The sequence below is a fragment of the Quercus lobata genome, chromosome 5 (assembly GCF_001633185.2).
Source record: "Quercus lobata isolate SW786 chromosome 5, ValleyOak3.0 Primary Assembly, whole genome shotgun sequence".
In the NCBI taxonomy this organism is placed as follows: domain Eukaryota; kingdom Viridiplantae; phylum Streptophyta; class Magnoliopsida; order Fagales; family Fagaceae; genus Quercus; species Quercus lobata.
The window spans coordinates 88600722-88672810 of NC_044908.1; the positions used below are offsets into that span (position 1 = coordinate 88600722).

The 72089-nt window shown below is 36.8% G+C and overlaps 4 protein-coding genes and 2 long non-coding RNA genes across 6 annotated transcripts; 3 read left to right on the plus strand and 3 right to left on the minus strand.

Moving 5' to 3' along the window:
- Window positions 1-1562: 1562 nt before the first annotated feature.
- On the plus strand, window positions 1563-2288 carry LOC115991425. Its single transcript, XM_031115117.1, has one exon. The coding sequence runs from the start codon at window positions 1563-1565 to the stop codon at window positions 2286-2288; it is 726 nt and encodes a 241-aa protein (XP_030970977.1).
- Window positions 2289-9384: 7096 nt separating this feature from the next.
- LOC115991426 lies at window positions 9385-10110 on the plus strand. The gene has a single exon (XM_031115118.1). The coding sequence runs from the start codon at window positions 9385-9387 to the stop codon at window positions 10108-10110; it is 726 nt and encodes a 241-aa protein (XP_030970978.1).
- Window positions 10111-21365: 11255 nt separating this feature from the next.
- LOC115989584 lies at window positions 21366-28950 on the minus strand. Its single transcript, XR_004092012.1, has 14 exons — window positions 28904-28950; window positions 28325-28566; window positions 27451-27658; window positions 27088-27243; window positions 26852-26985; window positions 25573-26131; window positions 24978-25231; window positions 24518-24612; window positions 24288-24422; window positions 23652-23740; window positions 23226-23568; window positions 23023-23105; window positions 22730-22818; window positions 21366-21783 (listed from the first exon to the last, which is right to left on the minus strand). It is a non-coding gene; the product is annotated as an uncharacterized LOC115989584 (long non-coding RNA).
- An 876-nt stretch (window positions 28951-29826) lies between these two features.
- On the minus strand, window positions 29827-31933 carry LOC115991428 (putative disease resistance protein RGA3). The gene is made up of 2 exons (XM_031115119.1): window positions 30182-31933; window positions 29827-29865 (listed from the first exon to the last, which is right to left on the minus strand). The coding sequence occupies exons 1-2, from the start codon at window positions 31931-31933 to the stop codon at window positions 29827-29829; spliced, it is 1791 nt and encodes a 596-aa protein (XP_030970979.1).
- Window positions 31934-46464: 14531 nt separating this feature from the next.
- On the plus strand, window positions 46465-49456 carry LOC115991429. Its single transcript, XM_031115120.1, has 2 exons — window positions 46465-46777; window positions 49050-49456. The coding sequence occupies exons 1-2, from the start codon at window positions 46465-46467 to the stop codon at window positions 49250-49252; spliced, it is 516 nt and encodes a 171-aa protein (XP_030970980.1). The 3' UTR covers window positions 49253-49456.
- A 982-nt stretch (window positions 49457-50438) lies between these two features.
- Window positions 50439-51982, minus strand: LOC115988811. The gene is made up of 3 exons (XR_004091659.1): window positions 51819-51982; window positions 50715-50792; window positions 50439-50615 (listed from the first exon to the last, which is right to left on the minus strand). It is a non-coding gene; the product is annotated as an uncharacterized LOC115988811 (long non-coding RNA).
- Window positions 51983-72089: the final 20107 nt, after the last annotated feature.

Sequence of the window (72089 nt, forward strand, 5' to 3'; positions counted from 1 at the left end):
AAGCTAATCTAGAAAAATTAATTTTTAAAAAAATAAAACGTTTTTTTTTAATCCTCAAATTTCTTTAATTTTCTTGTGTATTGTTGCACTTTCTTAGCTACCAAACACAGCCAAACAATGCACCAATCTGAAGATCGCAACCAAAATAAAATATGGACATGGTTTGAAGCCCATAAATGGAGATTTTCTAGCAGCTACAATAAGCCCATTTTAGGTCCCACCAGCTCCATCTATGTTCTGGGATTAAAAGAGATTTCCTCGTTGATTCCCAGAGCACGTAGGACTTGAGAGTGCTGTTCTGGATGGCACAATCACAAATCGCTGTAGCAACTAGTTGATCAATAAATGAAGTCCTAATAGATGATGATGAGGATAAAATGTGGACAAAAGTGACGGTACAAGTTTTGGGCATGGGTGACGGGATGGTTTTTGCCGTCAGCATTCTTGAAGGGCTGACGGTGAAATAGAGTGAAGAAGCTCCACATGTAGGGTACCGTGACGCTGGACGTCCTGAAGCTGACGGTGCCTAATCTGACGGAACAACGAATACTGACGGCGTCAGCCATGAGATGTGTGATCGCCACGTCTGCGTGTGTAAGTAAACAACTTGCTCCCCACGCCTCACGAAATCTAAGGATTCCTATATGGAAAGAATCCCGCAAAATACGCCTAGGAGGACTCCTATAAGGAAAAGACTTTTACTCCAAGGAAAAGGGGGAGAGCCCTACTGCTATAAAAACCATACTCCCTCACAAACCAATGTACGCATAATTTACCCTCTCTAGCACTCTAGAGCAGTGAGAATAGTTCTAACTTGACCTTCGGAGGGTGTTTGGTCGGTACCACACCGGTACTCCCCGCTAGGTTCTTCCTTTTCGTTGTGCAAGTACCATTGGCGACGTACGAGGAACGTGTGACTCACTGGTGGTATTTTTCGGCATCATCAGTTGGCGCCGTTTGTGGGAAACGTAGCACATTATCGCTTCCTAGACAAAAAGAGTTACATGGTACTCACTCGCTCAATGGCGACCGCTAATGACGTTCAAGAAGAAGAAGCCCCTACGACTGCACTTGAAAGACAGGTGAGGACACTCGCCACTGCCGTGGAGCGCCTCACCAAACAAAACCACGACCTAGAAGAGCAACTGAAACAGAAAAATGCAGCTCCTAACAACCAAGGAGCAGATCAAAAAGGAACCAGTGCCGACAGAAGAAACCAGGAGGGACCCCAGGCTAGCAACGCCCCAAGCAAACCAGAACGACAGAACATAAGCATCCCCTCCCTCGCAGAAACCACTCCGCCACTTGTTATCGCGAAGATGTAGGCCATGAAGGAACAAATGGAGGTTATGATGAATGCCCTTAAGGGACGAGTATCAAGCGACCTTGACGACCTTGTCAACCGAACCGACTCGCCGTTCATCGCCACCGTCAACTCCTACCCTTTACCAAGCAAGTTCCGCATGCCATAGATAGACAGTTATGACGGGGTCAAGGACCCACTGGACCACCTGGAGACATTCAAGACCCTAATGCATCTTCAAGGGGTAGCGGACGCCATCATGTGTAGGGCCTTCCCTACGACGCTGAAGGGCGCAGTAAGGATTTGGTTCAGCAAACTGACGCCGAACTCCATTAGCACCTTCAAAGAGCTCAGCGCTCAGTTCACCGCACACTTCATCGGAGGCCATCGGTACAAGAAGTCTATGGCTTGCTTGATGAGCATGAGACAGCGGGAGGATGAAACTCTAAGAGCCTACATATCCCGATTCAACAAGGAGGCACTCTCAATCGACGAAGCTGATGATAAAATACTTGTTGCAGCATTCACGAACGGCTTGAAGAAGGGCAAGTTTTTGTTCCCCCTATACAAAAACAACCCAAAAACCATGTCAGAGGTGCTTTATCGTGCCACGAAGTATATGAATGCTGAAGACGCGCTCTTAGCCCGAGAAGAGAGGCCCAGGAAAAGAGAGAGGCAGGAAGAGACTCGACAGGACCAAGGCCAAAAGAAGACAAGAACAGGTGACCGAAGGGACGAGAGGCGCCCTAAGCCCCTAGGGGGAAGGTTCACGAGTTTCACTCCGCTGACAGCCCCGATAGATCAAGTCCTCATGCAGATCAAAGACGAGGAGGCTCTGACATTCCCGGGAAAGCTGAAAAGTGATCCCAACAAACGTTCCAGGGATAAGTATTGCCGTTTTCATCGCGACCATGGTCACGATACGACTGATTGCTATGACCTCAAACAGCAGATCGAGGCCCTTATCAGACAAGGAAAATTGTAGAGATTCGTTAGCAAGGAGAAGGTAGATCCTCCCGCGCAAGACCAATACCCTCGACGGGATAACGAGCGACCAAGGCCCCCGATAGGGGACATCAGGATAATCGTAGGGGGAACGGCTGTCGCCGGGTCATCCAAGAAGGCCCTCAAAACCTACCTTTGGATGGTACAAAATGTTCAGATGACGGGAGTCGTGCCAAAGATAGCACGACGAGAAGGCCCCATAATCGGGTTCTCAGAAGAAGACGCACGACGCCTTCACCATCCACATGATGATGCGATAGTAGTCAGCTTGCGGGTGGAAGAATACAACATTCACCAAGTGCTGGTCGACAACGGCAGTTCAGCAGATATTTTATACTATCCAGCATTCCAACAGATGAGAATCGACAGGGAGCGGTTAGTTCCGACAAATGCCCCGCTCGTTGGCTTCGGAGGGAGCCGGGTATTCCCCCTGGGTGCGGTCACGTTGTCCGTGATAGTAGGTGATTACCCTCAGCAGATAATCAAGGACGTAACATTCTTGGTGGTCAATTGCTCGTCCGCCTACAATGCTATCATCGGACGGCCCACGCTTAATTCGTGGAAGGCGGTAACTTCCACCTACCACCTGATGATTAAGTTCCCAACCGACTACGGAGTTGGGGAGCTACGCGGAAGTCAGATGGCCACACGCGAATGCTACGTGGCCATGATGGAAATGGAAGATCAGGTTCAGGCTTTAAACATAGAAGAGCACAGGACGGTAACGAAGCCAGTAGAGAAGTTAGAAGAGATATCCCTTGACAGTTCCAATCCTGACCGAACGACCAAAATTGGGACGCTCGCTCACCCCGCTATCCGTCAGGAACTCTTAGCCTTCCTCAGAGGCAGTCAAGATGTCATCGCTTGGGGTCATGAAGATATGCCAGGGATAGATCCCTCAGTGATGGTACATCGATTGAACGTATCGCCCGCCTTTCCACCTATCCGGCAAAAGAAGAGAGTGTTCACCCCCGAGCGAGACCGAGCCATAGCAGAAGAAGTCCGGAAGCTACAAGAAGCAAACTTCATCAGGGAAGTATATTATCCCGACTGGCTAGCAAACGTGGTAATGGTCAAAAAAGCGAGCGGGAAATGGCGGATGTGTGTGGACTTTACCGACCTTAACAAGGCCTGCCCCAAAGATAGCTACCCACTCCCTAGAGTCGATGTACTTGAAGACTCAACGGCCCGACATCAGTTGCTGAGCTTCATGGACGCTTTTTCAGGGTACAACCAGATCAGAATGTGCGAAGATGATCAGGAAAAAACGTCGTTTGTCACCAGTCAAGGCCTCTTCTGTTACAAAGTGATGCCATTCGACCTAAAGAACGTAGGAGCGATGTACCAGCGACTAATGAACAAAATGTTCGCACGACAGATTGGGAGGAATGTCCAGGTTTACGTGGACGACATGCTTGTGAAGAGCCGGAGGAAGGAAGATCATCTGGCAGATCTCAAAGAAACGTTCGACACACTTCGTTCCTTCAACATGAAGCTCAATCCAGAAAAATGTGCTTTCGGAGTTACAGCAGGAAAGTTTTTAGGATTTATGGTGTCCCAGAGGGGAATTGAGGCAAACCCGAACAAGATCCGGGCGATCATGGAGATGACACCACCAAGGAATGTGAAGGAGGTGCAAAGCCTTAACGGAAAATAGCGGCACTGAATAGATTCGTATCAAGGGCAACAGATAAGTGTTTACCCTTCTTCCGAACGCTAAAGAAATCCTTCGAGTGGACTGCCGAGTGCCAACAAGCATTCGAAGAATTGAAAGCTTACCTCTCCTCCCCACCGCTGTTAAGCCCGACACAGCCAGGAGAGGAGCTTTTTCTCTATTTAGCCGTCTCCCCAGCAGCTGTGAGTGCTGCCTTAATTAGAGAAGAAGAAAAAATACAAAGGCCCGTGTACTATACAAGCCGAGCGCTTCGCAGTGCTGAAGAAAGATATCCGCCTATGGAAAAACTCGCCTTTGCGTTAGTGACGGCAGCCCGCAAGCTCAAGCCGTACTTTCAAGCCCATACGGTAAACGTTCTGACCGACAAGCCGTTACGACGGGCGATGAGCAATCCCGAGGCTGCTGGTCGATTGACATTGTGGGCTATAGAACTGAGCGAATTTGATATCCAGTACCGCCCACGAACCGCCGTCAAAGGACAGGTCGTCGCAGACTTCATAGTTGAGTTCACCCACGACGGAGACAAGGGGGCAGAAGAGTCCCCTCATTGGAGCATATATACGGACGGATCATCCAACAAACAAGCCGGAGGAGCTGGCATCGTGCTAATATCGCCTGAAGGAGACACCATCGAGTGTATGGTCCGTCTCGACTTCCCCGCTACCAACAATGAATCGGAGTATGAAGCACTGATAGCAGGCCTCGACCTCGCCAAAGCAGCAGGAGCCGCAAGGGTAGTCATCTACTGCAACTCTCAAGTCATTACTAACCAAATAAATGGAGACTATGAATGTAAGGGCGAAAGGATGAAGAGATATCTTGATGAAGTAAGGGCAAGAGTGGATAACCTGGAAGCTAAAGTCGTCCAAATTCCCAGAGGAGGAAACGAGCGAGCCGACCGCCTCGCAAAGGCCGCTTCAACAGAACAAATGGTCATCCCGGGTAATGTACTCTCTTTCGTTCAGCTTTCTCCGCTAATAGATCCCAACAACGTGCAGGAAATAAAACCAGCATGGCAGATTAAGCCTGTAAATTTATTTTTTTTTTTTTTAAAAGCTTGTTTTGTTAACTCTCTGGTCATAACTCATAACGAAGCTGTCTACAGAAATCCCTATAAATTTGATGCTAGATAGACTGAATGAGGCCTAAAGAGCAAAATTATTGACCCTTACATCTTAATATGTTGGAAATAATAACTACAAAACTTGGAACAAAAAAAGCAAATGCAACAACGGCACCCAAAAAAAAAAAAAAAAGTACAAGATGTTACCTATAAAAGAATCAGAATATAAGTGCCTACATCGAACCAAAAGTTGAATGGCTCCAATGCATATATTTTTGCGCATACTAATGATGAGTTCAGAGAATTTCTAGATTAGTCCAGTCTTCACTTCTCCACGTTTTACAATGCCGTTTCAAAACTGGACAACTATGAATTGCAACAGACATCAGTTATTTGCGGGAACATCCCACTCTTCCCCTTCTTCGTTGACATGAGACACTTAAATCACCAAGACAAAAAATCTACATGTGTCCGTGTTTGTTTGTTTAGACCCTTGTAAACGCAGATTGTTTAACCTAATTAATTAACCAAGTTGTTACTTAGGTTTATTATTCAAATCTAGGTTAAACACAAAAAATTGTATCACTAAGTGTGAAAAAGTAAAGAAGACAACGATATGATGACCCAGGAAAACCAATGAAACTGTCCAGTTTCAAGGTAAAAAACCTGAGAAGGATTTAACCTAAACTATCCTCAAGGCAACAAATTCACTATGATAGAATAGAAGTTTTACAATAGATTTTTCCCTAAATCTAAAGTTACCTCTTGTAGTACTTACTCATGTGACCACACACAATTTCGAATCCACGAACTCTTCTGTCTAAATTTGTTGAACACAAACACCCATATTTGTGACTCTGAGAGGTCCACTCAAAGATTTAGATCATCAACACAAACATTCTAGGTTGTAACTCCAAGACCACCTTTGAAGATTTAAATCTCTAGCACCTTTGATGACTAGTGATTTCAACAACTCTTACAACACCAGATCTTGAGTTTCTTCAAAGAATATTGTCGGTAGAAGATTTTAGAGAGCTTTGGGTACAAAAACCCTAGATTTAGAATTGGAGACACAAGATGCACTCTTTTCTCTCTAAAAAACTCCTGTAAAACATGCCTTAGTGTTTTCTTTAAATACTAGGAGAATTAGATCTAAAACCATAATCACTTAATGGGCTTAATGAGCTCTTGGCTGAAATTAAATTATGCAAATCTGTGTCTCGATCGGTCAAACCTGTTTTCTCGATAGGTTGAGCAAGGCAAATTTTGAATTCTTCTTTCTGCAGCTTGTATGTTCTTAAATCTTAATCTGTATCAACTTGAGCATTGTCTAATAAACCTTATAGACTCTTAACATCTATATCTAGACAAGTTTGTGTTATGGTTTGCCAATTGTTCTAAACTTTTAGAACATAGCAGTCTAGATTCATACCCTTAACTTGTAACATCAAAGCATGATGGTCAGAAACTATAAATTCAAAGCCCTTAAAATTAATGATACTAACTGTAGACCCACGCGATGCATGGAAATACTATTAATGATCATTTTGTGATTGAACTTATTTGAAAGTAAAATTTTCTATAATAATATGTTAAGGATCATTTTGTGAATTGCTAAAAGAAAAATCTTACTCCATAAGTTAATAAACTATCATTACTAAAAGAAATAACTAAAGATATATATATATATATATATATAGAAAATAACTTATCATATTATTCAAACAAAATTTGGTCAAGAAATCATTTAAATCAGCCATCAAATATATGGCATACCTTAGGAGATATATTTAGTATGGGACATGATCCTGGATGTTTTAGACAGTTCCAAAGATGCCACTAACACTTCCCCTTAAGCAAGATATGCTTACATGAGTAATATAGTTTTGAGTTCAGCTAGCAAAAATAATCATCACGAAGGTATGAGAGAATGAAACAAATAGCATAAGACCATTTTGTAATTATTTGCAGGTAAGATTATTTTGTGTACTAAACATGGACTCTACTGTAACTTCTAGAATTATTGCGCCATAAAAAATTTCTAACAATGTTTGTTGCAATGAATTGTTTTAATTACACTTTTTCCTCCGCATATTTTGTGATAACAAAAATGAAGGTTAGCTGTCTTTAACTAAATTTAGTCTCTATTTAGAGAGCATTCAGTGCTCTAACTCATAGGTAAGAATCAATATAAGATTACAGCCCAATTTTAAAGAACTTTCTTTTCAATAGTTAAGTAGAGGTTCAAATCATTCCAACAATTTCTCAGGTGTTAACCCTTTATTCTGTTAAAATAAAGCTATTCAAATGAATGAATTTTATTCTGTTAACTCTTTATTCTGTTAATATATGCTTGTATTTCCTTGGACTCGCAGGGTCACATGCAATGAAAGATGTGTTGGCTATTAGGATTTTTGTTTTTGGATACTAAAATATTGAGATGGGTTCAAGTTACACTTGGTGTAACTCCACAAAAGTTACACCTTTTTCAAGCAACTGATTTTCAAAAGATCAAATGGTTAAAAACAAAACACTATTATCCATGACATCTATTAAATATTTAACAAATTAATAGCATACTTATTATCTCTTTCCTTATTAAATGCTCCTATATTTTTCTCTCTCTCCTTATTAAGTCATTCATTGTAATTTCTTTTTCTATGCAATTCCTTCTACTATTTCCTTACTTAGTTTTTTTCTCCCCTGAATAAATCCTCATCCCCTTTTTACAAAATGTTCAAGCACAATTGAATGAAAAGGCATCAAAATTTATTTTTGAGAATCAAGAAATCAGAAATTAGCCTAGCTCTCTCTCTTTGTGTGGAGATTAGTTGTATCTAATTGACTAAGTGCAGTTGCAAAGAAATCTAGAAATAACTTGAAAGTTAAAAACAAAACATGGGATCTTCAGGATAAATCTATAGGGTAAAAATAAAGTTTAAAGAATTAATGAACCCACCCTCTAACCCCCCCTCCTCCCCAAAAAAAAAAAAACCGATACATACAAATCCAATAGCTCCACCAACCATTTCCATGGTTCTAATAATTAAGAAATATCAAATTACATTGTTTTGATCTTATGGAATAACAACTCAACTCTTCAAAGAAAAGTTTCAAAATCAAAAATATAATTGTCTATGCTTCAATTACTTGAGCCCTGTTAAGGATTCTACTAATACTAATCATCATACTAGTTTGAGTTCAAATACAAGAGATAGAGATAAGGACATATCTGGCAGCCACACCAAATACAAGTCCTAAGTCTGCAGAAGTCTATCCTTAGTGATAAGATAATCAGGTTTTATCTTAGGTGATGAGGTTGTTTGCAAATCAACAAACATTTAAAAAAGATTAAAAAAATCGAGTAAGTAAAATTGGAACACGAGATACAAAGTACCTAAATTAAAAATAATTAGAAGTTCCTTTCAAGAAATTCGTGGTCTTGTTGTAGTTGTCTGATGCTATTTGTAGCTCCTGCTGTGAATATTTTTGCTTGAACATTTTGTTAAAAAGGATGAGCAAAGTGATTGGTTTTATTTAGTGGAGAAAAAAACTGACTAAAATAAGAAAGCAGTGAGAATAGTTCTAACTTGACCTTCGGAGGGTGTTTGGTCGGTACCACACCGGTACTCCCCGCTAGGTTCTTCCTTTTCGTTGTGCAAGTACCATTGGCGACGTACGAGGAACGTGTGACTCACTGGTGGTATTTTTCGGCATCATCAGTTGGCGCCGTTTGTGGGAAACGTAGCACATTATCGCTTCCTAGACAAAAAGAGTTACATGGTACTCACTCGCTCAATGGCGACCGCTAATGACGTTCAAGAAGAAGAAGCCCCTACGACTGCACTTGAAAGACAGGTGAGGACACTCGCCACTGCCGTGGAGCGCCTCACCAAACAAAACCACGACCTAGAAGAGCAACTGAAACAGAAAAATGCAGCTCCTAACAACCAAGGAGCAGATCAAAAAGGAACCAGTGCCGACAGAAGAAACCAGGAGGGACCCCAGGCTAGCAACGCCCCAAGCAAACCAGAACGACAGAACATAAGCATCCCCTCCCTCGCAGAAACCACTCCGCCACTTGTTATCGCGAAGATGTAGGCCATGAAGGAACAAATGGAGGTTATGATGAATGCCCTTAAGGGACGAGTATCAAGCGACCTTGACGACCTTGTCAACCGAACCGACTCGCCGTTCATCGCCACCGTCAACTCCTACCCTTTACCAAGCAAGTTCCGCATGCCATAGATAGACAGTTATGACGGGGTCAAGGACCCACTGGACCACCTGGAGACATTCAAGACCCTAATGCATCTTCAAGGGGTAGCGGACGCCATCATGTGTAGGGCCTTCCCTACGACGCTGAAGGGCGCAGTAAGGATTTGGTTCAGCAAACTGACGCCGAACTCCATTAGCACCTTCAAAGAGCTCAGCGCTCAGTTCACCGCACACTTCATCGGAGGCCATCGGTACAAGAAGTCTATGGCTTGCTTGATGAGCATGAGACAGCGGGAGGATGAAACTCTAAGAGCCTACATATCCCGATTCAACAAGGAGGCACTCTCAATCGACGAAGCTGATGATAAAATACTTGTTGCAGCATTCACGAACGGCTTGAAGAAGGGCAAGTTTTTGTTCCCCCTATACAAAAACAACCCAAAAACCATGTCAGAGGTGCTTTATCGTGCCACGAAGTATATGAATGCTGAAGACGCGCTCTTAGCCCGAGAAGAGAGGCCCAGGAAAAGAGAGAGGCAGGAAGAGACTCGACAGGACCAAGGCCAAAAGAAGACAAGAACAGGTGACCGAAGGGACGAGAGGCGCCCTAAGCCCCTAGGGGGAAGGTTCACGAGTTTCACTCCGCTGACAGCCCCGATAGATCAAGTCCTCATGCAGATCAAAGACGAGGAGGCTCTGACATTCCCGGGAAAGCTGAAAAGTGATCCCAACAAACGTTCCAGGGATAAGTATTGCCGTTTTCATCGCGACCATGGTCACGATACGACTGATTGCTATGACCTCAAACAGCAGATCGAGGCCCTTATCAGACAAGGAAAATTGTAGAGATTCGTTAGCAAGGAGAAGGTAGATCCTCCCGCGCAAGACCAATACCCTCGACGGGATAACGAGCGACCAAGGCCCCCGATAGGGGACATCAGGATAATCGTAGGGGGAACGGCTGTCGCCGGGTCATCCAAGAAGGCCCTCAAAACCTACCTTTGGATGGTACAAAATGTTCAGATGACGGGAGTCGTGCCAAAGATAGCACGACGAGAAGGCCCCATAATCGGGTTCTCAGAAGAAGACGCACGACGCCTTCACCATCCACATGATGATGCGATAGTAGTCAGCTTGCGGGTGGAAGAATACAACATTCACCAAGTGCTGGTCGACAACGGCAGTTCAGCAGATATTTTATACTATCCAGCATTCCAACAGATGAGAATCGACAGGGAGCGGTTAGTTCCGACAAATGCCCCGCTCGTTGGCTTCGGAGGGAGCCGGGTATTCCCCCTGGGTGCGGTCACGTTGTCCGTGATAGTAGGTGATTACCCTCAGCAGATAATCAAGGACGTAACATTCTTGGTGGTCAATTGCTCGTCCGCCTACAATGCTATCATCGGACGGCCCACGCTTAATTCGTGGAAGGCGGTAACTTCCACCTACCACCTGATGATTAAGTTCCCAACCGACTACGGAGTTGGGGAGCTACGCGGAAGTCAGATGGCCACACGCGAATGCTACGTGGCCATGATGGAAATGGAAGATCAGGTTCAGGCTTTAAACATAGAAGAGCACAGGACGGTAACGAAGCCAGTAGAGAAGTTAGAAGAGATATCCCTTGACAGTTCCAATCCTGACCGAACGACCAAAATTGGGACGCTCGCTCACCCCGCTATCCGTCAGGAACTCTTAGCCTTCCTCAGAGGCAGTCAAGATGTCATCGCTTGGGGTCATGAAGATATGCCAGGGATAGATCCCTCAGTGATGGTACATCGATTGAACGTATCGCCCGCCTTTCCACCTATCCGGCAAAAGAAGAGAGTGTTCACCCCCGAGCGAGACCGAGCCATAGCAGAAGAAGTCCGGAAGCTACAAGAAGCAAACTTCATCAGGGAAGTATATTATCCCGACTGGCTAGCAAACGTGGTAATGGTCAAAAAAGCGAGCGGGAAATGGCGGATGTGTGTGGACTTTACCGACCTTAACAAGGCCTGCCCCAAAGATAGCTACCCACTCCCTAGAGTCGATGTACTTGAAGACTCAACGGCCCGACATCAGTTGCTGAGCTTCATGGACGCTTTTTCAGGGTACAACCAGATCAGAATGTGCGAAGATGATCAGGAAAAAACGTCGTTTGTCACCAGTCAAGGCCTCTTCTGTTACAAAGTGATGCCATTCGACCTAAAGAACGTAGGAGCGATGTACCAGCGACTAATGAACAAAATGTTCGCACGACAGATTGGGAGGAATGTCCAGGTTTACGTGGACGACATGCTTGTGAAGAGCCGGAGGAAGGAAGATCATCTGGCAGATCTCAAAGAAACGTTCGACACACTTCGTTCCTTCAACATGAAGCTCAATCCAGAAAAATGTGCTTTCGGAGTTACAGCAGGAAAGTTTTTAGGATTTATGGTGTCCCAGAGGGGAATTGAGGCAAACCCGAACAAGATCCGGGCGATCATGGAGATGACACCACCAAGGAATGTGAAGGAGGTGCAAAGCCTTAACGGAAAATAGCGGCACTGAATAGATTCGTATCAAGGGCAACAGATAAGTGTTTACCCTTCTTCCGAACGCTAAAGAAATCCTTCGAGTGGACTGCCGAGTGCCAACAAGCATTCGAAGAATTGAAAGCTTACCTCTCCTCCCCACCGCTGTTAAGCCCGACACAGCCAGGAGAGGAGCTTTTTCTCTATTTAGCCGTCTCCCCAGCAGCTGTGAGTGCTGCCTTAATTAGAGAAGAAGAAAAAATACAAAGGCCCGTGTACTATACAAGCCGAGCGCTTCGCAGTGCTGAAGAAAGATATCCGCCTATGGAAAAACTCGCCTTTGCGTTAGTGACGGCAGCCCGCAAGCTCAAGCCGTACTTTCAAGCCCATACGGTAAACGTTCTGACCGACAAGCCGTTACGACGGGCGATGAGCAATCCCGAGGCTGCTGGTCGATTGACATTGTGGGCTATAGAACTGAGCGAATTTGATATCCAGTACCGCCCACGAACCGCCGTCAAAGGACAGGTCGTCGCAGACTTCATAGTTGAGTTCACCCACGACGGAGACAAGGGGGCAGAAGAGTCCCCTCATTGGAGCATATATACGGACGGATCATCCAACAAACAAGCCGGAGGAGCTGGCATCGTGCTAATATCGCCTGAAGGAGACACCATCGAGTGTATGGTCCGTCTCGACTTCCCCGCTACCAACAATGAATCGGAGTATGAAGCACTGATAGCAGGCCTCGACCTCGCCAAAGCAGCAGGAGCCGCAAGGGTAGTCATCTACTGCAACTCTCAAGTCATTACTAACCAAATAAATGGAGACTATGAATGTAAGGGCGAAAGGATGAAGAGATATCTTGATGAAGTAAGGGCAAGAGTGGATAACCTGGAAGCTAAAGTCGTCCAAATTCCCAGAGGAGGAAACGAGCGAGCCGACCGCCTCGCAAAGGCCGCTTCAACAGAACAAATGGTCATCCCGGGTAATGTACTCTCTTTCGTTCAGCTTTCTCCGCTAATAGATCCCAACAACGTGCAGGAAATAAAACCAGCATGGCAGATTAAGCCTGTAAATTTATTTTTTTTTTTTTTAAAAGCTTGTTTTGTTAACTCTCTGGTCATAACTCATAACGAAGCTGTCTACAGAAATCCCTATAAATTTGATGCTAGATAGACTGAATGAGGCCTAAAGAGCAAAATTATTGACCCTTACATCTTAATATGTTGGAAATAATAACTACAAAACTTGGAACAAAAAAAGCAAATGCAACAACGGCACCCAAAAAAAAAAAAAAAAGTACAAGATGTTACCTATAAAAGAATCAGAATATAAGTGCCTACATCGAACCAAAAGTTGAATGGCTCCAATGCATATATTTTTGCGCATACTAATGATGAGTTCAGAGAATTTCTAGATTAGTCCAGTCTTCACTTCTCCACGTTTTACAATGCCGTTTCAAAACTGGACAACTATGAATTGCAACAGACATCAGTTATTTGCGGGAACATCCCACTCTTCCCCTTCTTCGTTGACATGAGACACTTAAATCACCAAGACAAAAAATCTACATGTGTCCGTGTTTGTTTGTTTAGACCCTTGTAAACGCAGATTGTTTAACCTAATTAATTAACCAAGTTGTTACTTAGGTTTATTATTCAAATCTAGGTTAAACACAAAAAATTGTATCACTAAGTGTGAAAAAGTAAAGAAGACAACGATATGATGACCCAGGAAAACCAATGAAACTGTCCAGTTTCAAGGTAAAAAACCTGAGAAGGATTTAACCTAAACTATCCTCAAGGCAACAAATTCACTATGATAGAATAGAAGTTTTACAATAGATTTTTCCCTAAATCTAAAGTTACCTCTTGTAGTACTTACTCATGTGACCACACACAATTTCGAATCCACGAACTCTTCTGTCTAAATTTGTTGAACACAAACACCCATATTTGTGACTCTGAGAGGTCCACTCAAAGATTTAGATCATCAACACAAACATTCTAGGTTGTAACTCCAAGACCACCTTTGAAGATTTAAATCTCTAGCACCTTTGATGACTAGTGATTTCAACAACTCTTACAACACCAGATCTTGAGTTTCTTCAAAGAATATTGTCGGTAGAAGATTTTAGAGAGCTTTGGGTACAAAAACCCTAGATTTAGAATTGGAGACACAAGATGCACTCTTTTCTCTCTAAAAAACTCCTGTAAAACATGCCTTAGTGTTTTCTTTAAATACTAGGAGAATTAGATCTAAAACCATAATCACTTAATGGGCTTAATGAGCTCTTGGCTGAAATTAAATTATGCAAATCTGTGTCTCGATCGGTCAAACCTGTTTTCTCGATAGGTTGAGCAAGGCAAATTTTGAATTCTTCTTTCTGCAGCTTGTATGTTCTTAAATCTTAATCTGTATCAACTTGAGCATTGTCTAATAAACCTTATAGACTCTTAACATCTATATCTAGACAAGTTTGTGTTATGGTTTGCCAATTGTTCTAAACTTTTAGAACATAGCAGTCTAGATTCATACCCTTAACTTGTAACATCAAAGCATGATGGTCAGAAACTATAAATTCAAAGCCCTTAAAATTAATGATACTAACTGTAGACCCACGCGATGCATGGAAATACTATTAATGATCATTTTGTGATTGAACTTATTTGAAAGTAAAATTTTCTATAATAATATGTTAAGGATCATTTTGTGAATTGCTAAAAGAAAAATCTTACTCCATAAGTTAATAAACTATCATTACTAAAAGAAATAACTAAAGATATATATATATATATATATATAGAAAATAACTTATCATATTATTCAAACAAAATTTGGTCAAGAAATCATTTAAATCAGCCATCAAATATATGGCATACCTTAGGAGATATATTTAGTATGGGACATGATCCTGGATGTTTTAGACAGTTCCAAAGATGCCACTAACACTTCCCCTTAAGCAAGATATGCTTACATGAGTAATATAGTTTTGAGTTCAGCTAGCAAAAATAATCATCACGAAGGTATGAGAGAATGAAACAAATAGCATAAGACCATTTTGTAATTATTTGCAGGTAAGATTATTTTGTGTACTAAACATGGACTCTACTGTAACTTCTAGAATTATTGCGCCATAAAAAATTTCTAACAATGTTTGTTGCAATGAATTGTTTTAATTACACTTTTTCCTCCGCATATTTTGTGATAACAAAAATGAAGGTTAGCTGTCTTTAACTAAATTTAGTCTCTATTTAGAGAGCATTCAGTGCTCTAACTCATAGGTAAGAATCAATATAAGATTACAGCCCAATTTTAAAGAACTTTCTTTTCAATAGTTAAGTAGAGGTTCAAATCATTCCAACAATTTCTCAGGTGTTAACCCTTTATTCTGTTAAAATAAAGCTATTCAAATGAATGAATTTTATTCTGTTAACTCTTTATTCTGTTAATATATGCTTGTATTTCCTTGGACTCGCAGGGTCACATGCAATGAAAGATGTGTTGGCTATTAGGATTTTTGTTTTTGGATACTAAAATATTGAGATGGGTTCAAGTTACACTTGGTGTAACTCCACAAAAGTTACACCTTTTTCAAGCAACTGATTTTCAAAAGATCAAATGGTTAAAAACAAAACACTATTATCCATGACATCTATTAAATATTTAACAAATTAATAGCATACTTATTATCTCTTTCCTTATTAAATGCTCCTATATTTTTCTCTCTCTCCTTATTAAGTCATTCATTGTAATTTCTTTTTCTATGCAATTCCTTCTACTATTTCCTTACTTAGTTTTTTTCTCCCCTGAATAAATCCTCATCCCCTTTTTACAAAATGTTCAAGCACAATTGAATGAAAAGGCATCAAAATTTATTTTTGAGAATCAAGAAATCAGAAATTAGCCTAGCTCTCTCTCTTTGTGTGGAGATTAGTTGTATCTAATTGACTAAGTGCAGTTGCAAAGAAATCTAGAAATAACTTGAAAGTTAAAAACAAAACATGGGATCTTCAGGATAAATCTATAGGGTAAAAATAAAGTTTAAAGAATTAATGAACCCACCCTCTAACCCCCCCTCCTCCCCAAAAAAAAAAAAACCGATACATACAAATCCAATAGCTCCACCAACCATTTCCATGGTTCTAATAATTAAGAAATATCAAATTACATTGTTTTGATCTTATGGAATAACAACTCAACTCTTCAAAGAAAAGTTTCAAAATCAAAAATATAATTGTCTATGCTTCAATTACTTGAGCCCTGTTAAGGATTCTACTAATACTAATCATCATACTAGTTTGAGTTCAAATACAAGAGATAGAGATAAGGACATATCTGGCAGCCACACCAAATACAAGTCCTAAGTCTGCAGAAGTCTATCCTTAGTGATAAGATAATCAGGTTTTATCTTAGGTGATGAGGTTGTTTGCAAATCAACAAACATTTAAAAAAGATTAAAAAAATCGAGTAAGTAAAATTGGAACACGAGATACAAAGTACCTAAATTAAAAATAATTAGAAGTTCCTTTCAAGAAATTCGTGGTCTTGTTGTAGTTGTCTGATGCTATTTGTAGCTCCTGCTGTGAATATTTTTGCTTGAACATTTTGTTAAAAAGGATGAGCAAAGTGATTGGTTTTATTTAGTGGAGAAAAAAACTGACTAAAATAAGAAAAGCATAGAAAGATGGAGATGGTAGAAACGTAGCATTTAATAAGGAGAGAGATAATGTGTATGCTATTAATTTGGTAAATATTTAATGATATAATGATAGATAACAGTGTTTTCTTTTTAACCATTCAATCTTTTGGGAATCTATGGCTTAAAAAGGGTGTAGCTCTTATAGAGTTACATCAGGTGTAATTTGAACCCATCTCTAAAATATTAATTACACTCTCTAAGTTTGATTTTAGTCTCTGAAAATTACATCTGGATCTATAAAAGAAAATAGACAAGTCAATCTAATTCATGCCCAAGCCTAAACATTGTCAACAATTTTAGAGGTACAAGGTTGATTTAACTAGAACCCACAAAAGGCATGTCATTGACATACATGAACAGAAAGGCAAGAATTCAAAATGCTATCAACTATCAGAGATTAAATTCAAATTTGAATTGTCAGAGACTAAAGTCAAACTTGGAGAGTGTAATTAACATTTTATTACCCAAAACCAAAAATCCTAATAGCCATAAATCATCTTTCATTGCATGTAACCCCGCGAATCCAAGGAAACACAAGCATACAGTAATCCTCAAACCATTAACTATAGTAAATAACTAAATATCCATGAGGAGAGCAGAAAGATTGAATTAAAGAACCCACAAAATGACTTTCTTCGGGGTCTGTCTTTTAGAACTAATAGTAAGAGACAAAACTCAACAGAGCAGCTTCCTATGCCGAATTTAATGGAACCAAGCTCATGGAATAGGGAAGCACCACTAGACAAAACAAGGAACTTGGACCCAACTTGGAAAGAGTGCAAGGTTCCTTCATCTTACATGTGTCAATGTGATAAAAATATAGCTTGGTAGACACCCTGATTAACAACAATCCATCTTTAAAGGCCAATGGAACCATCCCTGGGTCCATATCATAAGTCACCCCTTGTGTCACTCTTTGATGTAGATTGCAAAACCGTGGATGCTCTTCTTCAATTTCCTGCAAAAGTGTTTTAGTGTCCATTTGAATTCAAAATAATCTTCAAGGAACCATACGTGAAGTCCCATTTCACATAATGCAATTGCCCGTCAGAATCTCCAATGCATGCCTGAGGGATGGCCTCAAATTCCTTAGCGGGGACTGGTACTAAATTAATCAAGAGGCTCCTTCTCTACATAATATGTAAGCACTTTATCTCCACCAGTCAGCCAATGTAAAATCCCTCCAACAGACACTTTTTTTCTTGACTAAATTGTTATTGCAGTGGCAAATCTCATTTGATTGTGTCCATGCCCCAGATTCTGATGAGTATACTTCAAAAGTATAATATAAGCCCTCCTCCTCCTCCTCCTCAGTCTCAGTCTCAATCTCCAACTGCCTGACTCTAACCAGTTTGAATTTAGTAGAACTATAAACAGGATCCCGAGTTGGGTCAAACACCAGTCCTATGGTGGTAAGATTGTCCAGAGCAGAAGGTGATTTGAATTTAATCCACTCCTTGTTGGTGGGATTGCAGACATAAATAGCAAGGTCTTAAGCTTGAGCAGGAAAGCCACTCAAACGACAAACAAGCTCATTGCACAATGCTTGCATCACTACATCCTCAGGAAGGAAATCAATCACCTTTTGCCGCACTGTTCACCACCTTTACCTTCATCTTCTGATTCAACAACAGGAATGTAGCTAACTGTTTTGATATCTTCATTGCACCACTGATACTTCCCTTGGAAGATGAATCCTGATACAATGGGCTTTTGCTTTTGTAATTGAGCCTGGATGAAGGAGCGGTCAAATATGAGTTGGTGCCAGCCTTTGGAAACACTTTAATCCTAGAAGAATCTTTGTAGGAAAACAGAAAAGCACATTAAAGGGAACATCAGTGTTCAAGAATCCAAGATTCTCCATTTCCTGAAATGGAATTCACATAACTTTAGAAACAATTACAAGAATTTCATTGCAGCTAGCTACAAACTAACAAAGATGAGCAACAAAGACAGTAGCAGTAGTCCATAGAAGTTAATATTGAAAGCACAGGAAAATATTCAAACACTACTGTTACATTAGTGAGAGGGTAATCTATACTATAATAACTACCAAAGCACTAGTATAAAAAAGCAATCCTAGGTTAAATGCATACCACTCCAAAGCAAGAGTAGAACCGGTTTCTACATTTTTTCTTTGATGGAGATGGTGAAGATGGTGGTGATGATGATGATGTTGTCAATTCAGAAATTATCATCGTTGACTCAACACACCCACTCTGCAGGAAAAAACAAGGTCCAGAGGTAAAAGGTAAGGCTACTTCTCTTGTCTCAAAACCCTAACCTAATAATTAAGAACCGCCCAAATCAACAATCATAATCTTAAAAGAATGACCAAATTTTATATGTATTATTTGATAGCTGTGAAGAATAACAACTTTTCTATGGAATTCAATCTAATCAAATCGATATGAACAATATCTTAATTATAGAAAACCACAAGACAGAGTGATAGCACATACTTGCGAAGCAACAGGAAGAGAGAATCAGGGCGAGGGGGATGTCAATTTTTAAAACTTCACACTTTTTTACACTTTTTTATAGTACAAATATACTTTAGCACACTTTTAGCAAAAAATTAAATAAATTGATAAGTTGATGCCAAATGCCAAACGCACACCAATGCCTATTTTATTTAACCTTTAGCTCAAGGTACTGTAAATAAAAGGTAAACAAAAATCATAATAAAATCATGACTTTAACCCATATAAACATAAGTCTCTACAAGCTAGGAGAATATGGAGTTTCATCAGGTAGACTCCATTATGATGTCATATTTTTAGTTAATCTATCTTGTAAATTTTGCCAAAAACCAAATATGGAATAATAATCTTAGTAGTAAATAAACATAAAATAATTTGAATATGATAGTTGGGTAACATTATATTGTTAACACTTAACATAGCAGCTTCTCAGCCTCATCCACAAGCTAAAGTTTGTTTATGAATTTGAGCATAGAGCTTTGTAGACAAGGACAAAGATTTATAGTTTGTTTGGATGGAGGGGGAGTAGAAGGGAGTAGAGTAGAAGGAGGGAGAGTAAGCTAAATTACCTTGTTTGGATGTTCTTTAAGGGAGGAGGGGGAGGGATTTGGAGGGGTTTAAAGGGGTTCTAACTACTTCTAACCTCTCATTTTTAATTCCCCTAAATTGGAGAGATTTCGAGGGAGAGTAGAGTATAGAAATGCTTGATCAAATGAATTATCAAAATTACCCTTGCCATATTAACAAAATTACAAACTATGAAAAAGTTAATTATTCCTCTCCCCTTTACTTAATTTTAAAAACATTCAAACAATGTGGAGGATAATCATTCCTCTCTATTCTCCTTTCCCTCCAAACTTTCAAACATAGCATTAGGGTGGAGAGAAAGGGAGGTTCGTTGTTCTGCCATATAGAGTTTTTCCATTATGCTATGGAGCTTTCTCATTTGGCTATCCTGTACCAGATTGTAGGATGTGGCCATTTGAGATGCACCCTTGCTTAACAATTTTCACGGTATATACTGTGCTTCTCCATAAGGTTTAGACTGCAAAATTTTTACAAACAAGGTCATTGATTGAGGATTAAGGAGAGGAGATAATAAGGGAAAAAAATTAAAGCACATCTTCTTCTTCTTTTTTCTTTTCTTTTTTTTTTTTTTTTGAGAAACAAAAAATTTCAACCATAGGTTATTAGGACAAACCCAACATAATTTTTTAACTTTGAAACCAAAATGATTCAATTCAGTTGACACTAATAAGCAAAGTACTCTTCTATTCTAGAAAAAGAACAATAATAATTGTGAGGTTTAAAGTCTTCTAAATTCCATTTTAAGATAAACCTGGTGCTTTGAATTTGTGATTAAATTTTCTGTATGCTGGATGTGGATTATTCTAATTTTCCATATACCTATCGTTTTTACTGCATTATTGAACTATAAGATTAGGTCCATGTGAATACTCTAATTTTCCATATAGTAAAGAGTTGTTTTTGGGGTGGGGGGGGGGGGGGGGGGGAGTGGGAAGTGGGGATTAGAAGCACAGAGTCTGCCATAGAGAGGTTATTTAAGGTAACAAGCATCAATTATAAGTAAGAAGTTTGCAAAGTAGGCATAATTCTTAGAATGATTAGAATTAGATACTTTTGTCAGGATTCAGAAGAGCAATATCTGTTGACAATGTAATATGAAAAAGGTTTGTAATATGTTGATAAATTGTTGAAGAACAAGTCATGGCTGTGGCCGCTCAAAGAAGTGAAAGCTACTCAAACTTTTCCAAAGCATATTAAGAGTGAATTTTCTTGGCACCTAAATTTTTGTTGTTAATCCTTAGCATCTACTGCATTCATTTCCTTGTCTAAAAAACATTTTTGACTGACTTTGAAATTCTGTGTAGGAATTCTTGTGTGTTCAGCTCAACAACTTCAAAGCAAGTTCATGGCATTCTATCAAAAGCATGTCTACTTTTCTTCAAGAGAAGTGTTTCTCTACAAAGCGTGGGCCAATTCTTCTAGCTATGATGAAAAATTAAACTTCAAGGACATCAAATTCTTATGAACCAAGATGACTGGTCCCTATCTAAATCTTATGTAACAACAAGGGAAGCAGGAGCAACAACACTCGAATTTTAGTTGCACATTTTTTATCATTTGATTACAGGTCCACACAAAGGCACAACAAACATGATTTTTTTTCACTGAATAATAAACGTGAGAAGCTTAAAAATATATAAACAACTGCTTCTAAAGGTCACTTTGTTGATAGCTTTTTAGCGACTGGCTTATTAAAGATTATTAACACTCTAGCACTTCTTTTAGCAGCAATATTATCTTAGGATATTAGCCATCAGAAAAATGAAATTTAACAAAAGCATCTGCTTATACAAATCAATTTTGCCACTGACACATGCAATTTACATACTATTGAAATCAAAACCTGTCCTTACAGCAATAAACGTTTTATCCAGGCATTCACATTTAAACAACAAACTCTTTGGAATGAACTTACAGATATACATAAAAGCATTTGCCTAATTTCCTGTTCATAAGTCACTGCTTGACATTGTTTCTTCTTGACATCCTTGACATGCTATGTTCATGATTTTGAATGGAGACACATCTATCAGCACTTTTACATCCATGAATTGAGTATAGAGCTTTATAAATAAGGTCAATGATCAGGACAAAGAGAAAGGGAGCTTCATTAATCTGACGTATGCAGGGCCTATCAAGCTTTATCAATTAGCTATCTTGCATCAGAATGTAAGACAAGCTTATTTGAGGTGCATCCTTGCTCAACAATTTTGAACCCTATAAAATGTGCCTCTCCAATAGTTTTACACTGCAAAATTTACAAACAGGGTCAGTGATTCAGCACAATGAAGGGGAGACAATAGAAAAACATATTTATAAGCAAATTGATTATGTTTATTGTTGCAACTCCAACAGAAACTTTTACTTTGAAACCAAAATTATTCTATCAATTTTCCATAGTGGGCTAACTACTATTCTATTGCCCTTTATCTAGTAAACAACATTAATACACTATACATGTAAGCTCTTCTGGACACCGTTTGAAGATCATTATGGTATTTTGATCCTCACCCACCGGTTGTACCAAATCCTCAATAAGGAGTGGAGTACAAGATATTGAATATTGTAGCAAATATTTCGTTATGCTGAATTTAAGACCATTTTTGTAATTAAACATTATATGGACTTGCGCCCAAAAGCAAACCAATAATAGTTGGAAAAATTTTACAAAAATGGGCACGATTCAGATTAATCTGCAATTCAAGATCACTTAAAATAAGAGTTTGATATTCTGTTGAATTGGATAACAATATGGAAAAAGGAAGGTTGGACTAGAGCTCTTAATCAACAATTCAACTATTGCACACACAGCAGGACATAACAGTGGTATAAATGGGTTATATAAAAGCTAAAGCTGGTTATGCGTGCTCAATTTGCCTGAAGGGATCGCCCAGTTAGATATATGCTAAAGATGATTATGGAATTTATAAATTTACACGTTACCCAATCCAAGATGATTGAAAACATAGATAACCACATGGTAGGAGGATCCATCGTAGACCCCAAAGTTTTGGGACTAAGGCTTTGTTATTGTTGTATAATTACATGGTAGGAAGATGTTGAGAAATTTTTATAGTAATAATATAGAAATCACTAATGATAGTTACACATTTATAGTATTTATTTCTTAGGAAATATGAAAAGGCTAATAGAAAAGCACCTCATAAGAAAAGAAGACAAGAATATATAGTTACCTGTACTAGATAATCTATGCAATACCTGCACCCCGAGTTTATAAGTGGCAGACCGTGCATGAACTCCACAAATAGTATGGGCAATTGGGCTGCAAAAGGAAGATTTGATTACTAAAATACAAAGATCTTTATGAACAGCCACCATAAATACATGCTCAAGATACTCAAAATCCAGAGAAAAAAATGCAAACCATCAACGTAAACAGAATGATGGGGAGAAAACAGAGTACACTAAGGCTATAAAGAATGAAATTGGATGCCATGTTACAGATCATCATCACTATAAAACTCACCCTCATAGTATACAACATCATTCTCCATGCGTAAAACTTCAAACATGGGTTGTGGTACCAGCTTAATGAGCCTTGTCAGTGATCTAAATCATGAGTGACAAACATACCAACAAATTAATCGAGAGAAAGATAGAAGAAACTGAACCCAATGAGGCATTAGATCAATATTTGTAGGAAAAATTTGGGGCAATAGTAATATGTACAAAGGGAAGAATTACTTCTTTGGTAGCTCAGAATCCTTTCTCATATGTCAAGTGCTCGCCCTCAGAGCTCCCTTGTAAAGTAAGTGGGTTTTGTTTGGTCGGATACAGGTGCTATTCATGGTAAAAAAAAAAAACATCAATTAATAGTAACAACACCACCACAGAGAGAAAGAAAAGGCAGGAAGAGTTCTGGACAAACATAATTTGCCTAAAACAGAGGAGGGGGAGGAAGAGAGAAGATTACTTCTGTTTGTCTTGTGCTTTGAAATGACCTCTATCTTGAAGGAAATAAACCAAACTATGGAAAGAACTCCTTTAGTGTGGCATGACTGACATGAGACAGCTAAGAAGTCCCAATAAAACAATAAGAAATTAAGTTCACTTCCACGAATGTTGTTCTAGATAAAGATATTTTGTGCTTGTTACCTAATCCAACTAATGAAGCCAATGTATTCATAATATCTTCATCCCTACTGCCAGTTGTTTCTCTTCCATGCTATGAAACACCTCTGGCTCTGAGACAAAGAACGAGCATAAGATATTGACTTACAAACTTGATAAATACCAAATACCCAACCCTATAACATTAGGACTAGATGATTAGCATAGATTTGAGCTATGAGAGCTTCCTTCTTTCTTCTTAAAAAAATTGTTACTTGAAAAAAAAAAAAAAAATTGTTTCATAGACAAGGTTACATAAAGGTGTTAGTAATAAATTGCCCAGTTTACTTTTCATTTATTATTAAACAAGATGGACTATTATAGAAACCAGCATTCCAGGTTAAACTTGTTTCTGCTGCATCGCAGAAGTGATCCATTTGTACACAGAGCCTTCTGTGTGATGTTTAGATTGGATGAGGCAGAAAGAGAATGGAACTTTTTTGCAAGACGTTCTTGAATGAGACAAAACATTCCAGGTTGGAAATAGGAGTTAACTACTAAAGAGAACCAGCATCCCAAATTAAGCTTGTTTTTTCTGCATCTACCAATTAATGAAATTTTGAATATATACTTGTAATCAAAGGAAAATATGAATGTATTTCAAATCATGAAGGAACTTACATAGAATGGTATCTAAGCATGTCTCCCATTAATAGGAGCTCGTATACCCTGCCATTGCCCCACAAATGGTTGTGCACTAGGGGGATTTAACACACATTATCCGATGCATTGCTTGGAACAGCATGTACATGGGATCTGCAACACAAGCAAAAGAAGTCTTATTTTTGTCCATCAGATTGTAGAAAAAATCACAAAAGAAACAAATGATATGAAGATAAAAATAAACTAACCTAAAAATTTAAGGCTAATAGCCATCTTCAATTTCATGAATTGATAATGAGCAGCAAAAAGGTTGTGATTACTTCAAAGAATTTCTCATGAACCCCTGCATAATTTTCCTACAATTAAATCATTGGTTCTTATGTTTTCATGTTGTATAAGGACTGAAAACTTCTAAGTGTTGCCAAATGGAAGCTAAGGACCCCAGTTCACCATGTTGTAGTGCAACTAAATTTACTATTAGTCAAAAGGGGTGCCTTAAATAGTTGAAATTATTTTATATGTCTTACCAGGACGGAAGGAAAAACAAAGTTAATTGTAGCCAAGTCTTAAAGTTAGAATTAGTTACTACACAAATACACCTCTTCGAGTATTTTCTTTACTAACATTCAAAGATGATCTCACAATTACCAGGCATGGCAAACAACACATTTAACACCAAAGGAAGACAATAAATCTTAGCACCCATACCTAAAATTTTGATATATCCAGACTCACATCCTGGAGTAGCTTATTTGCAAAAGAATCCTGCAGGTCTTTGGTGTTCATGCTTACAAAAAAGCTTTTTTCTTGCACTTTTTAGCTATTACTATAACCATGTATCCATTTTCTTTAATTTATTTCTTCAAATTGTCCTCCAGCTCCTTCAAGGTAAAAGGGTGACTCGGGAATCAAGCAACAGTCCAGATCAATATTAGCAAGAGTAGCTTACATTGCTATGAATCCTGCATGAAAATATCTCAACTATCAGATTTAGGTGAAGCTGATTTTAGGAACATTGTTTAAGAATATATGGAAGAGAAATAGGTCAGAAAGATATAAGAACATTAAATAGAAAGAAATAAGAACATTAAATAGAAAGAAATAAGAGCATTAGTGACAATACTAATAAAAATTGACCTAGGTTACCAGATAGCTGTGCCCCACTTAGCACCTTGGATTGACCAATGATGGTCATTTAAGGATTCTTGACATTTGTTCAAATATAAGTCAACATTTTAAAGAGAATAGAGGAAGAAGTTACAACTGAAAGATTTAAATAATAAAAGAACATATTTTATAGTACCATTGATAGCCATCGAGGTTTTTGACTTTTTTCATCATCCTTGACCAACACATCTTTCTTTTGGACTAGGTTTGATCTGGTTTCTGCTCAATAGTAGGCAGACTTGTAACTAGCAAATCACCAACCAAGGCAATCTCACTCCCATACTCCATAAAAACTTCCCTACAAGTTCAACCTCCTCTCTAGTAAAATATCACCCCCCATGTAGTGCAGGGCGTAAGTGTTGTAAAATTTGAGAAGTAGGAAGGTGCTATAGACAGTCTCATAAGTTCATTGCAGTTGGACACACAGTAACTCTGGTAGGAGCTGGGAAGTCGGTGCTATAATTTTGAAAGTAATCTGCTGCTCTCTATTGTGGTTTTACCTGCTCTCAGTTATGCTAAAGTATTATATCATATGCTGAAGTCATTAAGTCTGAGGCAGGGAGGGTTTAGCTGTTTTAATTCTGAGGTGAGAATGAAGTTATGAAGCAAAAGAGAGAAGAAAGAACCAAACATCCACAAAAGAAAAGAGGCTTTTAAATTCCTCTTCTATATCTTCATATTTCATTATTCTCCAACTACATGCCCAAAAAGAGAAGTTATATGTCAGATTAGTCTAATAAATACCCAAAATCAAGACAACTTGCAATACCCATATTGATATAATATTGAAACTTAAATGAATAATATGAAAAATCAAATTTAATCAAAATATAAATGATATAATATTAATCTACACTACAATAGCTGCTACATCATTCTCCATTCTTCTTCTTCTTCTTCTTCTTCTTTCCTCTGTCTCTTCCTCTATCTCTTCATTGCTCTTAAAAAATAGATACAAAGCACAAAGGTGGGTCTTCTTCTTCAATGCATTCTTCACCTCACCTAAATCTACCACATTTTTCAACCCTACTATTGCAAGTTTCCCTTGAATGTGGTTCAAATTTTCTGATTCTGCCAATTTACATATTTCATCACCCTCACTGCCTACACCTACTGGGAAGTAACTTAATGTTCTAAGACAAATTAATCTCCCAATTCCTTTTGGAAACAATTTTATTCCAATTTCATCAAAATCATCATCAAACAGGCAATTTCTCAAGTTCATCATCTTAAATTAATTAGTTTACCCACCCCCTGAGGTAATTTCTCAAGTTCACTACACTCGGTAACATCCAAACTTTGTAAATTACATATACTTTCTGGCAATTCTTTAAAATCAAAGCAAGATAACTTGAGGTATCTTAAATGTATCAATTTTTCCACCTTATTAATTAGAAGTTCCGGAATGAATTCACCTTTCAAATATAAGGAATGTAGACATGTCAAATGGTCGAATAACTTGGGTTGGACAGTCTCAGAAGAAGATAAAATATTCAAATTGAGTTCAGTACACTACCACTGCAACTGTAAGCCCAAACCTGCTAATTTCCTGCATGAAACAGGGCTTTATTAAAACCACGTGCTATGACTAGCAATTATTCCCGTCTCTATTTTATAATGATCATTTCCATCTCAAGGATAGAGCACAAACCCTAAGAGTGGCAAGGGAGGGTTTGATCCTTCTGGTTCTGAAGAAATAGTCAAAGAAATCCTAGAAAAAGGAGAGTTAACAAAGGCTTTAGATCCCTCCTCTCTCTCTCTCTCTATCCTTCAAAAACACTCCACTTGTATCTAAAATTCATGATCCCTAACACAAACACACAAAAATTCAATAAAACCAATCAATGAAATGCTAATATATTTTTAACAACTATAATCATTAATCTAAACACAATTGGATTCAAAAAATTGATCCAAGATAAAAATATTAACGCTAACCAGAAATGATAGGCACAAAGTAGCAATAAACACGGATTGAAAATGATGATCATGCAAAGTAATCAAGGAATTTCACCTCATCATTCGTCTTTAAAGTCTCTGTCCACTTCAACACCTTCCTTTTACTACCCTGTCCCATAAGATGTATCTGTCTTCTTCAGTGTATGACAATCATCCTGTACTGTTCAGCTCAGCCAATCACCTACGTTTGACCAAGTTTTCATCTTCACAATCCTACTTAGGTTACAAGCAGTTCCCCCTTTACTTCATGTTGAACATCTTTCCTGATAGGCACCCCACCAGACCAACTTGTTAAACAAACCATATTACAATTAATCAAATACTAATTTTCTACAAACTATTCTCAATGCCTTGCTTTTATATTATTTTTAGCTCAGGATAATGGGTGTAGAGATTTTCCATTAACTTTTTTTTTTTTTTTTTAAATCTTCACCCAAAAACAACTTTTATATCATTGCTTAAGCCTTGCTCTTACCATGTTCTTCCCAATGCACCAAAATCATTATTTCACAAATCATGAAGAAAAAAAAAATTCAATCTGCCAAATCGATGGTTCTTAAGTTTGCAACTTGTATAGAGGCTTTATATTCTCTATTCAAGAACATCTTATATTAGGAAAAAACATGGAAAGAGTTTCATAAACAAAGGCTTTATATCTCTCTTTGTTCTCGCCATCATCATTCAAAAAAACTCTACTTGTAGCTAAAAATTAATGATCCCACACATGCCCACACAAAAATTTAATGAAATCAATCAATTAAAAGTTAATATATTTTAATGAGTATAATCATTGATCTAAACACACAATGGAATTAGACCAATTAATCCAAGATAGACATATTAAAGGTAACTAGAAATAAGAGACATAAAGTTGCAATATAAACATAGATTTAATGGTAATGTTCAAGCAATTTAAAAGGGAATCTGACCTCCTCCTTCATTGTCTTCAAACTTTTTGTCTTCTTCAACACTCTGCTCTTACTACCCGGTCTCATAAAAATGTATCTGTTTTCTTCAGTGCATGTCATCTACCACGTACTGTCCAGATTCCCAAATTCCCTTCATCAATGTTTAATTCCACCACTTGTTCATCCGCCTCAAACCCAGCCCCATCATCTTCCTCACGATTACTGTCCTCAATCTTGTCCACCTCAACCACATCATCATGCATCTACATACATGTCCAAAAGAAAAGCATACCAGCTATGTCAGATTAGTATAAATAACCCAAAATGAACAAAGCCCACAATAACCCATATTATAATAATATTAAACAAAAAAATGAACAAGAAAAATAAAATATAATAGAACTGAGAGATTAGAGCAACAAGGATCACAACCCAAACAAATAGAATGATTTGGTGGCGATAGTGTGTTTGTGATATTGGGAAAATTTATCAAGGGACGTGGTTGGTATTATTAATTAATTGTTTTTGATGGGATAAATATAAAAGTTAAGTTAATTGCGTCTATTTGATAGGATAGTTTTGCAAGAAAAGAAGAGTTACCTCCGAATCAATGCTCTCTGGAAGTTGATCGTCTCTTTGCACATATTCATAATCAAATCTGATGTTTGGAATGTGAGAAATGTTGGGCCAGTAATCTCCTCTCCCTCTTTCGCAACGCTGCTCAAGAATTGGACTTCCACTTATCTCTAATTTCTTCAATGGAGTATTACGCAGGTAGTCTGGCAGAGACTTTAGCTTGGGGCATTCATCAAATTTCAAGGAATGAAGAAGTGGCATTATTTGAATTTTTGGAGTATTATTAGTAACAAAAGCATTAGCACTATTATCTTTTTCTTCTTCTTCTTCTATTGTTCCTCCCATCCCACTCCATTCTTCCCACTCTTTCAAATATCTAAATTCGAGAGATTTAAGGTTTGGGAATATGATGATGTCTTTGGATGATTCTGATAATTCTTCTTCTTCTATGTCTATTCCCAAAACTTCATCTCCCACCTTTCGAATCATAGAATTGTACTCTATCCATAATTCTTCGAGCAACGGCAGCTTCCCCAAAGGAGGCAACTGCTCTAGGTTTGGGCAAAATTCGATCATAAGGCTTTTCAAATAGGTCAATTTGGACATCATCCAATTAGGATACATTGTGGTGCCCGTATAATAATAAATATGTAAAGATTCCAAGCGGGGAGGTGGCTCTAAGGCATTTAGAATGGCTACATCTTTCTCCATTTTTCTTCTTCTTTCTTCCTCTGTCTCTTCCTCTTCCTCCTCTTTCTTTTTCTTTGTCTCTTCCTCTTCCTCCTCTTCCTTTTCAAATTTGCTATGAAATTCCTCAAATGTGTTAAAAAGTAGCCACAAATCACGGAGGTGGTTCTTCTTCTTCAATGTATTCTCGATCGCACCAAAATCTACCACATTACTCAACCCGTATATTTGAAGTTTCCCTTGAATGTGGTTCAAATGTTCTAATTCTCCCAGTTCACATATTTCTTTGCCCTTACCACCTACAGGAAAGCATGTTAATGTTTTAAGACAAGTTAATCTCTCAATTCCCTTCGGAAATGATTCTATTCCAACTCCTCTATCAGAAAACAGGAGGTGTCTTAAATTAATTAGTTTACCTATCCCCTGGGGTAATTTCTTAAGTTCCCTACACTCACTAACATCCAAACTTTGTAAATTACATAAATTACATATACTTTCAGGCAATTTAAAATTATAGTAGCATGATAACTTGAGATATCTTAAATGTATCAATTTTTCCACCTCATTTGGAAGTTCTAGAGTGGATTGACTCAAATGTAGTGTACGTAGACATGCCAAATTGTCGAATAACTTGGGTTGGACAATCTGAGAAGACATATAAACTAAATTGAGAAAGCGTAGATTTTTCGCTTCATAGATAGACTCAGGAAATATTTCTTTAACTCTTAATGACAATTGTCGAGCCCTTTTAAAGTTTATATTAACCTCTCCATCACCTTTGATTGTCAAGCATACATCTTTTGTCATTGACTGTGCAAAGTCATGCACAATATCATGCATTTTGCAACTTTCAATTCTACCATTATTCTTATCTTTCTCAAAATCTTGGAAAAAAGAACACATGGCTAATTTTTTAAAGTACTCTTCTGCTACGTCTTCCATCTCCATATTTCCTTTTGAGTTGATATATCCTTGTGCCATCCAATGGATGATTAACTCAAGTCTATTGAATTGATGATCTTTCTCGAAGGCAACACAATATAAGAAACATTGTTTCTCTGATAATGACAATTCATTATAACTCAACAACAATGGTCCCAAAAGACCTTTTTCAATATCTTCTACTTCCCACAAATTATTGTACAAAACCCTCTCCCACTCTTCTTTACTTCTCTTGCCACGCATGTGACTACCGAGAGTCTTTACAGCTAGTGGCAAGCCTTTGCACTTATTTGCTAGTTTTTTGCCTAACTCTTCTAGATCCCTACGTTGATGTAGATCTTTGTTAGAAAATGCTATTTTACTGAACATCAACCAACAATCATCGAGTGACAATACCCCCAAATTGATCGTGTGGGAACTCTCCATCATCTCTGCAACACTGTTTTTTCGTGTGGTGACTAGAATTCTACTACCTTGGGCACCACATTTGAGTACCTTTCTAAATGACTCCCACTTTGTGAAGTTATCGGTCCACACATCATCTAGGACAAGAAAGAATTTCTTCTTCCCAATTAAATTATTTATTTCACGTAATAGAGTTTGAAATTCAGTTACTTTATTGAGGGATTCGTGTTTAGGGTCAACCTCCTGAACGATTGCTTTGGCAACCTTGCACTGATCAAATGGATCAGAGACACAAATCCATATTTTTAATTCAAAATGGACTTGTATCTCAGAATGATTGTAGGCTAGTTGGGCAAGAGTGGATTTTCCTATACCGCCCATGCCCACTAAGGAGATGATATGAGGATTTCTTTCTTCCTGACCACCCACACCTAACAGGTTGCTCAACAGCTCATCCCTATAGTTATCACGACCAATTATATCGGACACATCCACAAAGGACGTGGTTGTTGGTCGCTCAACTTCTACATGTGAATGCCTAGTCAAGTCAAACCCATACTTCACTTTGTCTCCGAGAATGTCATCTAATGTTTGTTTCAGGTTTTCTATCATGTGACCAATCTCATGACGCAGAGAAAGGTTATCTACTTGACCAAAACAACATGACAGAGAGGGGAAGAATGAGCATGGTACCTTCTTCTTCTTCAGGGCAGCAGCTCTTTCTTCTTCTTTTTGAATTTCTGATTTGATCCTTGCAGTGTCCCACTTGTCCAACACGTCATCCATCATGTAGTACACGTCTCTGAGCTGATCTAACCAAAGCTTCACAGCTGCGTCCGTGCTTTGTCTCTTCTCAACATCATTGAGCATCGCCTGGACAATTCTGAAACTGTCAGAAAACTTTTGGATTTCTTCATCAACGCCAACAATCAAGTTTATCTGTTGTTGAGCCTGCTGAACAGCGATTGAACCCAACTGCTTCAAGAGATCAGTAGCTAGTGACAGTAGTGCATCAGCCATAGTTAATGGAGACCGGAAGTTATAAGTTGAGAATACAATAAAGAAACAGAAAGCGAATGACAAAAATAAGGAGCAAAGTGAGAAATAGATTACGCAATAGCAGGTGTGCTTGTGCTTCTTCACTCCTACTATTCGGCTTTTATAACGAACTAGCAGTCTCAGTGAATAATGAAAACATTTAATTTTTATTTATTAAGATTTTTTTTTTTTTAGGGGGTTTATTTATTAAGATAATTGCTGTGTTTACTGAGGATATGATATATGGTATGGTAACATCGTAAGTCATCTTAAATATTATTATTGGTCTTTATTTATTCGAGTAAAAAGAAAATATCGGTCATTAAGTATTGCACTTGATTTTTTTTTTTTTCTTTTTTGATAATCAAAAATTTTACTATAATAGTTTACTAAAAAATGTGCTAAGAAATCTTAAGAATATGTGGGCCATGAAGTATTCCAATGTGATGGTAATATCCATATCAATTTTAATTAGAATTTATATTTTAGTGTGTATTGTGGAATGAGGATGGCTCATCATGTTCATAGACTCATAGGTTCCAACTTCCAACCAGTCCATATTCTGCTGAACGAAACCGTTGCCACTTAAAAAAAAAAAAAAGTGTTGTTGGTCCACACAAGATCGAACAGGGAAGCAGGAGCAACAACACTTCAATTTTAGTTGCACTAGCCATTCAAGCTATATGATGTTTTTTTTACAGGTCCACACAAAATAGCTACAAAAAAAAAAAAAAAAAAAAAAAAAAAAATTAGAACACAAAAAGATTTAGCAATTTTTTTCCTGGTAACCAAACGGAAACAAAAAATAATAATAATAAATAAAGAAAAAAGAACAAACCCAGAATGAGTTAGGTTGGTGTCAGGGGTGGCTTGATGTATTTGGGGGCCTAAGGCGAAAATTGGTTATCTTGTTTCATATATAAAATTACTATTAATCAACATGAATCACGTAGAATTTTTCTAAAAAAAAAGTTTATAAACACAAAAAATTGACAAAACTTTTTACATTTGTTGATGTGGCAGATTAATAGTAGTGAGTAAAAGAGTGATATCAGTGGTAAATCTAGTTGAAAACTAGTAAAAGTTTGCTAACTTGACTATTGTGAAAAATGTTGTGAATTTTTTTGTGAATTGCTTTCTTTCTTTTCTTTTTTCTTTTAGAAGTGCTACATTCGTAATATTTTTCATGACAAATCTTAAGTGTTAAGTTACTTCTTGTTTTCTAGTTGAACCTACCACTAAAATTATTTTTTTGCTATCAATAACAACCTTTAACAATATGCTATTAAATTTTTTGGAAAAATATTGTGAACATAGCATTTTTTTATCATTTTTATTTGTTTTTCATTTGATAAGAAAATATTATTTTATTTATTGGTTAATATTTTGGTTTAATTAATACTATGGTTAAAATTTAGGGGCCTTTTTTTCACATGGGGCCTTAGACGGCCGCATCAATGGCTTATACCATTGAGCCGGCCCTAGTTGGTGTCTTTGTGTTTAGTCCAATCCAATGGCTTTGATGGGGACAACTCTCAGATTGTTGAAGTGGAATTTTTAATATATTTATTGAATTTTTTATAATTATTTTATTTGCCACATCAATATTAAATGTGCCAAATTTGCATATCGTTTGCCACATAAGCATTTTATTTTAGTGAGTTAACAATATGGACCAAATTAACTACAAATTGAAAATAGCATAAATTAAATTGATTACTACCAAAATATAGGGACTAAATTGACTTTAATCTTAAAATATGAGGACTAAAATAGTATTTTCGTCAAAAATAAAAATGGAACCGGAGGAGGTTTTAAGGTTTGTTACGAAGATTATCAGTGTGGGGCCCAATAATTTAAGGGCTAGGCCCAGTTGCTCCTGGAAAATCCGAAGGCCCAAGCTCTACAATACAGAGCACAAAACAGTTTTAGGAGGCAGCCGAGGACAGTTCAGTCCTCGGCAGATCCAGAATCCCACCGGAAAAGAGGGGTAAAACTGGTATAGGGCCAAACTAAAAAGGGAATCTAAGAATATCCGGGAAAGCTGCTCTCATTGCCATTTAATGCCCTGCCCCTGACAGAGCCGTATTCTTCAGCTTTATCAACCATCCCCAACAATTATGGGATGGGACTGATGGGACAAATGTCAGTCTCGTAAAGGTTGACCCTACACGTGGACGAAGGACAGCGAACACAGACTAGTATAAAAGAAGAAGCAAGTGAGTCTGGTGGGAGGGATCCCATCTCCAGAAAAAAGGGCTCCATGGGTGAAAAAACCCTAATAACACATGCAGATCATAAAAAAGACCCGCCGTCGGGTAACCAGGAAAAACCGCAATGGTCTTCGGGTCAAGTCCGAGGAGCCCAATCCCATAGGATGCGACGCCACAGAGTTTAAATATTCAAGCCCAACTCCTTTTTCTACAGGACTTCCTCTAAAATTAGGACCAGAACATCGCCCTGTGACCAAACCCAAGCTTTTCTAGCCCACTCTCTACAAATCATATTGTGAGGGATCTTTCGTGTGCGAGCCCAACAACATTGTTGGGCCACAAAGGAATCGTGTCCTTACAATTGGCGCCGTCTGTGGGAAAGCTTGCGCGTTGGCGCAGGTGGCGGTGGAATCAAATCTTTGGCAAGCAGAAATTTCTGTGGTCTCCTCCATCTCCGGCGACATATAGTTGTTGCTCCGACGAAAACTTCTGCTAGGGGCTACGCCTCGCAGTACTAAGGGCGCGGGCATCTCTAGGGGCTTCCAGCCTCAAGCCAACTTTCCCCGCCTTGGTGTAGGGGCTTATGGTTGAAAAAATAAACCAAGTAAAAAAAAAAGAGCAAAATCATAAGTTTTGGACAGAACCAAGGCCTTGCATGGTCCACGGACTCAAGCCTATGGGGAAACCAAGTACAAAAAGGAAATCTTATAAGTTTTGGACAGAACCAAGGCCTTGCATGGTCCTCGAACTCAAGCCTATGGGGAAACCAAGTACAAAAAGGAAATCTTATAAGTTTTGGACAGAACCAAGGCCTTGCATGGTCCTCGGACTCAAGCCTATGGGGAAACCAAGTACAAAAAAAAAATCTTATAAGTTTTGGACAGAACCAAGGCCTTGCATGGTCCTCGGACTCAAGCCTATGGGGAAACCAAGTACAAAAAGGAAATCTTATAAGTTTTGGACAGAACCAAGGCCTTGCATGGTCCTCGGACTCAAGCCTATGGGGAAACCAAGTACAAAAAGAAATCTTATAAGTTTTGGACAGAACCAAGGCCTTGCATGGTCCTCGGACTCAAGCCTATGGGGAAACCAAGTACAAAAAGAAATCTTATAAGTTTTGGACAGAACCAAGGCCTTGCATGGTCCTCGGACTCAAGCCTATGGGGAAACCAAGTACAAAAAGGAAATCTTATAAGTTTTGGACAGAACCAAGGCCTTGCATGGTCCTCGAACCCAAGCCTATGGGGAAACCAACTATCTTAAAAAAAAACTATGGCACATAAACCTCAGAATCCATCCGAAGATAACTCCTCGTTAACAGTTGGGTTAATCCCTTAATTGCACGGATTCCCCGGTCTACCCTCGGATCCCCAGTACCAAAGGGTTTGATGCGATACGATGCAATTCATTACCCAAAAACACAATCAAAGTCCCTCGCTACTCGGCTACCCTCTCGGACGTATTATTTAGAGTTGATCGTTCTCGGACATTGGTCTAGCATGCATCGCGCAGCACTCAGCGCTTATCCCGGTTAGTTCCAAGAGTTTAATTTATTGAGGATTACCATTGTTATACTTGATAATATTTGTGAGTTTAAACCAGTAGGAATCTATGTTAAGGCATTTTTCTGCCCGGAATATCATTAAGGGCAAGCTTACATTGAATACTCATGCACAAAGTAGTTGTTGCAGAGAAGAAAAGTATGTATAAAGAAATAAACACATCTCTTATTAAGACAAAGGAACAGTACAGTGTACAATGAAAAGCTGAAACAAGCTTACACTAAAGCTAACTACGTAAGTAAAGGGAAATACACGAGAGTGAAGATAAAGCCGAGGAGGTAGCACAGAGGAGAGGTTGGCTACTGCTCCGAGACCTTATTCCTCCTCAATGCTTTTGCACGCCCATAACTCAGGCGGCAAAAGAACCCAACTTGAGCCTCACACCGCTGAGGGAAAGGCGCAGGGAGCCGGAAGTTGAGGAGCCTTCACCCAAAAATTTGCCTGCAACAAGGCAGAGGCGCTGGTGGCGGAGAATCTTTCTTCTGACACGCCAAGATTCTGGCATGAACAGAACCTGCTTCGGATTTTGACTGAAAGAGGGAGGAACACCCCTTCCCCTCTGTCGAAACGGAGTGTTCCCTTGAATTTATGCCTCCTTTGCCCGTACCTCACTACTTTGAGTCTCAGGAGGACACGGCGCCTCAGTGGCGGAGAGAATTCCTTTTCCCCAACCCTTGCCTCAAGCATGATGTACTAAGGAAGGAAACTAAAGGATTTGTGCGTGGATAAAGCAACTTTCTCTCCTATTTATGTTAAAAGATAAGGCGGTGGCATTTAATTCACGCAGCGTCCCAAGGAACGCTACAGACAAAAATGTCTCTGGCTCGATTCCCAACGTCGTCTGCAACCCTGAGGTTAAAGGAGTCTCGAGAAGGCGCACCTCGAACACTGGGACGCCAAAAAGTACCACGTAATCAAAGACTACGGAAATGCCTCTTAATTTGTGGGCCTAGTAAATTCGCGGCCCAGGCCCGTTCAGCATGGAGGCCCACGGACTACGGCCCACGCCGAGGAATAACCGTTGTCGAGGACAACCTCCTGCTCGGCAACTTGTGAGATACCTGAGGAAAAGGGATAAACTGAACCAAGGCCTTGTATGGTCCTCGGACTCAAGCCTATAGGGAAACCAACTAAAAAAGAAAATTATTACAAGTTTTGGACAGAACCAAGGCCTTGTATGGTCCTCGGACTCAAGCCTATGGGGAAGCCAACTACAAAAAAATTATTATTACAAGTTTTGGGACAGAACTAAGGCCTTGTATGGTCCTCGGACCCAAGCCAATGGGACAAACCAACTACTTGGATAAGAAAAGGTTTGAATTTCATAAGATGGGCTACTTGATAAAAAATGTCAGGTTACTCCATCCACGGCTTAAACACCATAAAAGGTTAAGGCCAACAAAGGTGTAAGGACGGTGGTGGGACGCCCCAGTATTCAGTAGCCTAAGAGGGCTGTTCATTTGGCGGGTGATATGTCTTCAGATGGTTATTTCTCACACGGCATCAAGTCTTCGGTTCTCTCCTCGGCTAGCGTGGGTAAGTATTACTTTTCACTGGTCGGCCTTATTGTGCCAAGCACTTCTATTAAAGTTATGGAGTTATGGCGACATCTTTTTATTATTAAGTATTTTGGTCTTAGTCGTCATTGATTTAGATGCGATATTATTGAGCCGAGCAGCACTTGCAAATTTATAAAAACAAAGAGACATAATATGCGAAATGAAATAACAACAATTTTTTATTAATACGAAAAATTATTACAACGTACAAAGAGGGGCTCAAACAAGCCTATACAAAATGTGAACTGCCTAAGCAACAATAACATCCGTAGTACAGATATGTAAACAGTCAGGCGTCTTTTAAACTCGACTTCAAAGTCTCTCCAATCTCTGCCCCAATACTGCTCATGTTACGATAAGAACATTCTTTGGAAAAAGATGGAGGAGGAAATAGTAAGGAAGAAATCAATGAAGAAGATGGAGGAGATGAATGAGGAAGATGGAGGACATGAGTAAAGAAGGAGGAGAAGAAGAGAGAAGAGATGAAAAGAAAGAAAAGGAGCAAAAGAGGGAGAAGAGAAAGCACCAGAATGGATCTGGTGCTGGGAAGACTAGGAAAGAAAGGCGGAGAGGGCCACCAGTGAACGAAGAAAAGAAGAAGCAGAGACACTTAGTCCCTGCCTCGGTCCTGACTCCTAACACGCTGGGGCCATATTAGGTGAGCTCATAAGAGAGCGGTTGATTATGATGATGGGAGTTCTCGACTCAATCACGCCGAAAGTTGGACGTGATGAGTCCCTGCTTCGGATTTTGGCTGAAAGGAAGGTGAGACGAATCTTAAGTCTCCGCCAGCCTTGCCCTGACCGAGCCATTTCGAGCCTCATTAGAACACGGTGCTTTGAGGAGGGGTATGGTTCCTTCATCACTCGTTATGGTAAACGTATTCTGATTGGGTGTATAACAATGGGGTTAAGTGAACGCTAAGGGAGGCTAGGGGTTTCAGATCTCAGAAGGATGGAAGGGAGTCTGCACAAAAGTGATGGCCTCCTGCTTGCCTTCTTATAGGAAGGGCAAAACGAAGGGAATTAAATTCATTCAGGTTTCCAAAAAGAATCTGAAGAATAAAGGTGTGTCCGTTCCACTTCCCCACCTCATCAGATGAGCCGCCGAACGTAAATTAGCCTCGTAAAGGGAAGTCATTAAAGGCGCATCTTGGACAGCCAAACGACAGGAGTAGATTACGAGCGGATTAAAGGGAATACCTGGTAAACCGGCGAGTTTCCTGGACAGGTGAAAAACCGCCCACATTAATGCAGGGCTGAATTAAATAAGCCATACTGAAGGCCCGGGTTTACCAAAACCCTCCTTTCCAACCAAGAAGTCGGGTAGCAGGGTTTTGAGGGGCTATTGTGGGGCCCAATAATTTAAGGGCCAGGCCCAGTTGCTCCTGGAAAATCCGAAGGCCCAAGCTCTACAATACAGAGCACAAAACAGTTTTGGGAGGCAGCCGAGGACAGTTCAGTCCTCGGCAGATCCAGAATCCCACCGGAAAAGAGGGGTAAAACTGGTATAGGGCCAAACTAAAAAGGGAATCTAAGAATATCCGGGAAAGCTGCTCTCATTGCCATTTAATGCCCTGCCCCTGACAGAGCCGTATTCTTCAGCTTTATCAACCATCCCCAACAATTCTGGGATGGGACTGATGGGACAAATGTCAGTCTCGTAAAGGTTGACCCTACACGTGGACGAAGGACAGCGAACACAGGCTAGTATAAAAGAAGAAGCAAGTGAGTCTGGTGGGAGGGATCCCATCTCCAGAAAAAAGGGCTCCATGGGTGAAAACACCCTAATAACACATGCAGATCATAAAAAAGACCTGCCGTCGGGTAACCAGGAAAAACCGCAATGGTCCTCGGGTCAAGTCCGAGGAGCCCAATCCCATAGGATGCGACGCCACAGGGTTTAAATATTCAAGCCCAACTCCTTTTTCTACAGGACTTCCTCTAAAATTAGGACCAGAACATCGCCCCGTGACCAAACCCAAGCTTTTCTAGCCCACTCTCTACAAATCATATTGTGAGGGATCTTTCGTGTGCGAGCCCAACAACATTGTTGGGCCACAAAGGAATCGTGTCCTTACAATCAGCATTGCTTACTTTCTATATAGTATATTATGCTTCAAGTATTAGTGCTAACTTAAAAATTAAAAAAAAAAAAGAGACTTTTTGATTACTTTTTGCACTTTGAAAGAAAAAGCTCCATAGCATATTACGCTTTGTCCATGCTGATAAAAAATGTACATGTACGAATGTATACTACTTCTAAATAACAAGATTTAACAATTGATGAGTTTCAACACTACTAAATTGTTTACTTTTTGTCAATTTATTCAGTTTTGTAATTTTTAAAAATCAAATAGGCAAAAATATCAATTTGATTCTTACATTTTGGAATCATGATCAATTTGATCTTTATATTTTTATAACAATCAATTTGATCCCTCTTATTTTCAATTTAGAGTCAATTTGGTCCCTCTTGATTGCTTAACGGCTGTTTTCGGGCTCTTCTGTCAATAAAAATTGTTGTCTATCCAAAAATAAATAAATAAATAAATAATTGATGAGTTCCATTATTATGACATCTTTGGATTCCGGTACTAAAAGTAGTTGGCTGAAAATTGGTGTTTATATTAAAAAAAAGGAAAAAAATTAGATGAGTTGCATTATTAGGACAGCTTTGGATTCCTTTATTAAAAGTAGTGCTAGACTGCTAGTACTACTCAAGTCTGTAGATGAAAAAGCAAAAGTACCGACTAAAGTCTGTAGAGAGGCTCAAAGTAGTGCTAGACTGCTAGCAGTACTTTTTTTTTTTGGGATTAACTGCTAGCAGTACTATGGTCTGTAGAGGGGGTCAAAGTAATTGAGTGAAAAAAACTACAGTAAAAAAGCAAAAGTACCGACTAAAGTCTCTAAACTTTACTAAAAGGTTTTTTTTTTTTTAAATCTTTTTTTTAATTTTTATAAAGTCTTTTTACTGCTAAAGTTTGTAAAAAAAAAAAAAAAAAATCAATAGTTTAGAAGTAAAACTAGGAAAAATAAATTTTTTTAAAATTTTAGAAATTTTATTTATTTTTTTAATAAAAATTTAAGAACAAAAAAGTGAAATATTTTTAATAATTTAAAAATAATTTTTTTTAGAAAAATTTAGCAAAGAATATTTTTTTTGAAAAAATTTAGAAACCATATTTATATTTTAGCCAAACTTTTCTTTAGGCGGAAAGTTCCTCTTGGTATCAAATAACGGCAAGGTTCATCAACCGTGTACTATTAGAGTATTATCATTGAAGAATGTTAATGTCATATTTAAGGTCTTTTTTGCATTTCATAACAAAAAAAAACATTTGTATCAAAAAATACTATACCTCGTTATTGCAAAATTTTTTGTAATAGTGCTACAATAGTTTAGAATTGTACTGTAGTACTATGCTAAAAAAATATATATATATATATATTTTTTATTCCACCTCTTAGTTAAAAAAAAGTGATGATGTGAAAGAAATAATAAAGAAAGATTAAAAAAATAATATTTTAATAAAAAAAATAAAATAATAGAATTTTTAAATATATAATATATTATAAAATGATATAATATAATTGATAAAATAATTTTTTAAAAATGTAAAATAAAATAGAATGACATTTTTCAATGCCGATGCCCGTAGCGTAGGACTTGAGAGTGCTGTTCAGCCTGTTCTTTAGTCGGTACTTTTGCTTTTTGACTGTAGTTTTTTTCACTCAATTACTTTGACACTACTTTTGAGCCTCTCCGGACTTTAGTACTGCTAGCAGTCTAGCACTACTTTTGAGCCTCCACGGACTGAAAAACTCTATCGTGTTTCCGGCTTATGTTATTTCTCTCTCACAAAGCGATGAATCCCACAAATAACATGCACTTGAATCATGATATAACTTCTCCTACAGACTTTACTTTAGTCGGTACTTTTGCTTTTTTCCTCTAGTTTTTTTTTTTTTTTTTGGTAACCTCCTCTAGTTTTTTCACTATGAACGCGTTTGGATTCAGCGTAAAAACGCTGAATCCAGTGGTGCGTTTTCTGAAATTTTTTTTTTTTTTTTTGGTTTAGCCGCACATTTTGACTAAATCAACTGTGAACAGTGCATTCGTGCACTGTTCACAGACCTACAAATTCTACTTTTTAACAACTTTTTTATTAAAAATGGGTCCCACAATACTATTCACATATTTAAAAACTATTTTGCTACAGTGTTTTCAGTTTCAGTTTTTAATTTCAGCAAAAATAAACTCAATCCAAACGAATCCTATATTACTTTGAGCCTCTTTACAGACTATAGTAGTACTAGCAGTCTAGCACTACCACTAATAAAGGAATCCAAAGCTGTCCTAATAATGCAACTCATCAAAAAATTTTCTTTTTTTTAGATAAACACCAATTTCCATCCAACTACTTTTTTTTTTTTTTTTTTTTTGAGAATAGCCAACTACTTTTAATGTGGCTATTAACTGTAAACGATTATATTCATACTGTGGGGCCCAATAATTCATGGACCAGGCTCAGTTGCTCCTGGAAAATCCGAAGGCCCAATCCGAGGAGAGTTGTGGCCCAAGCTCTACAATGCAGAGCACAAAACAATTTTGGGAGGCAGCCGAGGACAGTTTAGTCCTCGGCAGATCCAGAATCCCACCGGAATAAAGGGGTAAAACTGGTATAGGGACGAATTTGTAAGGAGATCCAAAATACCTTGGGGAAGTTATCCTTACTACCCTTCCAGATAAGACCCAGCGCCTGACAGAGCCATACTCTGCAGCTTTATCAACCATCCCCAGCAATTCCGGGATTGGACTGATGGGACAAATGTCAGTGTTTGTAAAGATTGACCCTACACGTGGACGAAGGACAGCGAATGCAAGCTAGTATAAAATAAATAAGTAAGTAAATCTGGAGGAGAGTCCCATCCCACCTCCGAAAAAGAAAGACTACATGGGGGAAAACCTCTCAACAACACCGGACTTCACTGAAGAAAGTCCGTCGTTGGGTAGCCGGGATAAGGCCTCGATGATTCTCGGATCAACTCCGAGGAGTCCCATCCCACCTCCGAAAAAGAAAGACTACATGGGGGAAAACCTCTCAACAACACTGGACTTCACTGAAGAAAGTCCGTCGTTGGGTAGCCGGGATAAGGCCTCAAGAGGTCCTCGGATCAGCTCCGAGGAGTTCCACCCCACGGGGTACGACGCCTTAGGGCTTAAATGTTCACACCCAACTCCCTTTTTCTACATAAATTCCTCTAAAGCCATGACCGGGCATCGCCCCTTGACCAGTGGCTAGCTTTTCACGCCCACTCTCTACAAATCATATTGTGAGGGACCTTTATTGTGTGAGCCCAAAAATGTTAGTGGGCCGCAAAGGAATCGTGTCCTTACACATACCTTTAAAAGATAATTTAAAAGTACATATATAATAATTTTATGAAAATATTTCAACACTTAGAATGTGTTTGTTTTGGGTGAAAATCATTTTCAGAAATACTTTTTTGAAAATGCGGGTGTTTGGTTGATCCGGAAAATAGAATTTTTCGGAAATTGATTTCCGTTGACCCAAAAAAAAAGCTTTGACTACGGAAATGAATTTTTGTTCCTATTTTCACTTCAAATGAATTTCGGAGAGAGCGAGAGAGAGAGAGAGAGAGACCGAGCGCGCGAGAGGAAGAAGACCGAGCTCCAGTCCAGTCCGACGATCGCCGACGAACCCCAAGCTCCAGTCCAGTCCGACTGCGCCGTCGATCGCGATCGACGGCGCGGTCGTCGGACTAGAGCTTGCGAAGCACCGCGCCGTCGAACCCAGTCGATCGTTGATGATTTTTTTTCTGGGTTTTGTCCGTGTTTTTCTGGGTTTGTCTTTTTCTTCTTCTTTTCCAAACACCAGAAAATATTTTTTGGAAAATTTTTTGAAATGCAACCAAACATATGAAAACATTTTCCTTTCCGGAAAATAGCATTTCCGAAAAATGGAATATTTTCCGAAAATGCTTTTACACGAACCAAACACAGCCTTATTGAAGATTATTAATACCAACACTTCTTTCAGCTACAATACTATCTTAGGATATTAATGATGAGAAAAGTGAAATTTAAAATCATACTGCTTAAACAAATCAATTTTGCTACAAACACAAGCATCTGTTTGGATAGCAATGAATGTGATATCCTGTCATTCACCTTCAAATAGAAATTGGAAAAGAATAATTTACACTAACGAATACACATAAAGGCAATTGCTTAGTTTCTTGTTCATGTGTAAAATGGTATTTAAAAAACAAGTGTGCAGGTTGTTTCGTGGTATTTAAAAGATGAAAATCATGATTAACTAATTAGATGAGTGTGGCTTCTCATGAATGACAAATTAAAATTGAAGGACATCAATTTCTCAAGAACAAAACTGACAGGTCCCTGTCTAAATTTGCCACTAACCCAAACAAGTTACATACTTTAGAGACTACTTCACATATACTGTACATCGTTATAATATGAGCAAAGGCAGTAATGTAATATACAAATATACAAATATATTTGGGGAACAAAACCAGAAATCAAAAATCTTAAAAATAAGTACATCTTATTAAGATTCTAAATAAATCTAGGAAAATTTTAATAAGGTGTTTGTTAAGATTTCACATAATAGGTTGTGTTAATAAAAAAGACAAAAAGTTTTTAAAAAGAGTGCCAAAAATGATAAAAAAATTACTAAAAAATTATCAAAAAAAATCAAAAGCTGTAAAAAGCAAAATAAGATGTCCAAAAAAACTAGTGTTAACGGGCACCATCCCATAAATTTATTACCAAAATTCATCACCTACTATATTTTTTATAATCAAATTCATCACCAATAAATGATAACAAACAAATATAGATTTTAATCATTTTATAAATTAATAGAGGTTGGCTGTGCTACTAATGTCTTTATTCTAGAGGAGCTTTAAATAATCGAGTTAGACAAGTAGAGTCAAAACGCAAATGTACTATGCTTGATAGCTGTCATTGGGTGAAAATGAGTGACCAAGAAAACTCACTTTCAAGATTCTTAGGACCCGGATGAATTGTTATTGTTGTTGCTGACTGATTATCTCTGCAACTGCAACACAAAAAATTGACCGATGATGTGACCAGACTTCAAAAGTATGTAACAAAAGCCCACAACTTGACAAAGGATCTACCCCACAGGATGTTACCTGTTGTTGTATCGTAATTTGTAACTCATTGACGGTGATGGACCAATAATGAACCCAGTAGTATTCTTATCGCCTTGAGCTCAGTTATTATGACATCTTTGGATTCCAGTACTAAAAGTTGTTGGCTGAAAATTGGTGTTTATATTAAAAAAAAAAGGAAAAAAATTAGATGAGTTGCATTATTAGGACAGCTTTGGATTCCTTTATTAAAAGTAGTGCTAGACTGCTAGTACTACTAAAGTTTGTAGAGAGGCTCAAAGTAATATAGTGAAAAAATTAGAGTCAAAAAGCAAAAGTACCGACTTAAGTCTGTAGAGAAGCTCAAAAGTAGTGCTAGACTGCTAGCAGTACTAAAGTCTGTAGAGAGGGTCAAAGTAATTGAGTGAAAAAAACTACAGTCAAAAAGCAAAAGTACCGACTGAAGTCTCTAGACTCTCTAAACTTTATTAAAAAGGGTTTTTTTTTTTTTTTTTAATCTTTATAAAGTCTTTTTCCTGCTAAAGTTTGTATAAAAAAAATCAATAGTTTAGAAATAAAACTAGGAAAAATAAATTTTTTAATATTTTAGGAATAAAAAATTTTTAATTTTTTTAATAAAAATTTAAGAACAAAAAGTGAATATTTTTAATAGTTTAAGGATAAAAGAATTTTTTTTTTTTTAATTTAGCAAAGAAACAATTTTTTGGTAAAATTTAGAGACCAAATTTATATTTTAGCCAAACTTTTCTTTAGGCTGAAAGTTCCTCTTGGTATCAATAACGGCAAGGTTCATCAACAGTATATTATTAACATAATGGTCACTTCACATATATAAGTTATTGTGAATCAGGGGTATAATATAATTCCTATATATATAATTTAAATACTATTGATAGTCATTTTTATATTTTTTTAACTCTTTAAAAAATTTTGTAAGAAAATTATTAGGTATAAAATGTAAATTGTTATTTTTTTTAAATTATTGTGAAGCACTTTTTTTTTTAAACAATTTATTTATTCTAGACTCTTTAGTTTTTGTACTTAATAACTCACTTGAATGAATATTTATAATGTGGTTCTACATTTGATTCTAAAATTAAGAAATAAAATCTGTAAGAATAAATAATTTATAACACATGACACAAAATTGAAACTCTAATTTGGAATTTTAATTTAAGTTTCTCTCAACTTCACATATTATTATTATTATTATTATATTTTGTTTTTAGAGAGTTTCAACTCATAGCATCCACTCTTAATGATAACTCTTTATCATCAAACTAAGACACCAACTGGTTTTTGGTGTAAGTGGGGGATTGAATTTCAAATTTTTTATTTAATTATCAGATACATTACCAATTGAGCTAATTAAAATGCACACGTTGGCTTTAATTAATTGAAAGCTCTATGCCATTTTTTATTTTATTTTTGGTTCTTGCCACTTACTTAACTAACCAATGAGGAAATCTAATAATACAACAAAATCTCATTATATTTTTAAAACATTTTTTGTTTTGAGTTGTGGTGTATCTCAATATAATCTTATTTTATTTTATGATGATCTATGGTAGATTGACACTTCACTTGCTATGAAAATGCAGTAAAATTTTGTTATGGTCATTTAAGAACTCTTCTCTTAAAGTGGTCTTATGTGATCAACTCTAAATTTAATTTAATTTGTCAATAATTTTTAAGTCAATTTATGCTTTTTAGTATATCAAGTGAGAGTTTTAGAGTTTGAATATTCCTTCCAAAGAATAATTCAACTCGGCCACTCAATATGATTAACTAGTTAGATTATTAGATGAGTGTGATTTCTCATGAATGGCAAATTAAAACTTGAAGTGCATCAATTTCTCACTAACCAATTAAGCTGACTAGTCCCTATCTAATAGGTATTATGTAGGGACAACTTTTTTGGAAAATGTTTGCCATCAAATAAGAGTAAACATTCGGTCCGGGCGTGGCGTAAAACCAGTGTTTTACGCCACGCCAATGAGAGCTCGCCACGTCAAAAAAACTCCACATAGCAACAAAAAAAAAGAAGAGTCTCCCACAGAAAACCCTTCACGCACGCACAGAGCTTCCTTCAAACCTCCTTCACGCTCACAAAGAACCTCCTTCACGCCGAACCTCCACAACCTGCTCGCACGCTCGCCGGTTCACGCCATTTGCTCTGCTTCCTCTCTTCCTTCACGCCGAACCTCCACCACCGCCACACAGATCGCCGGAGCAGAACGATTTCGAAGAAGAAGAGTTCGCCGGAGCTTGGAAACAAACCTGAGCCGCCGTGAGCCACGATCCAAAGGTTTGTTTTTCATGATTTTCCCTTTTCCCCAATTTGGATTTCGAATTTGGTGTTCGGATTTTTTGTTTGCTTCATCGGAAAGTTTCAAATTTTGAGCATTTCCTTTTATGATGAGAACAGAGGGTGAGTGTTTGAACAGAGGATGAGAACAAATGCTGTGTTGGGTTTTGATATGATCTGGGGTTTGTTTGGTTTTTGAATTAGGAATGTTTGATTGATTTGATTAAGTTAGATGGACTGTTAGATAAATTGGCTTTAGATGTACAATGTGATGGGATTGGGTTTGGGAATGATAATTGAATACTGAATTGGAACTTGTTGTTGAAAGTTTCAAAATTTGTTTTATTTTTTCACAAGTGGGTTTTTGTTGGGTTGCTACAGCTGTATTGTGCTTATAAGATTGATATTGTGCTTTTTCTGATTTCTTTTGTTGTGGTTTGTACTGGGTAAGTTGCTGGAGTATTTTTTTGTATGTATATGCATACGTGTATGTGGGGTTGCTGGAGCTTTTGTATTTGTTTGCTGGAGATTAAGGGCACTTATTAGTCATTGGTATCCACAAAAAAATTTTGTTCAGTGTTTGTTCATCTATGCTTGATGCTACTTGGGAAGTCTTGCTAGCTTGCTATTTTGGAAGCAAACAAATTAGCTTTGTCTTCTATATATGAACTTTGCAGCAGGTGAGGCTGTGAGAGTGCTTTTTTTTCAGGATACTCAGGCCCAAGGATCCCGGGCCTAAATGAAAAAAAAGGAAGAGAAGATTTGGTGGACCGGGCCTTGGCTCACCGCAGCTAACGAGCTGTTTAAGAGTCAAGTAGGTGCAGAGAATACTCCTGACATCATACAAAAATGACAAACGAGGATATCGTAGAATGCCAAAATATTAACAACGTAAATTCAAAAGAAAGACAGGATTAGCAAAAAAAAACGATAAAGAAAAAGGTGCAGTGGGATCCTGGGAATTATAAAGCAGTATTTTATTAACAAATTGTCTGTTTGATTACAGAAAGCTCACTAGGACGTGATACAAGGTCCAATCAAGCTCAAAAATTGAAGTCTTGAATGGCTATTTCAGCCTTCAAAACTTGCAAAGTTTGATTCCCGTTGAATCCGAGTATGTGCAATAGTGGCCTTTACAGGATATCGGGAGACAGTATTTTGTTCTTCCCTTAGTATTTTTCTTTCTGGATGGATTTTTCTGATGGTTCTTCCTAGAGAGTTTCTTCTCTCCTTTTTTTTTTGTGCTTCTTTCCTTTTTTTCTCGCTACTTTCTTCACGGCCCGTCCCCTCCTTTTATAATGGAGTTTTTCTGGGCGTCCCGGGTTCCCCTGTTTCGTTACTTTGCAAACAGAGCATGTTCGGTCTCTGTCACCTCGGTAAGTCTTTTTGCCGTTTTCTCTTACTCTTTCCTTCTCTTGGTTCTGATTCCTTCGAAAGCTCCTGGCTGGCCATCCTCTTTGGGACGTGCTGAGGTATGCCCTTCTCGATATCCTCATTTCTGGCGTATTCCTTTCTTTCCTATTTGGGCGGAATCCTGTTCTGCTATTTTTGAAAGTCATTCGTTGCCATTCTTTCTTCCCTGTCCTGGTTTCCCGAGGCTCTTTTGCTGTCTGTGCCATGAAAGGTCGCTTGCGTTCCTTGTTCTTTTCTTTTCCTGTCTTCTTTCTACCGATCTGTCCTAGTCTTCTTTTCTTTTTATTTGTGCTTGAAGGGATTTGAGGATCTCGTTTCTTTATATTTTTGCCGTGGTCTCTTTTTGGAATGATTCTTCCTTTTCTGGGCTTCAGGATCCTCTGGGCCTTCCTCCCATGGGTCATCCGTGCCTATTACTTTTGGGCTTAGCCTGAGATTTTCCTTTTGGGCTTGACTTGTTCTTTTGTTTTTGGGCTTATTTCATTATGACTTATTTTAGACCTCAACAGAGGCTTAAAATGTGTTTCCACTAATTAGAAAACCAGAAAATAGTCCAAACTCATTTTAGTTTGTCTTTGTAGTTAAAATTGTTGTGAGGTGAAGATGGTAAGGTTAAATTTTGATTGTAAGTAGATGGTTTTGAAACAATATGATCTTGGTCTATCATCATAAACACACACATTTCGTTTCATGGGGATTTGTCCCTTCTTGCACCGTAAGCAGGTGTAGGGAATGTGGCAAACTTCAATCTAACAAACTACCTACTGTCTTTGACAGCTCTTTGTTTGATTCCTTGATTTGAGTTATTGAGATGCTTCTTGTTGCTAATGGTGTTCAATGTTGTACACTAAGGTTGCAGAATGTCAAAGGCAAATATTAGAAGTAGGAGTAATGGTTGAAGAAGCAAAGCGCTCACTACGGATAAATGTGGATGGAATTGAAGATGGAGATGCTTTTTTGGAGAAAGAAAACGAAGAAATTGACAGAAGTGGACCACCTTTGGAACTAAATATTGGAAGCTTCTTATCACATGCTTTTGATGGAGCCGTAAATGTGTCTTAGAATCTTTTCCTTTTTGTTTTTGCTTCTGTTGGTCTATAGTATTGTTTTAAGATGAAGCTACTTAGTCCTTTTCCTATCAAAAAATCAATTTCAAGGTAATGTCCATATGTGCTAGATACCATATTTTGAAGATGGTTGTATAATTGCTATATCAAACTTAAAAGCTATAGTATGTAATATGCAAAATTCGTGTCTTATAAAATGTGGCACCCATTTAGAATTCGTTGTAGTTGTGCTTTTGATTGTTGATGAGTTCTGTTTTCTCCAATTCAACCAAATATCTTATAAGTTGGATCCTAAGTGATACAATGATCTATAAAGATGCATGAGGCAAAGGACCGAACAGTGAGTGACTTCAACCAACTCTCACTACCATCTACAGTGAATAGCAAACTGAGATGAATTTCATAAGCCAATGGCATACCAATGGCATACATAGGTTACTTGAAATGAAGCAAATAGTATGTCCCGGATTGATGTTGCCCAAATTCTAGCAATATATTAAAAGTAAAAAAAAAAAAAAAAAAAGCACCTATTGCCTTTAAAATTGGTCAAACTCCTTCAGCAAAAAAAAAAAAAAAAAAAAAAAAAAAAAAAAAACCTCCATGCTTGCACAGTTTTTTTCTTTTTTTTTTCTTTTTTTTTTGAAGTTTTCTGCACATATGCTTTTACAGGTTTTTTTTTGGCGCTTTTTTATATATTTATATTTTTTTTTAATTTTGAAGTTTTCTGCAAAAATGAAACTTGAGAATATATTCATCTGAAATAAAATCTATCACAATTTTTTTTTTTTTTTTTAAAGAGTGGAATTGAGAATACATTCACCTGAAATAAAACCTGTTACAATTTTTTCTATAACAGTTCACCTGAAATAAAACCTGTCACAATTTTTTCTATAATATACCTGTCACAACTTTTTCTATAAGTTTCTCAAAAAAAAAAAAAAAAAAAAACTTTTTCTATAAGAGTTTATAAGAGTCTATAACAGTTCACCTGAAATAAAACCTGTCATAATTTTTTATTATATAAGTTTCTAATTGAGATTACAATCACCTGAAATAAAACCTGTCACAGTTCAATTCATAAAAGATCATATGATTGACCATACATCTTGAAATAAAATGTCACAATTCTTTTGGGAAATTTCTAATTGAGAACACATTCATCTAGAATAAAATATGTCATAGTTCAATGTACAAAAAAAGATGACCCTACGTTGGAAATACAAAAAAAGAAGATGGTTCTATGTCTATCCACCACAATTTACACATTATATAACCAAAAAATATTTGCTTCCCAATCCATTCTCTTGGACACAAAACTTGTTTGTACATCAACTTTCTTGGAATTGTTGTAATGGATCCTACATAAAAGAATATACAACAAAATACAAAACATAAAATTAGAATGAAAACAGTTAAAAAAAATCAATATATTCTAATTAAACGCTAAGTGATCATACCGTAAATGATGACTGGTTATGATATATATGCATAGTAGATGATGATGTAGAAGGATATGTCACACTTGGCAAAGAGTCCTACAGATGATTAACAAATAAAAAAATGAATAAATAACAAAAACATCTATTACAGAATAATTTATACTAAGTAAAAAAATCAAATACATCATATACCTGTACAAATCTTGTAGAGCACAATGTATTTGCTATGACTAACGGGTTTAACCTTGCCATTGAAGACTCCTAATTTTAAAAAAATAAAGGTTTATTTTTGAAAATATTAGCAAATGTATGTATTATCTTGAAACTGAATAAGCAGGAACCCATCTTCACCTCACAACAATTTTAACTACAAAGACAAACTAAAATGAGTTTGGGCTATTTTCTGATTTTCTAATTGGTGGAAACACATTTTAAGCCTCACCTGCTGCAAAGTTCATATATAGAAGACAGAGCTAATTTGTTTGCTTCCAAAATAGAAAGCTAGCAAGACTTCCCAAGTAGCACCAAGCATAGATGAACAAACACTGAACAAAATTTTTTTGTGGATACCAATGACTAATAAGTGCCCTTAATCTCCAGCAAACAAATACAAAAGCTCCAGCAACCCCACATACACGTATGCATATACATACAAAAAAATACTCCAGCAACTTACCCAGTACAAACCACAACAAAAGAAATCAGAAAAAGCACAATATCAATCTTATAAGCACAATACAGCTGTAGCAACCCAACAAAAACCCACTTGTGAAAAAATAAAACAAATTTTGAAACTTTCAACAACAAGTTCCAATTCAGTATTCAATTATCATTCCCAAACCCAATCCCATCACATTGTACATCTAAAGCCAATTTATCTAACAGTCCATCTAACTTAATCAAATCAATCAAACATTCCTAATTCAAAAACCAAACAAACCCCAGATCATATCAAAACCCAACACAGCATCTGTTCTCATCCTCTGTTCAAACACTCACCCTCTGTTCTCATCATAAAAGGAAATGCTCAAAATTTGAAACTTTCCGATGAAGCAAACAAAAAATCTGAACACCCAATTCGAAATCCAAATTGGGGAAAAGGGAAAATCATGAAAAACAAACCTTTGGATTGTGGCTCACGGCGGCTCAGGTTTGTTTCCAAGCTCCGGCGAACTCTTCTTCTTCAAAATCGTTCTGCTCCGGCGATCTGTGTGGCGGTGGTGGAGGTTCGACGTGAAGGAAGAGACGAAGCAGAGGAATGGCATGAACCGGCAATCTGTGTGGCGGTGGTGGAGGTTCGGCGTGAAGGAAGAGAGGAAGCAGAGCAAATGGCGTGAATCGGCGAGCGTGCGAGCAGGTTGTGGAGGTTCGGCGTGAAGGAGGTTCTTTGTGAGCATGAAGGAGGTTTGAAGGAAGCTTTGTGCGTGCGTGAAGGGTTTTCTATGGGAGACTCTTTTTTTTTTGTTGCTATGTGGAGTTTTTTTGACGTGGCGAGCTCTCATTGGCGTGGCATAAAACACTGGTTTTACGCCACGCCCGGACCGAATGTTTACTCATCAAATAAATCATGTGCATGTGAAACAAGGGAAGAAGACAATTAAAAGAAGGGTTCGATTAATGTGTGCCCTTAGGGCACACATTAAGTTTTCTATTTTTGGAAACATTTTATCGGTAATTGAAAAAGTTATCATTACTTTTTCAATTCTCAAGAAAATTATTTCTAAAAATGAAAATTAGGGCACACATTAGTAAAATCCTTAAAAGAACTGGGGTCTTCCTATATATATCACTGATCAACTGCACAAATAGATGTGTGATTTCTAATTGCTAGAGAGTAGGGTCCACGCTGGGGATGTTACCTGTTATCGTATTGTAGCCACTCATTGATGGTGATAGGCCAATGTTCTTATAGTGCGGGTCTACGGGATGTTTTGCTTTTAGTAATGGACAACCCTTATTGCCTAAGAACAATGACTAATGAGTAAATTAAATTTATATAATTCTCAAATTATCATTTAAGTAATAATATTTCATAGAAATTAGAGTTCACCTTAAAATTAGAGAACAGAGTTGAGAGATTACCTCGCTGGTACTTCAACATATCTCGTAACATTATATTCGAATTAGTACGTGTTAATTCCAAGAGTTTTTAGATGGGAAGTTGAGGCATGGACTAGGTCACTCTCTTGAGATGATACATGCCGTCAACAAAAATTTTGGTGTAGTAGACTAGCATTTATGCGTGCTTGCCCCCAAGATACAACAGTCTAGCAAACTTGCCGATTATCATTACAAGCCTACACCGCTTGTGATGCAGGATACGGAAGTGTCAATAAACAAAACACGTTTTCTTTTGAAAATAACCTCGAATCCACGAGAGTTCCTTTAATCCACAAGGGTCCTTAAATCTACAAGGAGAAAGGGTCTAGGATCCACCAGAAAATAGAGAGATAAAAAGTCTAAATTTTATTGATTGAATAATTGTTAAAAAAACTAAGGACCGTATTTAAGGGGCTCTGTAAAACTTGACAAACAAGAAAATATATTCTAAAATAACTCTTAATTAATACCTAACCATAACAGGAATCGAATTTGACCTAAAAATCATATTAAAAGCACCTAAAAATAAGGAGATAAATGCCCTAAACCTAAAATAGCGAAAATTACATAAAAATACCAAATATAACAAATTACTGAAATTAATTTGAAAATTATGTCCTATATCAACTTGTAGGATAAGAAACTGTCTATAATACTTTCTTTACCTAAAATATAATATAGTGGGAATATATATTTTTTAGATAAAAGAAGAGGATAATATAATGCAAGTATTTGTTGATGCATGTAATGGTGAGAAAATAAAACCAACCCTATTTCCTCTTACTATCCCTATCCTTTTTGGCCGTACATATTGGCCTAATATAGACTAGTAAAACCTTCCATATTAAAATCATGTTTAATTCAATTATCAATAGATATTAGAATTAACTTTCCTTTTGACTAATCAGATTCAGTAGTAAATGGTTACAGAAATTTATTGTAATATATCAAGTTATCAACGGTAAACTAATAATTATGTAGCTAATATTGGTGACAATTACTATTTGGCATAAACTATGCATTATGCGTTTTTTAACAGCTAATAAGGTAAGTCAATGTGGCTATTAACTGTACATGAACGATTATATTCTTTCCTTTAAAAGACCATTTAAAAGTACAAATATAATAATTTTATGAAAATATTCCAACACTTATTGAAGATTATATTATTAATACCAACACTTCTTTCAGCTGCAATACTATCTTAGGATATTAACGATGAGAAAAGTGAAATTTAACAAAAGCATCCTCATACAAATCAATTTTGTCACAAACACAAGCATCTGCTTGGATAGCGATGAACGTGATATCTAGTAATTCGCATTCAAATAGAAATTTGAAAAGAATAATTTATATGTACGAATACACGTAAAGGCAATTGCTTAGTTTCTTGTTCATGTGTAAAATGATATTTAAAAAACAAGTGTTCAGGTTGTTTCGTGGTATTTAAAAGATGAAAATCATGATTAACTAGTTAGATGAATGTGGCTTCTAATGAATGACAAATTAAAATTGAAGGACATCAATTTATCATGAACAAAGCTGACAGGTCCCTGTCTAAATTTGCCACTAACCCAAGCAATTTACATACTTTAGAGACTACTTCATATATAATGTACACCGTTATAATATGAGCAAAGGGTAGTAATGTAATATACAAATATACAAATATATTTGGGGGAACTAAACCAGAAATCACAAATCTTAAAAATAAGTACATCTTATTAAGATTCTAAATAAATTTATTACCAAAATTCATGACCTACTATATTTTTGATAATCAAATTCATCACCTATATATGATAACAAACAACTATAGATTTTATAAATTAATAGAGGTTGAAACTACTTATCACTAGAAAATACAGATTGGCTGTGCTACTAATGTCTTTATAGTGGAGCTCTAAATAATTGCGTTAGAAAAGTAGAGTCAAAAGGCAAATGAAATATGCTTGATAGCTGTCAATGGGTGAAAATGAAGAGTCCTTCTAGTCATCCTTCACCAACCACAGCTCGTTACATAGGTGAATTGTGACTTTTTTTTACCACTTTATGTGTCGGAAGACTTATTCGAAAATGAGTGACCAAGAAAACTCACTCTCAAGATTCTTAGGACCCGGATGAATTGTTGTTATTGCTACTGACTGATTATCTCTGCAACTGCAATACAAAAAAATGTGGCCCCTACTCCTTTGGACAAATGTGAAATAATTTAAAAATAGATGGGTGATGTGACCAGACTGCAAAAGTATGTAACAAAAGTCCACAACTTGACAAAAGGTCTTCCCCACAGGATGTTACCTGTTGTTGTATCATAATTTGTAACTCACTAATGGTGATGGACCAATAATGAACCCATTAATAGCCATTAAAGCTATGATGATTTTTTTATAGGTCCACACAAAATAGCTGCAAACGTGAAAATTAAATATTGAAACAACTTCTTCTCAAAGTGAACTCATTGACATGATATTAAGAGCCTGTTTGGTTTAAGTGTTTCCGTAACTCAATTCTCAGTTTCCATAACTCATAACTCAAAAATAGTGGGACCCATAGCAAAAAGGTTGTTTGGCCAAACGATAACTCTGTTTCCATAACTCTGTTTCCATCACTCAATTCTCTGATTTTTGAGTTATGAGTTATGGAAACTGAAAACAACAAAAGGCTGTTTTCAGTTTCCATAACTCATAACTCAATGGCATTTCCGTAAATAAACACACATGAGGGACCCACAGCCGCAACTTTTGACCACCTTTTGACTTTTTTTTTTTTTCCTTTTTCTTTTTCTTTTCTGGGTTGGCGTTGGCTGTTTGTTTTGTTTGTCTTTTTTTTTTCTGGGTTGTCGTTGGCTTTTTTTTTTTTTTTTTTTTTTTTTTTTTTGTTGGCGTTGGCTGTCTTTTTTTTTTTCTTTTTCTTTTCTGGGTTGGCGTTGGCTTTTTTTTTTTTTTTTTTTTTTTTAAGTACCTGGACTCACCAAACTTAGTGAAAAAAAAAAAAAAAAAAAAAATCCAGACCGAACAGCCAACCCAGGAGGGAAAAAAAAAAAAAAAAAAGAAGAAGCTGCTAGTGAAAAAAAAAAAAACACTGTACCGTGACAGGTGTGGGCCCTTCAAATAGTGTGAAAAATAGTGAGTGATGAAAACTGAGTGATGAAGGCAAACGGATGTGAAAAATTGAGTGATGAGTGATGAGTGATGAGTTATGAGTGATGAGTGATGAGTGATGAGTGATGGAAATTGAGTGACGGAAATTGAGTGATGAAAAACCCTTACCCAAACAGGCCCTAAGCAAGCTCTCTAGGTGAAGATTATTAACAATTTAGTAATATTATCCACAATTTTGCCACTTACCCAAGCAATTTACATACTTTTGAAACCACTTGACATATATTGTACACCGTTATAATATGAGCAAAGGGTAATATCAAATGAACAAAGTTTAGCTACAAAATTGGTTGTAGCTTAAGGCTACAAACTCACTCAATAAAATAATGTTACTACATATTTTGAAAATCTAACCATCAAATTGCATGTTCTTTATGCTCTTAATACACATGTCAAATTTTGTATCAATTGGATATTATTTACTATATGATCTATAAACTTATATTTTATGTTAGGTTCTAAGAATTTAAGATCTAAATGTTTTAGAACTTCAATGTGTATATGTTGGCAAACCATGATCAAAACGTTTAATCCAGATTTAGGCTGTTCAAAGTATATGTTTAATGTAAAGTTGGAATCAAGTAATTGCAGAAAATTACTGTTCAATTTCTGCAAGGCTCGATCGATCGAAAATTAGACTCGATTGATTGAAACTCGTGCAGATTGTTTTTCTGCAGAATTTTTCAACTCAACCTAAACCCATATGACGTGTAGTGTTTTATATTTTATCTTAAGTATAAAAAGAAAAACCATAACCATGTTTTTAGGTTGTTGTTTATGCTGTGTGTGTGAACTCTTGTGAGATCTAGAGGTGTTTGCCTACATACACACTTAGGGCTATCAAGATTGAGATTGATGTCGAGAGCTTGGTGATCGTTTCAGTTGCTGCATAAAGAGCTTAAAGAAATACAAGTAGTATACTTGTGGATGCTGTGGATCTGAAGAAAGAAGTAGTCCGTGGACTTGGAGCTGTCACGTGGTCATGGTAATAAGTTTTCTACTCGAGGTAGCAATAGGATGTTAGTGGTCTAAGTTGTTATTGTAAAATTTCAATTCTTTCATAGTGAATCTGTTTTACCTTAAGGATAGTTAGGTTAAATCCTCCTCAGGTTTTTTACCGATTAGGTTTTCTTTAGTTATCATATCGTGTGTTATTTACTTTTCCGCACTGCTTTGCATGATATAATTTATTTGTGTTAACCTAGACTTGAATAATTTACCTAAGTTAATCACTTGGCTAAATAACTAGGTTAATCTATTTGTGTTTAAGGGGTCTAAAAACTTTACATTTTATACATAATTTTAATTTACAAAAACTTGCAATTAAAAAAATTTATTAATGACATAGCTAGTGATCTTTAATTTTCTTGAAATTTTGCAAATATGGAGGATATAAGAAAAAGATGTAATTCAATGATAGATTTTTCAAAATTCACCTCTAATAAAAAAAATATTAAGTAAAGTTGTAAGTTAAGGTTACAAACAATTTTATAACTAAACTTTGTCCATATCAAATATACAAACAGTATCCTTCAAAAAAGATTATGCATATTCATAAGTTTTGGTATCAAATATTTATTATGATCATGCACAATTTATATATTTATTATATAAAAATAGAAGCGCAACATTTGATGTTGCTAATTTTTAATATTTATAACTAGCAATATCATGATTATTTTTTTATATCAATGCAGCACTGGACAAATGCCTATTTATGAATTATGCACCTTTGCAGGAAAAGAAGTCATGGGCCATGGCTAATGTGTCTTCTCTTCTAGAAAAGAGTTTCCTACAAAAACGTGCAACATGCTTCTAGGCTACAAAAAAAGACACAATTGTGCAAAGTTGAAGGGCATTAATTTTCATGAACATAGAGAAAGCAGCAGGTCCACACCAGAACAAGGAATGAAGCCGGACCAACAAACAACACTTCAATTTTAGTTGCACTAGTCATTTTAATTTAAGCTATATGATGGTTTGGTTACAGGTCCGGACAAAAGATTGACAAACATGAGACTTGAATTAACAACTGCTTCTCAAAGTGAACTTATTGATATTATGATATATATTAAGCAAGCTTTATGTACAGTTACCTGAAGAAGATCAATAATTATTAACACATCGGAAATATTATCTTATAAGTCATCTGCTTATACAGAATTTTTCTTCTAGCCCAAGTAATTTACGTACTTTTGAAATCACTTTAACATATATGGTACCCCGTTATATATTACTTATTATGAGCAATGGGTAATATAAAATATACAGACCATGTCCTTCGTAAAAGGATTGTGCATATTCACAATTTTAGCTATCAAATTTAGGGGAATTAAACTGAAGTAGTCTTGGTGTTTATAATCTTGTGGGTTTGAGTTTTTTTTTTTTTTTTTTTAATATATATTGTTAACGTATATTATGTTATGGGCTTTAGGCCCAACTAGGTTACTTGTATAGTACACTTGTACTTGTACTACACTTTACTTGTACCGCACACATAGGTCTCCTATATTAAGGCACTGATGTATATTCTTTGATTAAGAAATACAATACATTCATTCAGTATTTCTAACATGGTATCAGAGCCACTGCTCTGACCTTTTCTTAGCAGTCTTGTCTTCATTGTGTGACTTCCTTTCTTTTACTAACGCTTCCGCCATCACAACTGCCGCCGCAGCCTATCGCCGTTGAACCTCCGACGTCATCCAGCCGTCGTCCTTAGGTTCCGGACCTGCAGCCGCCGTCGTTCAGGAGTTTCACACTACACAGACCACTGCTCTTTGCATCACCGCTGCAAATATTGCTCCGATTTCATTTTTGAAGGTACCACTGAGATCGTCCTGCGCCGATCTACACATCCGTGGAAGCCTCGTCGTCATCGGAGACATCACGCGCCCTCACGCGCCGCTCAAAGTTGCTGCTTCGACGATCACGCGCCACACGCGCCACCACGCGCCGGAATTTCAAGTCACGCGCTGTACACGCGCCGTCACGCGCCGTCCACTTGCCGCCACGCGCCTGCACGCGCCTCACGCGCCCTCACCTGGTCTGCTGACGTCATCTCACCTGCCACGTCAGCCCTAGCTGCGTCAGCATCCACTATTCTGCTGACGTCATCGACACGTCATCCAGTGACGTCATCTTCTGACCGTTGACAGATCGTTGACCTTTGACCGAGGGTTGACCGTTGACTAGCGTTGACCGTTGACTTTGACCGTTGACTTTTCCGGGTTGACTTTTTCTGTCCAGGTGCTCCTTACCCAGTTTTTCGCGTAGATTTCATTTTTGCGGTCCATTTTTGCATATTTTGCTTCAAAATGAAGAATAAAGACAAGTCTTCTTCCTTTTGCAACAATCGTCGCCGACAATCCAACAAACGTTTTTGCAATTTTTGCAAACGTTTTGGCCATAATATTGAGACTTGCTATCAACGCAACAAATCAGTTGTTTCCATTTCTGCTGCTACTGTTGCTAACACTGAGAGTGTCCAACCTATGGCTCCCGTCTCTGCAAAGTCTCAGTCTTCTGGATCCACTTTCACCATTTCCAGAGATGACCTTATAAATATCATCGCCAATGTCGTTCGTATGGTTGGTAATGCATCTTATTCCTCTTCTCTCTCAGCTTTATCTGGTATGTCTCCTACCTCTTGGCTTATGGATTCTGCTTGTTGCAATCACATGACACCACACTCGTCCTTATTTTCTGACCTTAAACCTGCACCACACCCTCTTAATATTCGCACAGCAAATGGTTCCACAATGTCTGGTCATAATATAGGTTCCGTTGCGACCTGCAATCTCTCGGTTCCTGGAGTCTTTAATGTTCCTGACCTTTCTTATAATTTGTTTTCTGTTGGACAATTGGCTGAGTTGGGTTATCGCATTATCTTTGATTATTCTGGGTGTATTGTGCAGGATCCGAGGACGGGACGGGAGCTTGGGACTGGTCCCAGAGTTGGGCGTATGTTTCCCGTGGACAACCTTCGTCTTCCACTTGTTGCTCCTGTTTCTGTTGCTGCAGCTGCTACAGCTTCTTCAATTCCTTCCCTTGCACTTTGGCATGCTCGACTTGGTCATGCATCTTCCTCTCGGGTACAACAATTAGCTTCTAGAGGTTTGTTAGGTTCAGTGTCTACAAAAAATTTTGATTGTGTTTCGTGCCAATTAGGAAAACAACCAGCTTTGCCTTTCAATACTAGTGAATCAATATCCACTGATATCTTTGACCTTATTCATTCTGATGTTTGGGGCCCTTCCTCTGTCTCTAGTATTGGTGGGTCTCGATATTTTGTTGTCTTTGTTGATGATTACTCTCGCTATAGCTGGATTTTTAATATGAAACATCGTTCTGAATTATTGCAAGTATATTCTAATTTTGCAAAAATGGTTGAAACTCAGTTTTCCAAACGCATCAAAATTTTTCGATCTGATAATGCTCTTGAATATACTCAATATGCTTTCCAAGCTGTTTTGCATTCCTATGGCACTGTTCATCAACTAACTTGTCCAGGTACCTCTCAGCAAAATGGTAGAGCCGAACGGAAACTTCGTCATATTCTTGACACTGTTCGTGCTCTCCTTCTCTCTGCCAAAGTTCCTGCTCCTTTTTGGGGCGAAGCTGCTCTTCATGCTGTTCATGCTATTAATCGCATTCCGAGTCCGGTTATCCAAAATCAAACTCCATATGAGCGCCTTTTTGGGTCATCTCCAGACTATCACCACCTTCGCTCCTTTGGTTCTGCTTGTTTCGTTCTTCTTCAGCCACATGAGCATAACAAACTTGAGCCTCGGTCAAGGCTTTGTTGTTTTCTTGGCTATGGCGAAACTCAAAAGGGGTATCGGTGTTATGACCCTGTCTCTCATCGTCTTCGTGTTTCCCGCAATGTTGTCTTTTGGGAACATCGCCTCTTTGTCGAGCTCTCTCACTTTCGTGCCTCCCTATCTTCCTCCTCTGTTTTAGATCTTTTTCCAGATGAGGCACATATTCCTTCTGTAGCTGCTCCTGATCCTCCTGTAGTTGCTCCTGATTCTCTTGTAGACTTCTCTGTCCAACCACCAGATATTACTGATCCCTTTCCTAGTTCACCCTTTAATGAACAGGTGGAAGATGAACAGGTTGAAGACGAGCTACCCAACCCCAACCCTGAGCTTGGGTCCCCTGCTCCTGCTCCGCCTGAAGATCTTGCACAAGACATTCCACCTCGTCACTCAACTCGAGTAAGATCTATTCCTGCACATTTACTTGACTATCATTGTTACACTGCTCTTGCTACACTACATGAGCCTCACACCTATCGTGAGGCTTCCACTGACCCTTTATGGCAGATTGCAATGAAAGAGGAACTTGATGCATTATCTAAAAATCATACTTGGGATTTGGTGACACTCCCTCCCGGGAAATCTGTGGTTGGTTGTAAGTGGATCTACAAGATTAAGACTCGCTCTGATGGGTCCATTGAGCGCTACAAAGCTCGTCTTGTTGCAAAAGGTTTTACACAGGAGTATGGGATTGATTATGAAGAGACCTTTGCTCCGGTTGCTCGTATCTCATCTGTCCGTGCCCTCTTAGCTGTTGCTGCTGCCCGTAAATGGGATCTTTTTCAGATGGATGTCAAAAATGCATTCCTTAATGGGGAGTTAAATGAAGAAGTTTATATGCAACCTCCTCCTGGTCTCTCTGTTGACTCAAACAAGGTTTGTTACCTTCGACGTGCTCTTTATGGCCTTAAACAAGCTCCACGAGCTTGGTTTGCCAAATTCAGCTCTACCATCTCTCATTTGGGTTACATGGCCAGTCATTATGATTCTGCCTTATTTCTTCGTCGCACTGACAAAGGCACTATTTTACTTCTCCTGTATGTGGATGATATGATCATAACTGGTGATGACCTCAGTGGCATTCAAGAACTCAAGGGTTTTCTCAGTCAGCAATTTGAGATGAAAGATCTTGGACATCTCAGCTACTTCTTGGGTCTTGAAATCACTCATTCTACAGATGGACTTTATCTTACTCAGACTAAGTATGCTTCTGAACTCTTGTCTCGAGCTGGACTCACTGATAGCAAGACTGTTGACACTCCAGTTGAACTTAATGCGCATCTGACTCCCTCAGGGGGGAAACCATTGTCTAATCCCTCTCTTTACAGACGATTGGTTGGCAGCCTAGTTTATCTCACAGTTACTCGTCCAGACATCTCCTATGCTGTTCATCAGGTGAGCCAGTATCTGTCTGCTCCACGATCAACTCACTATGCTGCTGTTCTGCGCATTCTTCGATACCTGAAGGGCACCCTCTTTCATGGCCTTTTCTACTCAGCTCAGTCTCCTCTTGTACTCCGTGCATTCTCTGATGCTGATTGGGCAGGAGATCCCACTGATCGCAGGTCCACTACAGGTTATTGCTTTCTCCTTGGTTCTTCTTTGATTTCTTGGCGAAGTAAGAAACAAACCTTTGTGGCCCGCTCTAGTACTGAAGCAGAATATCGTGCCCTTGCTGATACCACATCTGAGCTCCTTTGGCTACGATGGCTTCTTAAGGATTTAGGTGTGTCCACATCCTCTGCTACTCCCCTTTATTGTGACAACCAGAGTGCCATTCATATTGCTCACAATGATGTCTTCCATGAACGGACTAAACACATCGAGATTGATTGTCATTTTATCCGTTATCATCTTGTCCATGGTGCTCTCAAGCTTTTCTCCGTCTCCTCCAAAGATCAACTTGCAGATATCTTCACCAAGTCACTTCCTAAGGGACGCACTCGTGATTTGGTTGACAACCTCAAGCTGGTCTCACATCCACCTTGAGTTTGAGGGGGGCTGTTAACGTATATTATGTTATGGGCTTTAGGCCCAACTAGGTTACTTGTATAGTACACTTGTACTTGTACTACACTTTACTTGTACTGCACACATAGGTCTCCTATATTAAGGCACTGATGTATATTCTTTGATTAAGAAATACAATACATTCATTCAGTATTTCTAACATATATTATATAAAAATTATCTACGGAGAATAAATCACAAATCTTGTAAATAAGAACTTCTTATTAAGATTCCAATTAAATTAATTACCGAAATTCATCACCTGTAATAACAAACAATTATAGATTTTTTAATGAAAGGCATGACCAAAATCAGTGGCAGACTGTCAAAGAGGAAACAGGAACTGGACCTTCAGCGGTTTTTATAAAAACCATAAAACCCAGTGTTTTAACCGAGAAAACTGTCGGTTCAAATAGTAAAAAATAAATATCAGACTTTTTTTCAATATTTTAATCATTTAAGTTTTTAAAACCATCTAACTTATTGATGAAAGGAGAAACCACACACATACTAGAAAATGCAGATTGGCTGTGCTACTAACTAAAGTCTATGAGTAATCTAAAGAGGGCCTCATAATAATCAGTCATGCAAAAAGTAGAGTAAAAAAACGAAAATACTAATGATGGTTTGGATTTGGAAAATCTTTTCTCGGTAAAAAGTATCATATTTTATGTTTTTTTTTTTGAACGCTAAGGTAAAAATTTTATTCACAATAATTGAGGACCATTATGTAGTGGAAATTTGTCGTGGCTGGTTGCTTCCAAATTCCAAGCCATCGGGTTGCACGTTGGCTTTAATTGATTGAAAGCTCTATGCTATTTTGTTTTTTTTTTATTTTTTTTTTTTGGGTTCCTCGCCACTCACGGACTCACCTAAATAACCAATGACCAAACTTCAAAAGTGTGTGACAGAAGTCCACAGTTGACAAAAAGTGAAAACATTTCACCAAGGTAAATTTGACATACGTGACTCTGTCGACACAAGAAAACAAAAACAGTTGTAAACACGTGATTCACCAAGAAAGCAAATGTGGACAAGTGAATTTCTTATTCGTAGTCCTTTCTGTTCTTCCAATTCATAATTCCTTTCAAATTCTAAAATTTATAAATCTTCAATAAGGTCTTGCTCTTATTGATATTTTAAATCTGCATTGAAATTATTTTTTTACTAGATATTCAATTGCTTCAACGGCTAGGATATTTGAAAATTTGATATTCACTTACTGGATATTCAATTATTCAATTGCTCAGCTTTATAGGAATTTGAAATTGAGAGAGAAATGCTAAAAAAACACTAGAAAATGAAAATCAAAGTTTCAAAATTTCAACCAGCACCGTAGACATACAGTAGAGAAAATACCTTTACAAATTAAAAGGGAAATCACTCCTTAGCACATCTGGATGTGCTTTTCTAAGGGATGTGGGACTTAGCAGAATTGCTTCTCCCTTTGGTCATTCACATTCCACCCTCCTTATGGGTATACAAGTCCTCGCGTGTGGGACCTATACTTCTGGTTGGGCATGGTTTTGATACTATTTGTAATGACCACATCCTAATTGAGTAGATATTGTCTAGAGGCCTAACAAAAGCTGAGTTCCATATCGCTTAAGTGAATGTCCTAAGCTGAGTTCCATTATGAGCTCTACCCCTTCCCTTTTTTGTGATGTATTTTTTGAGAGATAATTGCAACATACTGTTAACTTCACAGTTCAAACCATTTTCCCTTAAACCTCCAAGTACTATAAGAGGTGTCAATTCAACAACAAAGATTTTCACTTTTGTGATGTATTAACCATTGAGTATGTTAGAATTTTGGACCCCGTTCAGTAGAGCATTTTAAACACATATTTTCAGTTTTTAAATAATATTATATATATTTTTACATACTTTTTTTACTTATATATATTTTTAAAAAATACAAACATTATTACTCATACTTTCCTATCAAACCACCTTGATTTCTTAACAGCTGATTTTGGGCTCTTCTGTTAATAAAAATTGTTGTTTACTTAAAAAAAAAATTGATGAGTTCCATTATTAGGACATCTTTGGATTCCGTTATGAAAAGTTGTTGGCTGAAAATTGGTGTTTATCTTTAAAAAAAAAAAAAAATTTGATGAGTTGCATTATTAGGGCAGCTTTGGAATCCTTTATTAAAAGTAGTGCTAGACTCCTAGTACTACTAAAGTCTGTAGAGAGGCTCAAAGTAATTGAGTGAAAAAACTAGTGTCAAAAAGCAAAAGTACCGACTAAAGTAGAGAGGCTCAAAAGTAGTGCTAAACTGCTAGCAGTACTAAAGTCTGTAGAGAGGGTCAAAGTAATTGAGAGAAAAAAACTACAGTCAAAAAGCAAAAGTACCGACTAAAGTCTCGCCTGTTTTATGAGTCCGTCTACATTCATATTTTCACATTTTAAATAATATTATATATATATATATATATTTTTTTTTTCATACACTTTTTTATTTATATATATTTTAAAAAATTATAAATAATAATTCTCAAATTACTCTACCAAACACTTCCTAAACTTTATTAAAAGATTTTTTTCCCCTAATCTTTATAGTCTTTTTCCGGCTAGTTTGTAAAAAAAAAAAAAAAACAATAGTTTAGAAGTAAAACTAGGAAAAATAAATTTTTTTAATATTTTAGGAATAAAAAATTTTAATTTTTTAATAAAATTAAGAACAAAAAGTGAAATATTTTTAATAATTTAAGGATAATTTTTTTTTTTTTAATTTAGCAAAGAAACAATGTTTTGGTAAAATTTAGACACCAAATTTATATTTTAGCCAAACTTTTCTTTAGGCGGAAAGTTCCTCTTGCTATCAATGACACCAAGGCTCATCAACCATATATTATTAGTAACGATCACTTTACAAATACAAGTTATTTTGAAGTGTGGTCATAATATAATTCTTATATATATAATTTAAATATTATTGATAGTCATTTTCATATTTTGTTAATTCTTTAAAAAATTTTGTAAGAAAATTATTAGATATAAAATGTAAATTGTCCTTTCTAAAAAAATTATTGTGAAGCACTTTTTTTTTTTTTTAACGATTCATTTATTCTAGACTCTTTGATTTTTGTACTTAATAACTCACTTGAATGAATATTTATGACGTGATTCTACATTTGATTATAAATTTAAGAAATAAAATCTTTAAGAATAAATAATTTAAGACACATGGTATAAAAGTGGAACTTTAATTTAGAATTTTAATTTAGGTTTCTCTCAACTTCACTTATTATTATAAATATAGATTATTATTTTTTAGAGAGTTTCAATTTATAGCGTCCACTCCTGATGATAACTCTTTATCATCAAACTAAGATACCAACCGATTTTTGGTGTAAGGGGGAATTGAACTACAGATTTCTTATTCAATTATTAGAAATTTCACCAATTGAGTTTATTGAAATGCACACGATGGCTTTAATTAATTGAAAGCTCTATGCCATTTTTTATTTTATTTTTGGTTCCTTGCCACTTACTTAACTAACCAATGAGGAAATCTAGTAATACAACAAAATCTCATTATATTTTTAAAACATTTTTTGTTTTGAGTTGTGGTTTATCTCAATATAATCTTATTTTATTTTACGTTGATCTACGGTAGATTGACACTTCACTTGCTATAAAAATACCGTAACATTTTTTTATGGTCATTTAAGAACTCTTCTCTTAAAGTGGTCTTATATGATCAACTGTAAATTTAATTTATTTGTCAATAATTTTTAAGTCAATTTATGCTTTTTAGAGTTTGAATATTCCTTCCAAAGAATAATTCAACTGGGCCACTCAATATGATTAACTAGTTAGATGAGATGAGTGTGATTTCTCATGAATGACAAATTAAAACTTGAAGGGCATCAATTTCTCACAAACCAATTAAGCTGACTGGTCCCTATCTAATAGGTATTATGTAGGGACAACTTTTTAGGAAAATCTTTGCCATCGAATAAATCATGTGCATGTGAAACAAGGGAAGAAGACAATTAAGGCTCCAAGGTTCGTAAAGAAATGGAATTTAATGATCATAAGGGAATGAAAATGAATGGAATGTACTTAAGTAAGGGAAAAGAATAGAAAAGAATGGAATGAAATGGAATTAAGTAATCCTAATTAGATGTTTTAAAATAAAGGAATAGAAATGAATGAAAATGAATGAAATGTAAGTAATCTTGTTTGGGAGTAACATGGAGGAAATGAAATTGAATCATTTTATGAAATTATTACTATTAGACCCCTATTTTAAAATAAAGAGTTGAATATATAGGGGTATTTTGGGAGTTTTAGGATCTATTTGGATACAGCTTATTTTGTTGAAAATACTGTTGCAAAATAATTTTTAAATGTGTAAATAGTACAATGCGTGAACAATGATGAACAGTGCTATTTGTCTCCAAAAAGCAGAAAACGTGTGAATCCAAAAAAAAAAAAAAAAAAAAAAAAGAGAAAAACGCAAACTCAAAAATGCAAAACGCCGGATCCAAACACTCACTTAGTGAGCGTTTGGGCTCTGCGTCCGCTGCGTCTGCGTTTTTCCAGTTCACGTTTTCTCTTTTTTTTTTTTTTTTTGGCCCGCTTTTATTGACTTTGGGAGACAAATTTCACTGGTATGAACAGTAAATGTACTGTTCACGCACTGTGCTGTTACTGTTTATATATTAAAAAATATTAAAAATAGGTCCCACGGTACTATTTACACATTTAAAAATTATTTTGCTACAGTGTTTTCAGTTTTCAGTTTTCAGTTTTCAGTTTCAGCAACAATAAGCTCAATCCAAAGTAAAAAAAATCATTAAATCTAATTCCATTCCCTCTCATTCCTCGCAATTTCAGGGGAATGAAAATTTGAGATTTTAAGGGAATAGAGAGGAATGAGTGTTCTTTCCTACCTATTCCATTCCCTCCCACTTAAACTCTCAAACAAGAGAATGAGCTCTCCATTCTCTCCATTAAAACTCTCAAACAAGGGAAGAGAAGAATATTATAAAATTATTCTTTTCATTCATTTCCATTCCATTCCATTTCATTCTCTTCTCCCAAACGAGGAAAGAACTGGGGGTCTTCCTATATATATATATATATCACTGATCAACTGCACAAATAGATGTGTGATTTATAACTGCTGGAGAGTAGGGTCCACGCTGGGGATTTTACCTATTATCGTATTGTAGCCACTCACTGATGGTGATAGGCCAATGTTCTTATAGTGCAGGTCTAGAGGATGTTTTGCTTTTAGTAATGGACAACCCTTAATTATTACCTAAGAACAATGACTAATGAGTAAATTAAATTTATATAATCCTCAAATTATCATTTAAATAATAATATTTCACAGAAATTAGGGGCCGTTTGTTGCGTATGTTTAAACAACAGTTTTCAATTTTTTTGAAAATACGTGTGAGTAAAAAAGTATATGAAAATACATGTAATGTTGTTTAAAAATTAAAAACATGTGTTTAAACTTGTGTACCAAAAGGGGCCTAGAGTTCACCTTAAAATTAGAGAATAGAGTTGAGAGATTACCTAGCTAGTACTTCTACATATCTCGTAACATTATATACAAATTAGTACTGTTAATTCCATGAGTTTTTAGATGGGAAGTTGAGGCATGGACTAGGTTGCTCTCTTAAGATGATACACACCGTCAACAAAAATTTTAGTATAGTAGACTAGCAATTATGCGTGCTTGCCCTCAAGATACAACAGTCTAGCAAACTTCTCATAAGCCTACACCACTTGTGATGTGGAATATAGAAGCGTCAAGAAATAAATTACGTTTATTTTTAGAAGAAAAAAAAAAAAACACGTTTTCTTGATTTGAAAATTATGTCCTATATAAACTTGTAGGATAAGAAACTGTCTATTAATATTTTCCTTACCTAAAATATAATATAGTGGGAATATATATTATTTTCATAAAAGAAGAAGATAATATAATGCAAATATTTGTTGATGCATGTAATGATGTAATGGTGAGAAGACAAAACCGACCCTATTTCCTCTTAGTATCTCTATCCTTTTGGCCGTACATATTGGCCTAATATAGACTAGTAAACCTTCCATATTAAAATCATGTTTAATTCAATAGATATTAGAATTAACTTTCCTTTTGACTAATCAGATTCAATAGTAAATGGTTACGGAGATTTATTGTAATATATCAAGTTATCAACGGTAAACTAATAATTATGTAGCTAATATTGGTGACAATTACTATTTGGCATAAACTATGCATTATGCGTTTTTCAACAGCTATAAGGTAAGTTAATGTGGCTATTAATTGTACATAAACGATTATATTCTTTCCTTTAAAAGACCATTTAAAAGTACATATATAATAATTTTATGAAAATATTCCAACGCTTATTGAAGATTATTAATACCAACACTTCTTTCAGCTGCAATAGTATCTTAGGATATTAACGATGAGAAAAGTGAAATTTAACAAAAGCATCCTCATACAAATCAATTTTGTCACAAACACAAGTGTAAAATGGTATTTAAAAAACAAGTGTTCAAGTTGTTTCGTGGTATTTAAAAGATGAAAATCATGATTAACTAGTTAGATGAATGTGGCTTCTCATGAATGACAAATTAAAATTGAGGGACATCAATTTATCATGAACAAAGCTGACGGGTCTCTGTCTAAATTTGCCACTAACCCAAGCAATTTACATACTTAAGAGGTTACTTCACCGAAAATTATATGTTGTACCCGGCATATATGCCGAGTCTCTCACATGTAGGTGGGCCCAACAGTGTATGGGACCCGCCAGTCTATGAGTGACCCGGCATATATGTCGGGTGCATCATATACCTGCTCCTACTTCACATATAATGCACACCGTTATAACATGAGCAAGGGGCAGTAATGTAATATATAAATATACAAATATATTTGAAGGAACTAAACCAGAAATCACAAATCTTAAAAATAAGTACATTTTATTAAGATTCTAAATAAATTTATTACCAAAATTCATCACCTACTATATTTTTGATAATCAAATTCATCACCAATATATGATAACAAACAACTATAGATTTTATAAATTAATAGAGGTTGAAACTACTTATCACTAGAAAATACAGATTTTTTTTTTTTTTTTTTGATGCGATAGAAAATACAGATTGGCTGTGCTACTAATGTCTTTATAGTGGAGCTCTAAATAATTGAGTTAGAAAAGTAGAGTCTAAAGGCAAATGAAATATGCTTGATAGCTGTCAATGGGTGAAAATGTGTGACTAGGGCTGTCCACGGGTCGGTCCGGGTCGGGTTTGTGCCCAACCCGGAACCGACCCGCCGAAATCGGGTGGGGAAAAAATGCACCCGCCGCCGATCGCCTGAGTAATCGGGTCGGGCGGTTCAGATTATGAACGGATGGCGAACGGGTCGGTCGGAGTCGTAGATCTGAGAAGATGGCAAGAAAACGGTGAAAAAAACACAGATCCGGCGAAGAAACCCATATTTCGGCGATAGTTTTCCAGATTCCGGCTATATTTCCCTTAGATCCGGCGAAAATCTAACTGGATTTGATGAGATTTCGCAAGATCCGGTCAAAATCTCACTGGATCTAAGGGAAATGTCGCCGGAATCTAGGTTTCTTCGCCGGATTCTGGAAAATTATCACCAGAAACTGGAAATTCTTGCTGGGATCTGGAAATTTTGGCCGGAATCTGGAAATCTTTCGGTCGGTTCGGGTTTTTCGGGTTTTAGGGGAGGAAAACTGAAATCGACCCGCCGAAATCGGTTTCTGGTGGTGAAGATCCGCCGCCGACCCGCCGGAGCAGTCGGGTCGGCCGGATTCGGGTCGGTTTCAGTCGGTTTTTCGGGTGGGTCGAGTTACCGGATCAATCTGGACAGCCCTATGTGTGACCAAGAGAACTCACTCTCAAGATTCTTTAGACCCGGATGAATTGTTATTATTGCTGCTGACTGATTATCTCTGCAACTGCAGTACAAAAAAATGTGGCCCCTACTCCCTTGGACGAACATGAAATAATTTAAAAATAGACGGATGATGTGACCAGACTGCAAAAATATGTAACAAAAGTCCACAACTTGACAAAAGGTCTTCCCCACAATGAACCCATTAATATTCTTATCGCCTTGAGCTCAATTATAGTAATGGATAACCTTATTGTCTAATTAGTCATATACTAGTGCTGGAACCATTGAATCTAGGCAGAGCTGCCACGATTATTCACTTAATTATGCTCTAATGTCCTTTTTTATTTTTTTATTATTTTACATACATTTATATAATATAAAAGCGAAGTATTTTACTTTTTGTTAATAATTTTTTATTATGTCATGTGATTACATAAATTAATGTAATGTATACATTTAAAAACATAAAAAAGTTGTGCCTTTTCAATATTCATTTTTGATTAATAGACAACTTTTCATTCAATAAGCACATTTTCATTCAATAGACATATTTTCATTAAATAGACATATTTTCGGTTAATAGGTACCTTTTCATATATCCAATATGAAGGGTTATGACTTTTCAATAGACACCTTTTAATATATCAAATTTGAAGAGTTATAACATTTCAAAAGACACCTTTTGACATATATATTACAAACTATTTTATATATACCTATATATTACACAAACAAAACTAGATACGCAATATCCTGTTCCTTATTCTTTCTCACAAAAAACTACTAATAAATAAAATAACATTATTTTCTTTTACCTAAATAATAAAACTTTGTGCCATTTTTTTCAATATATATATATATATATTAATTTTATGCATTTTTGCTTACTACTCAAACTAAAAAATAATGTTTTTTTTTTTTTCTTTCTTGAAACTCATTCAATAGTTATTTCCATACATCGCACAAGTTAACGACTAATCTATATCTATATATATCTAAAAGGTAAGACGTAACATTTAATATTGCTATGCTCCTATTAAGCACCTCATCAGCCATATCATACTTTTTCTTTTTTTTTTTAAATCATTTTTCTCTTTATACTTTTTAAATTTTTTTATATAAAATAATTAAATACAGATCATGTACAAACATTATTATTCATTAGATACAAATATTTGACTATTCAGCTACCTAAATTGATTTCAACTTTCTTCTAAAAAAAAATGTAGGGAGAGCAAACAACTTGTTTGACAATAAATAATCATGTGAGAACAAACAAAGGAGGAAGACAATCAAAAGAGGGGTCTCAGGGTTTCCTATACATAACACAACTTGTTTGAAAATAAAATATTTACACAATTGGGTGGGGTTGTTATAATTCCACTAAGCA

What these genes read in the sequence shown, in the direction of transcription:
- LOC115991429 (XM_031115120.1), top strand. Translation starts at nt 46,465, where the DNA reads ATGAGAGCTCGCCACGTCAAAAAAACTCCACATAGCAACAAAAAAAAA. An exon ending in CCGTGAGCCACGATCCAAAG is followed by an intron (nt 46,778 to 49,049) that starts GTTTGTTTTTCA and finishes CTAAGGTTGCAG; the next exon opens with AATGTCAAAGGCAAATATTA.
- LOC115991425 (XM_031115117.1), top strand. Translation starts at nt 1,563, where the DNA reads ATGTGTAGGGCCTTCCCTACGACGCTGAAGGGCGCAGTAAGGATTTGG.
- LOC115991428 (XM_031115119.1), bottom strand. Translation starts at nt 31,933, where the DNA reads ATGGCTGATGCACTACTGTCACTAGCTACTGATCTCTTGAAGCAGTTG. An exon ending in CCAAGTTATTCGACAATTTG is followed by an intron (nt 29,866 to 30,181) that starts GCATGTCTACGT and finishes GCTTTCCTGTAG; the next exon opens with GTGGTAAGGGCAAAGAAATA.
- LOC115991426 (XM_031115118.1), top strand. Translation starts at nt 9,385, where the DNA reads ATGTGTAGGGCCTTCCCTACGACGCTGAAGGGCGCAGTAAGGATTTGG.